Source organism: Pollicipes pollicipes, unplaced genomic scaffold (genome assembly GCF_011947565.3).
Source record: "Pollicipes pollicipes isolate AB1234 unplaced genomic scaffold, Ppol_2.1 Scaffold_7240;HRSCAF=8662_pilon_pilon_pilon, whole genome shotgun sequence".
Taxonomy (NCBI): domain Eukaryota; kingdom Metazoa; phylum Arthropoda; class Thecostraca; order Pollicipedomorpha; family Pollicipedidae; genus Pollicipes; species Pollicipes pollicipes.
Genome location: NW_023597039.1, coordinates 96,492 through 165,737, shown reverse-complemented (window position 1 = coordinate 165,737; position 69,246 = coordinate 96,492). Strand labels below are relative to the sequence as shown.

Genomic DNA, 69,246 nt, shown 5'->3' with positions numbered 1-69,246 from the left:
CGGCCTCTATACCCACCCTAAGACCGAACACGCCGTGGACTAAAGTAAAGTGGCGTCCAGCTGATGCCAGCACACCGGCTCTAGTACCCCCCTCCGAGACGGACCACACGCCGTGGACTAAAGTAAAGTGGCGTCCAGCTGATGCCAGCACACCGGGTCTGGTACCCACTACTCCGACTACTCCGAGACGGACCACGCCGTGGACTAAAGTAAAGTGGCGTCCAGCTGATACCAGTACACCGGCTCTAGTACCCACCCTGAGACAGACCACGCCGTGGACTAAAGTAAAGTGGCGTCCAGCTGATACCAGTACACCGGCTCTGGTACCCACCCTGAGACAGACCACGCCGTGGACTAAAGTAAAGTGGCGTCCAGCTGATGCCAGCACACCGGCTCTAGTACCCACTCCGAGACGGACCACGCCGTGGACTAAAGTAAAGTGGCGTCCAGCTGATGCCAGCACACCGGCTCTGGTACCCACTCCGAGACGGACCACGCCGTGGACTAAAGTAAAGTGGCGTCCAGCTGATACCAGTACACCGGCTCTAGTACCCACCCTGAGACAGACCACGCCGTGGACTAAAGTAAAGTGGCGTCCAGCTGATACCAGTACACCGGCTCTGGTACCCACTCCGAGACAGGCCACGCCGTGGACTAAAGGGAGCCGAACCTACCGATCGCGTCACATCCATCTCAGCTACACCAGCCCTGGCCGACGGCCAATATCGCCTCTAATCACTTGAGAAGCAAGGCATGCTTAGGATGAACTTTGAGGAATCTTTTCTGCATTGAGGAACCTTTCTGCATTACCAGTGCAACCGTTTGGCTCGAGGGGGTCTCTTTACACTGCAGATTGGGAAACCGGGTCCGGTCGAAGTGTTTTCTGTATTCATAAGGACCTAGTTTATTCATGTGATCAATGCTTCAATCAGTACGAATATGATGACCATGATAGCGGCTGTGTAGCGCGTCGACTGCAGTGATCAAACACGTCACAAACAGGAGCTCGGCGTTCTAGGCAGGCTTTTGCTCGTCCTCTAGCCGAATCTCACGCGTGTCCGAGTCATAACGCGCTGAGCTGATTCCGAATGACTCCGATCAACGACGTACAATTTGTAAGCGACATCAATTTCGACAGCGCATAACATAACTCTTCTTGAAACCGATGAGCCAACTTCAGTGATCTCCTCGTGTTGGAAAAGTGTGTGTCTCGCTCAGAACGTACGCATACTTGAGCACAAATCTTACAATTGAGCGTCACTTTGACTTCGGGAGGACTGGCGCCTCCAGTCGGTACACTGGTCGCGATCTCGACAGACTTGCCTCGTTCCTGCATGCTCCGGCTCACTTGTCACGTCGTTACCATTGGAGCCGGCCCCAACTCGACCACGGATCAACCACGTGTCTGGTGCTGAGCACTATCAACGCTTGGATGGTGTCACTCCTCCAATCGTTTCGCGGTGTCACATACTGATCGCGGTACACGGTGCGCCGCACCGAAACCTGACCGGACAGCGCCTGACACGGCCTGACGGCCACCAATCGGCCGGACAGCGCCTGGCACGGCCCGACGGCCACCAATCGGCCGGACAGCGCCTGACACGGCTCGACGACCACCAATCTGCCGGACAGCGCCTGACACGGCCTGACGGCCACCAATCTGCCGGACAGCGCCTGGCACGGCCCGACGGCCACCAATCTGCCGGACAGCGCCTGGCACGGCCCGACGGCCACCAATCGGCCGGACAGCGCCTGACACGGCTCGACGACCACCAATCTGCCGGACAGCGCCTGACATGGCCCGACGGCCACCGATCGGCTGGACAGCGCCTGACACGGCCCGACGGCCACCGATCGGCCGGACAGCGCCTGACATGGCCCGACGGCCACCAATCGGCCGGACAGCGCCTGACACGGCCCGACGGCCACCAATCGGCCGGACAGCGCCTGACACGGCCCGACGGCCACCAGTCGGCTGTCTCGTGTCCGCTTACGTTGAGAGGGGCCTTCCGGCTGGGCTGCGCAGTTTGCCTGGGGCGTCCACGCATCGCAGTGGGTATTTCATGCACGCGCAGCCCAGATGCGGAGCCAGTCAACAACTCATCGAGACACCGCCATCCGACAACCGACCTGATCAGACCTTAATCAGGGTTGACCTGCCGAAGAACGCGTAGACATACACACCACGGAAAGGATGTTTCCAAAAAAGTTAACAGGCTGGCCAAATTGTCCTACCAGCAGGATGCTGACAAAGAAGCGAATGTGCAGACGGGTGCGGCGTATTCAGATGCATGGTCCAAAACTGTAGGCAAAATGACAGCTCTAATCGAGGTAATCGGAACACATGAGCCTCGCTACCCGACCGAACTTTCAGCGTAACTGCTCAGTTCTCAAAAGGTCATCCCCCATCCGCAAGGCGAAGATCACCTCCCCTAGACCAGTGTTGAACACGTCGATAGCGCCGGATGAAAAATGCCCGCAAGGCGTGCAATTACGCAAATGTAATTTTGACGCCACCTCAAACTACTTGGAAGCACCCTGTCGAACGAACAAGTAGCGGCAGTGAAAAAACTGGATTGATTTTTGTAATACGGTGGTCAGGCCCGCATCGTGAGGTAATACACAACGTGCTCCTTTGGTAAAGTGCTGTAAAAAAATCGTCAAAAAGGCTGCATGCCAAGTTGAAGGAATAGGACCAGTGCATCTTATTTTCCAGTCACACAATTCCAGTGCATCACGGATCAGGTCGGTCACAGACAATCACATATACAATTATAGATGGGAAGAGGAGCACCCAATGGTGTCGAGTAGCAGCGCCATCGTGAGTAGTGTTTACAAAAGCGTCTTTGCACCGTAACAGTCATAGGTACACCGATGGGTGCAGTACACAGCTTCGCATGCCAGCACACTTCTACGTCATGCGTGGACAAAAGCATGCTTTACTCACTACAACCAGCGTGGATGCAACGCTCTTGTGCACACCTAACAGTGCAAGCGCAAGCCAAACCGAAACAGATAACCTCAGTTCTCAAGCGGCTACGCCGAGGCTTCGATGGCCTCTGCGCGAGACCTTCCGTCAGGCTAGCTCAGCGCCGCGGGTGGTTTGTCTCCACATTTGGAAGATCGCAGCCCGAGGGCGAGTGACAATTTGGTACACATTCGACCCTAACGTCCCGCTTCCAACATTATAATTACTTTGCCACAAAAAAACTCAAGCGCGGTAAACTAACATATCGTTAAGTTGTCCTACAAGTGAGATTAAAAAAGCTCATGCTAAGCCGCATCGTAAATGCTGAACAATGCCGTCGCCGGATAATGACGAACCCAAAACTGAATACTAATTCAAAATCCACACCAGCTTGACCTGATTGGAACCGGTTACTGGTTAACAATGTTGCCTGACAGCCAAAACGCCAAAGCTGGCGGCAAATCTATCAGAACAGGTAAATCCCATCGTAAAAATAGTCAGTCGCCAAAGAAAAAACACAGTGATATGTGCAAACGGTGCTTCAGCGGAAACCGCCCTGGTAGGTGGAACGAAACATGAGCGTTGCACACTATGGCCACAGCAACTATACCTGGGGCCGGGCACCGGATCCGATGCATTTTCCCACTGAATCTGTTCCGTGCACTGGCGTGGGAAAGGCAGGCAGCGCAAAAAACGACCCGAATTATAATAGGCGCCGGCAGCGGACCACTGCACGGTCTGGCCTCATTAAGCGTTTCCGTTTGGCGACTGCGACGGGAGGCGGCGGCGGCGGCGGCGGCGGCGGCGGCAGCGGCGGTGGCGGCTGATGCCACCCCGCCGGCCGGGGTCAGCTGACCCGACACTGACCTTGTGCGCTTGCAGGGCGTGGCCCTCGCAGGCGAGCGTGACGTCGGTGAAGATCTCGTTGCGCAGCAGGCGGGCGAACACCCGCTGCAGGTTCGTCTGGTGGTTGTTCCATTTCAGACAGTACTGCTGCTGACTGTTCATGGCGACTCGGTGGCCTGCGGACCGTGGCGGGCGGCGCGTCAGTGGCGGCGCCGCCTTACCGCGCCCGCGGCCACTCTTTTTGCATCGATGCCTGTCTTATCGGGACGCCATCGCCCAGAATGGAGCAAGGCCGGCAGCGCGGCCGTAACTCACAGTCGCCGGCGGCGGCGGCGGCTCGTGCACCGCTCCGCACCACCGTCCGCCATCGCCAAAACGGGCCCACCTTTCAGCACGAGCACTGGCCGTGCGGTGCTGCCAACCAGCCGGCCGCCGCACCGTCGGCCCCAGGACCGTACGCCCACTGCAGACAGGACCACGGGCCCCTTGCCTCTTTAAAGATCGGAGCACACCAACAAGCGCCCACCCTAACGCGGCGGCACAGAACCACTGATGGTCTAACAGCGTAATCATGCGGCCACCAAACTTTCAAAGTCCGCCTCGGCCGCCGTCTGGGAAAGGCATTCGCCCTGCGCGCCGCGGCTCGGCGCGCCGGCGTTCGGCCCCGCCGAGCGTCGGTCGGCCGCCCGGCCGCCCGAATATCGGCGCTCTCCGCGCGAATTCCTGGCGCGCTGCCAGCATCGAAATTTTATATCAAACTTTCGAATTGAGTGGGGAGCGCCACCATTACCCGGGAGAGCCAATAACCGTTCGGCTTGCCGGCGATATCGATTGGCCTAGGTGACGTCAGAATAATGTGAAACTTTTGGCGGATCGGGGCGCGGCAGCGGCGACCGCGCGGCGGCCCCGAGAGAGGCCGGCCGCCGCTACAAAGCACTACTTCGGCGGATAGCAGAGGAGGCCGCTTACCACGCCAGAACCGCTGGCACGCCGTACAAGTGCATAGGCCAAGTCGTTGTGTTGCAGGCCGTGGCGACCAAACGGACCAAAATATAAATATCAACCGACGCTCTGTAGAAACCGAGCAAACATCGCACGATATCAAATCTACTTTACAAACATGGAGATAGTGCGGTGCACTCGCAAGCAACGGGTACATGTCGCCAACGAGACGAACGTGTTTCACAGACAAAGGGAAAGGTTGGCCAAGGAAACCCATGCCATGGTAAAGAAGCACTAACCAGCTAACAGGCTGGCACACAATTATTGCGTTCATTTGGGCGATGTAGTTTGCAAGTGTGCACGAAGCTTTGTTTGATGAATTCTCGAGACTAAAACATCACTTAAGTTAATTCCTCACTTGAGCTATGTGCTGACTATGACTATGGCTATGACAAAAATACGAGTATCCAGAAGCCGACCACACCGGTACTACATAAGGGGACAGGAAACCATGCATGGATAGGCAGACAGGTTTTTGGCTTCCAAGCCAAGTGCAAAACCAACAAAATGACATGAAGTCGAAGCTACACAAACGCCCGTGGTTTCGAAGTTTTGACTACCAAGCTGAAGGGCAATGGCTTCGGCTTTTGCAAACGCAAAAGCGAATTGAGGCCAGTGGTTTCAAACTCTGTACATGCGAGGCCTGAGCCGAAATCAGAGTCCTCAAATTTTGCGGACAAAACTTCCAAAGTTGCAACTGCATTGAAAAATCACCATTTCAAAGTCAAAATCACCACTTCAAAACTGCTTGAAGCTGAAGCCAAAGCTGACTTGTTACAATCATTTGAAGCCAAAGCAGAAGCCAACAATTAAAAGGGGAATGCAGCCAACTCTAAAGTCTGCCATGGAAAGTGGTTTCAAGTAAAGGCCATACCCCATCTCATGCCGATGCTGGAAAACTGCAGCTTCGCGAAGACCTCGCTAATGCCGACTCACTTTCAATACCCAACAAGCGACCACAACAAAATGCCTTGAGGTCGATGGAAGCATGCTAAGTTGCTAGCATGCTAAGCAAGGAAGCATGCTAAGCATGCTCAGAATTGCGCACAAGTTGAGTTACATTGGGAGGCAAGCACCAAATGCAATGTGCAATGCTGCGCAGCACATCTCCATGCCCACAAAGCAACTGGGCAAAGAGAGGAGCTTTGAGTGCTCATGCTGGCAGCTGGGAACCCTGTCACACCAACATAATGCCCCCATCCCTCTCCCTGGCAGCATATTTCCCCTGGCTCATTGATGTTTAAATTCATATTGTTTGCACCAGTTCAAAATCATGAAGATTATGCACTTAACCATGCTTCATTATGACAAAATCAAAGGAGATTTCATTACAGACTATTGAGCCCTATGATCCATATTGCCAAGACAAATTGAGGGCTGGAAAGCAGCCTTATTTACATCAGTAGTGGAAGGACTTGACTGATATCCTTTGAAAATTATATTTCCCATCCTTATTCTTCATTTCTTTGCATATCATTCATACATTACAGCACCTTTGCCTGTCTATATTCTTCCAGCTGTTCCAGTTGTTCCCACTCTTACCTAAAAGTAAAAGGATTGTTGAAACAAGAAAATGCCAGAATATTATGTCAAAATGCATTATACACACACAAGACAGAAAAAAATCAGTGAGAGTAATCAGTGATGGCTGCTTAAGAAATAGAAGGTTGTCAAGGTGGTAGATTTCATTCAATACAATTTTTTGAACCCCAACACAACCCCTGTTTCCCATGTAAACACTAGCCTTGAGATACAAGTAAAATGTGCATGCCTGTGGGTCAGCCATGCAACAGCTGCTGGAGTGTCATCTATTTTAAGTTGATCTGTGGATACATCATGACTATCACACAACACAAATTTTCAAAAACAAGCCAGAGGCACCAAAAATTGTGCACTTCTGCAATAAAGGTTATGTGTAAAGGCCTGAATCCATTTCAAAGCATCATGACAAATGAATAAAAATTAAACCAGCCTAGATGCTATTAAAACAAGTTGTTGTTGTGAACCACTAATCCTGCTGTCCCTCATCAGTTTGCTAAGCACAAGAAGTCTGTCTCATTTGGGTAGCAAACAGGCAGATATACCAAATTTGAGCCACCTAAAAATATCGGCACAGGTCATAAGCACAGGAAACTTAATGCTGTGTTGTGGGAGCAGGCGGATTGATTTGGGAGAAAAGTGGTCATTCTAATTGCTCTCACTTTTTGGCACCATCGCTTTGAGAATACCAAAAGTATAAGCTGTGTTCCAATAAGTACAAGCTGCAATTTGCATGTCAGTATTACAGATTTATCTACTGGCACACCCAACAGGAAAGCTATATGATACATGCTTTTTAAGTTGCATGCACTGAAGCACAAACGTCACCAAGACATGTTTCTGGAAAATGAACACTCAAAATGTGGGCTGTAACCAAGTGATCCATCAATACACATGCACTAACTCCATGTCATGCAATATCCATATTTTTGATGAGTGATGGTAAGGTTGGAATAAACACCTAACAATGCAGCAGAATTTGGTACTACATTTAACTAGGCTTGGTCTAACAACCATGCTTGGTATTAGACTATGATATGTTGCAATCTATGGGTCCAGTGGTGCCCAAGCCCACACATGAAGAGGTTGCAGGATGCTAACACTCAAAGAAATTTTATCTTTATATGGAGAATGTGCTTTTGCTTCCTGGTTGCAGAGCACAATTTTTCCTTGGTCTTTGAATGCAAAACTAGGTGAGCAGAGGGACAGCATTATTTCTGCTCCACACTTTGTCCCTGTTCCCCAAAAAGTCTGAACTTTCTTTAATCAGCATGCAACCACACCTACAAGTGAGAAAGCATGCTCACACTCCAGCAGCATTTTTAAAATGGAGCCTTTTTCAGAGTTGTTTCCACCTATACAAGCTATTTTTCCATAACAAATATGGCCAATGCAGAGAGGTTCAACAGTGACAACAATTATTTTTGCCTAATTTGCCTGCTATGCTCATAACTAATCTTGCTCCAGATATCATTGGGTATTTAGAACTGGGAGAAAACATAAAACTTCGCCATGACTTATGCCTACTTCTATACTGTTTGGTTAGTTGTACATGAAGCACCTATATGGAAACTAAGGCCTTCTAGCAAAACAAAAAGTAATGCATCATGGCTCTGCCTTAGTCATGAACAATTGGAGCAGCCTCTTTTGCCTCCAATAGTAATCACATGTCAGCTTCAACTTGATCTTGATCTGTAAAGCAGTGTGGGCTAAGCTAAAATATTAGCATCTTTTGAGCTATAGCTTTCTGGCCATGATATGCTGATAAAGAATTATCTCAAAAGTATAACCAAACAAAAACAGTGCATAGCTCATTTTAACAACAATGATCATCAAAACTCCAAGTGCTCTGAGGTTATTAGGGGAATTTACCATTCACACAGGTTGCAACACAGGAGGCAGAATAAGCATGTCTCCCAAATCTTATAAAATGTATCCACACTAAGTTCAGATTTTTTAAGCTATATTATCCACCCTTGATGCATGAGAAGGCATTGGTACACTGGTACATTGAACAGGAGGAGGCATTGCAGACCAAGCATTGGCCATATTGCTAGGACTTGGGTAAGTAAAGATTTAATGCTTCAAGCTAGGCCATGATCATGGGCATCAAAAGCCCAGCTTAAAATGTTGAGCATGCTGGTATAACCAATGCTTTCTCTATAACATTAGTTAACAAGTACCTCATGGTCATTCTGCAAGTCAATCAAACTGTGCCTGATGAATATGCAACAATTGTACTTTAGAACTCATACTCCCATTAGAAGATTCAGGCCAGACTGAATGATGATGGATATTCACTTTTCATGTAAAGGTTTTCACAGAATTGTTTTCTGGAACTTACAAATCAGATGCCACAGTTCTTAAAGGTATTAGCTGCCTATCCAATGAGACTTGGCTGACCATGAGCTGAACTGAGTGTTGAGCTGTACTTTGTGCATGCACTAATGTTGTTAAAGTAATGCCACTACTGTGCCATTTATGTTAGACATAACATGCTCTGTTCGCAGTCTGGCCTCCTCGCATGTTGAGAAAACAACTGGGCATAAAAACTCCAAACTCAGTGCTGCACAACCAGGAGCTGAAGATCTTTCTTACTTATATCACAAATTTCAACCATGTGACCAAAAATCTACCATGGAAGGAAAACCATACAAATTTAAGGCTTATTCAGCTCTTCACCAGCAGCAAAGAACCAATGTGCACACTCAAGTATGTTTCACACCTATATGATGTTTTTGTGAAGTCTCAAACCCTTGAGCTTAGCAGATAACATTTAAATGAGAAACTATACAGCTTTCCGTGCCGCAAAACTTTCCATGCATTGTAACCCGTATGCGCTGGAATGGTCACAAAATCGAAATTCACCAGCATGGACCAAATTTTGACTTACTCTTTCGGCGCCGGCATCCCTCGAGCACAGACCACAGGCAATTCGAACAATTCCAGTAATCTCTTACCTGCTTAAAGAAACCACAAGAAGCCAGGTACCAGCGACAGCGCGCCGCACCACTCCTCTCAGCTCCCTACCAAAAATGGCGTTTCGAAAATTTTCTGCGTGATGGCGCTAGTGAGGGTTTTTTGCAAAATCTTTCGAATAGGCGTATTTGGGGGTTCAATCTCCGTTCATTGTAACTGCCTTTCTCCTGATGACGTCTTAGTAGGCCCCCGGTCTATGTCCCTACACTTATTCAGCTGGGCTCAAAACCGCATATAAGAGCCGTAACTTAGTGAAATTGATATTATCCTTGGACCAAAATTGCCATCCTTGCCCCCTTGTATTTCCGCCTCTGCGGAAGCATTGACCCGAAGTATTTTACAAAACACGAAATAGTGCTTTGATCGATACGCAACACAAAATGTCCCACGAATCAGTCATAGATCTCCTAATTGAACACCAATTTAGGTTTTCTACTTTAAGTGATGATGCATCATACTTGCATGGAAAGAAAATATTATTAATAAAAATGGGCATCCAGTTCGTCTGACGTACTTGGCATTAGTAATGGACAAACTGAGTACGTCATAAACTTGGCCAACTTGGGCTGTTCACTTGCGTAAGCTTTAAAACAATTTTCCATACCCTGCACAATAATAAATATCATAAATTTCCTTAGAAAACGTATTCATTTTGCTGGTTAAGCTAAGTTGAGTGAGGACAGAAAGGCCATCTTCTAAGGTGTCGCTTGTGTCTGGTATATACGAAGTATTTAGTTTATAGTTCATACCGCAATTATACTAGCAGCTTTTGCAGCCCCCGAAGGACGCGTGTGAATCGACTCATAAATGCATCTACTCAGAATAGCTCCCATGCTGGAATCCGCTGCGTCGTGAATATGCACATGATAACACTGTTGTGTGAATCGACTCAGATCAGAGTGTATTTACACATGGGCGCAATGTCCCATAAATCTGCTCGTCGGACGTGTGGTGTGGTCCACACAGGCGCGACCCCATGATTAAACAGACGCAGATCTGAATGAAGCTGCACTGAAGCCCCCACTCCTTGTATATCTCCTCCAGGGTGAGTTTAAGCAGATGAACCGTTTTACACTCGTGACGTGGCATAAACAGAAGCGTCATTTCGCGTTGTTCCGCGTGTGACCCTTTGAGTAAACCGATGCAGATATAAATGTATTTGCACTGAAGCGCCGTCACGTACATATCTACTCCGGAGTGTATTTAAGCAAACGAGCAGTCATGTGTAAAAACATTTATGACATGACGTGTGATAAACATATATGTTAACTGCTCCGTGATGTTATCTAAACAACAGACAGGGCGTACGTGACAGCCGCTAAAAAAGTCATGTAGAGTCGAGGCCCGGCGCCAGCCCGAGCTACAGGCTGATGAATTCAGGTATCGCTTTAACACGACGTCGTTGCCTGGACTGGTCAGAGCCAGACAGCATATGGACGCAGAAAAATAAAGGGCTGCTGGCTGCCTAATCTAGCCTAATCTAACCTAATCTAGCTCAAAATAGTTTTCATATGCGCGTCAACGCTGTAAAGCGGTTAAAAACGGAGGCCAATGCGCATGCGCATGCTAAAGTGACGTCATAAATCTAACTAGGTATACACGGAAGTGCGGCTTTGTGTAAATAAACTCAGATCTCACTTGATCTGTACAGAGAAGTCGTTTTCAGTAACTTGATATACACGCTCCCAATGCTCGTAAATATTTTGACTAAATAGGAAGAAGACAATCGTGGGTAATATTCGGATACCGACAGCGTGATGGTTAACCCGCCATCGACTACGCTCAACTCCCCGACTACGCTCAACGGTGTACCAGTGGTTGATTCCAGCTTCAACATAGAACACAGCATAGTATGAATTTGAGTCAACCTCAATTTCAACCCATCGAGGCGTGCCAAATTCTGAAAGCGACTTCGAGGGGGAAGATTCCAGTGACGATAGTTCGGGAGATAGCCCATTCGACACACATCAGCAATACTGGCAGCGACCATCTTTAGATAAATTACCTGATAATCAAACAGTAGACTTCGTCGCTTGACGAACTCTTGCCTCAATACTTGGTGTGACGAATCGTTGCAGCTGGTTGCGTGGGAGGGAGAATTATTGCACACAAACGCAAGATGAAATCGAAAAATGGAGCAGCTTGCATATATTTGTGGTTTTAGGGTGCGTCAGCCACCTTGGTTATTTGCGGCAACGGCACAGCTTAGATAAGCTAACTACATGGGATATGTGCCAACGTTTTATTTCCATCACAAACTATGTACACAAGCAGTGATCATTATCACTTATTTCTTCATCGCGATATAAGTGACTCATCGCCGTGCAGATGACTTCAATTCAAAGGCGATAGAATCTGTCAAGATCGAGCGCAGTTTTTTCTACCACCATCGAAAAAATCCGTAATCTAATAGTCAAGGAAATGTGCTTGGTTTTACGGCTCATTAAGATTTGTGTCACTACCATCACATGTTTATATTGGTGTCACTATCACCACGCTTTCAAGGTGGTTGGCCACGCGCTTGGCCGACGGGCCGTTAAAGAACATTGACATTAACATTTTACGTTAATTTCATTGAAGGTGTATCCACGTGGTGGTTGTGCTGCGCCTTGTCGTACAAGAAAAACACACACACGTACAGTACACAGAGATGCACATATACGCACAGGTGAGAGCAGCTTCAGTCAATGAGTCAGCAATTTAGAACGGTCAGGGATGTCCGGCGGGAGGGACCAAACGCCAGCTGCAGGCAGCCGGTTCCGTGCGGCGGCGGGCGCGGTAGCTGAAAATTCCGCTGGGTGGCGGTCATTCGAACATGAACCCCATTGATGTCGTGAGCGCCTGTTTGAGCTCATGTGTGATCATTGTCGGCCCGTCGGAGCCAGGAGCGCGTGCGCTGTAGACATCGCGTTAGAAATGAAAGATGTTAATGAGCACACTCTGTTCTGCGCCTTGCTTGACATATCATTTATTGCACCACAGGAACTAGGCCAAAAGAAACTTCCGGCGCGCATGACTTCACAACGCGTTACATTGTACAGACAGCAAGTCTGCTCACACCATCGATGCCAAAGAGCACCACGCTAAGACTTACCCAGAATTCCATCACATAGTTTATTTACCCCTCCCCCCCCCACCCCCCCCACACCCACGAAGGGGTGCCGATCAATATAGTACATGGTGCCTGGGACCACACACCAAATCACCGGCGGATAGCAAGCGCAACTTAGTTGCAAACAAATGGTGTTCAACTGCGAAATGAAGACTAACGTAAAGCCCTCGCTAGATGTCACTATTAGTAAAGCCGATTGACTTTCCGCTCTTCGCCTGACGCTTATCATGCACCTGTTTCTGGTCATAAGGTATTCGCATTGCAACTACAGATGGAGTTTTCAAGCTCTCGGGACAAAGTCTCACCCAAATGCTGGTCCCCCTCTCTTCATAAAACGCGGCAATGTTTGAGGGCATCGGGCCTTCCTACCAAACCGTTTGGCGTCACCATCACGACGTCGCAGAAGTTATGCTTGCAGCGTCGCATTTTGGTGCCGAAAAGGTCTGTGGATGGTACAGTTGCGACGCCATGATGTAGAGTAGTGGCGAAATCGGAAAACGGTCGCATCTGGCGTCACAGTGCCGTTGTGGCGACGCCGCCTCCAAATTTTCGGACATCCAGGGATGAGGTGGCGGCGCCGCTCGTGCGTCGTGGAGATGACTTGACAACATTACGCGCATGCCACAGGGACGTTGAGATGATGCCACGCAGAGGCCGTGGCGATATCAAAACGACGCTGCTACAATACCGGGGCGGTGCACCACTTACGTTGCTACGTACTCGTGAAAGCGTCAATGTGATATTATATGTCCACTGATATGACCGCGCAATCGAAACATCCGAAAGCCCTTGTGACCACCAATGTCACATTTTAAATGCCATGATGGTATATAAATGTTCCCTCTGCTCTCGGTGTTAATCGCCCCATGGTCACGTTGTCAGTCGTTGGTCACACGTTCACTCACGTAAAAAAGCGTACCGCGTGCCCTCTTACATACACTAACTCCCGGCAACAGCTGTTCTGCAAATGAAGCGGGAGCGGTCGCAATTTGGTCACTGAGGTGTCAAGCCGGGCCAAAACCAACTTCTACCAGGATCCTTACAATGTATCGTGCGCAGGTCACCAGGACTGAGTATACATGCTCAGAAAAAAAAATCGGCGAAGCTTTAAATTCGGTCCGTTTTTTATAGCGCACAAATTGGTGATTCACTTTGAACAAGCATTTGCCGAGCAGTTAGCCGCTTGGCCCCCAGGTCATAAAAGGTAAGCATTACTACTTCGATCAGAACACGCTATTTCATACCACGTCTGACTAAGACGTACTCTAAGCATACATTTGCCATTTTAGAACCTACGACGCCTGTGAGGAAGATGTTGGAAACTCGAATCAAATCAGAATCCGTATGACATATCATGCAGTTGTATATAGCTACAGCACACGGTTGTAATGTTGCTGTTTAAATGACTGGCTGTACTAAAGATGTTTGCATACAACTTCTTTTTTCATTCTTCTCCGTCCAATTAGCAGTAAAATACCAATATTCTGCCCCGGGAGGTTTCAGTTTTATTCCAGCCTGCCTCGGTCTGGACTCAGTTAGTCTTCAGTATATTGTTTCTATAGTTTTGAACCGGACAGTCTTCTCTTTCGACGCCCTATCGTTAGCTACTGTTCGACGCATGTACACTGGCTGCGGCATAAACCCCTTCTAGGCCACTTCGTTAACACATTTTGTACACTAAATTTGGCGGTTGCGATGAGTCCCCGAGCATTTGATGCTGACGTTGACAAGCATACCCTTTACCCCACTGTCTAATCTGGGACAAATTCTCAAAAATGAGCAACACGTTTTGAACTACTTCAAACCCTTTGCGAAAGCATTAACAAGCCATATTTTGATATCTTACCGAAGTGGTCAAGCCTTAAGCGCCAGTAAGTACACGCAAAAGCAAGAAGGGCTATGAACGGTGAGGCGAGACGCAGACAGGAGTGCGGAAAAGCACCGCGTCACCTGTCCACAGATTTGTCAGGGACATGACGTGGAAAAGAGATATAACACGTCGCGTGCGCGTGGCCGAATGATTGCATGTAAACAAGCAACGTTATATATGGTGCTCATTGCAATGTGTGTAAATGTGTGTGCCACATCGCGGGACGGGAATTTTCTTTTACTTGTTCAGGAAACAATTTATAAACTGTCGGCACAGAAAGAGCGTTGGCGGATTACCCGTATTCATCAACCTTAACTCACTGGAGCACTTGATTAATGATGTAAAATTTGTTGGCCTGGAGAGGGCGCGAATCAAAACTGTGATATAAACGAGATATAGAAAGAAAACAAATTCAAATGCTGTAAACGCCACGGCTTCAAGGGGGACTCAACTTGAAAAATATCCGCTACAAAATGTGTCGAAGAAATGCCCAAAAGGGGCTATCCCACAAAAATGCATATGCGTGGCACACACACACACCACACACACACACACCACACACACACACACACACACACACACACACACACACACACACACACCACACACACACACACACACACACACATATATATATATATATATATATATATATATGTGTGTGTGTGTGTGTGTTTGTGTGTGTGTGGTGTGGTGGTGTGTGTTTGTGTGTGTGGTGTGTGTGGTGTGTGTGTGTGTGTTGTGTGTGTTGTGGTGTGTGTGTGTGTGTGTGTGGTGTGTGTTGTGTGTCTGTAATGTCTCTTGGCAAGATACATTTTAAACAGCGCATTCCAAGTTTGAAAATGTTATGGCAAGCATCAGACACGATGAAAAGCCCTCTTGTAAATGTTCGCATGCGTTGAAATGCAAATGACTGTTCTAGAACCAAAATCTCACTATTTGGTAACTACGCTCCTTTATCCGTCACCGTTTGCCTCCGTCACATTTCGTCAGTCAGACACTGAATCGCCTCGGACGCTGATGCCCCTTGGATATTGACGACGGTGGTGTCGCTGGCCCCGCTTTGGCTACCTCTTCGCCTGATGCCCCCAGTATGCCCCAGACCCATTTCGTTGTTGCTCACACTCCCGCAGTGACTGGACGGCGCCCAGCTCCGTTCACTGCCCCTGGCAAGGTCCCTCGCTCCACCTCGACAACCACGTTAGCCGACCACCCGAATACTCGACTACTACTCGACACTCGGCACTTACGCCGTGGCGCAGCCAAGGGACGAAAATGTTTTTTTTTTAAACAAAATCAGCATTTTCTGGCAATCAAAGTAAACTCAGACTATCTGCGGCCCATGTGATCTCTCTGTTCCACACCACAAAATTATGTGGAGATAAAACCAAAAGATATCCTCACTACGCAAGGAAACAAAACACCACAGCACACCATCTTCGGCCCTTCCTAGGCTCCGATTCATGTTGAAGGCCGAGGTTGTGGTGGAGCTCAGAGCCGAACATGTTCACCATGTCAGACGGCAGATCACGTTCAGAGATAGCCAGAATCGGGACACCAGCCTTACCTTCATGACTACCGGACTTCAAGGGACCCTCACAGCTGGATAACTCCGCTAGAAAGTCAGACCATAAACCCAATCTGCTCAGGTGCTTCAAATGTCAACGATTTGGACAATGTGATGAATATTGCAAACAGAGTGCCGGGTGCCTCAAGTGCGGCGAGGCCCAGATATTTTTTGGGAAAAGGTCAAGATAGATGCAATCTTGCCAGCAAACACGGCGCACCGTCGAGGCAAAACTGTGTTCCACAGAATATTACGCACAAACAGCAAGAGTTCAAGCTGCCAAATGTTGTACACAGAACAAGCCAATTCTCCATCTACCTTCTGTGAATATTCTCGTTCCAATCAACACTGTTTTGGTCACATTAAGTACACAAAGCAAAGCAATTTATGTCGTCGAGACGCCCCCGGCCATGCGTTTGGATAAAAAGCCGTCTGTGTCTTCCCGTCCCCAGGGTGGCTGGCGTCCTAGCCCACCGGCTCTGCATGGCTCGTGTGCGGCTCATGGCTCGCGAACGGTGTTACATGCACCATACGGAGTCATATACCGCTTACAATGAACCGTGGGATGGACTACATTTCTCGGGCGGTCATACCTTGGGCTGGTCAGATCGTCAACATGCACGAAATTTAAGGATCCCGGGTTGAATAACTGAAAATGTTGCCTTTTGGAAAAGCCACAGATCGCAAATGAAGAAAAATGGGCATGCACTGAATCGGGCGAATATCCAGTCTACCGGAACCTCCAGCTCAACAACCCAATGCATGGAACAGCTCTACCGCATTTACCACTTTGTCTGGCATCACGTACCAGATGAGCTTGGCCTAAACTAAATTTCCTACTAGGTCTGGCATCTGTTTACGCTGGGCTCACGCTTCTCACCATCCGATGCGCCTACGATTTCGAAGCTCCGCCCGCCCGCGCGTCAGGCGATGGACGATGGGTGAGTGCCGGTCGACAGTAGTGGGAAGGTCGTCGTGGGGTGAGGGTGTGGGTTCTGCTTCCTCAGTCCTTAAAACATGCTTAGGCGGACTTACGCAAGATAGGTCTTTTTGGTGATAGTTCAGGCGCTGCAACTTGTCCTGACCTCGCAGTGCGCCGTGACTGTCTCTTGCAATATTTTGGTCAATTGCTGACAAAAATTGCTCGATATGCAAAATAATCTAACAAATTCCTCTGGTCGGGTAAGCATTTATTTGTTTTTATGCTTGACAAGGCATCCTTTGTCCAGTTTACTCCTTGAATGACATGTGCACTCCAGACATTGGTCAGTCAGTTATGTTATACCCTGGGATATGTTGACACCCAACAGGCTTCCTGTCAGCATGGCAATTTTGATTTTATTTGTTGGATTTGTTTATGATGGTGGCAGCATTTTCTGTTTGCCTATTTCTGTAAATCATGAGGAGTACATTGAAATTTGTGCTAGCTACACCTGGCTGATATTGGGTAGCAGCCAGCCCACCACATTTACTGGTTGCAGCAGAGATAACCAACAAACTAAAGTATTGATGTTATGATTGGGTTTGAACTACAGAAGATGATAATGACAGCTCAGTAGCATAAGCATGTAGTTATGAAGTCCTTTGCTTGGAATCCAAGACAAATACTTTGATTCTTGGCCAATGTAGCCAGCTATATGCAATGGTTGTCAGTAATTTCAATGTACTGCTGTGATTTGATTTTTGATTGATTAATGCTGATTTGAAATGCTCAGTAGAAAAAGTACATGAAAATTCCTGCACTCTGGTTGTAATACCAAAAGGTCATTAGTGCATGCCGCCTAGTTTTGTTGACAGCTGCCGGGATTTCCCTAAAGTCATACACACCCAATGTATCTTGTTATGCAGTGAATAGCATTTGATTGTAGCTACATTTTTATTGCTGTATTGTATTTGCATTACTGCCTTTCATTAATATTGTATTATTCTATTAAGAGTGTCCAGGCTTGCAAACAAGGTCCCAGTTCTACATACTCTTTGGATAAAACTCATTTATGGTCTGGAATGAAAGTATAGTAATGTGGTCAGCTTTCAGTCTTTAAAACTGTTTTGAAACATGCACACCTGCATAGGGAAAGCACTTATCACAGTGCTTAATAAGCTATAGTTTACCCACCCATGACTGACTACCTACATGTTATGCGTTTTGCAGATCTTGGATCAAATGTACTGCAGTATTTAAGCAAAGACATCCTATGTGCCTAATCCATTCCTTCATGTTGTTTTCTCTCTGATTAAATCAGAAGATGCCTTTAGTACTACATTGTAAGATGACAGATGCTTTCCATATGTTACCTTGGACTCAAAAAGAGATACTTAATAGTCTGAGCTTGTTTCCCTCACTTTGGACATAGCCATGAAATAAAAATTTGAATTTGGATAGCTGTGTTACCACAAACTGTTTGGGGGGACAAAACTTCCACAGAGGGTGGCATCATTTACCCTACAGCAAGGCCTGCATGTTCGTGTTTGTGCTGGCAACAGCCGCCCCCCTACCAGACCATTACTGTCTCAATCCAGGGGTCGGACGACCTCCCAGCCGGTCTCCGGGCAAACATTGGGCTATGTCCGAGGGTCGAGCCGCACGCCGTCACACCGCGAACGTGCGGCCAATCTCTGTAGCGACGGCGCTGACCCGTGACGCGGCGGCGTGGAGTATGCAGCAACACTACGGACAGGACACAGTCATGTCCGTCCGGCCGGCCGGCCGTCGCGTCCGAATCTGACGACGCGGGCCGCCGCCGTTCCAGATGGAGAACCCGTACCTGACCACGCCGGCACTGCTCGGTCTGTCGCAGCACACGGCCGGCTTCTCGGAGGCGCTCAGGATGTCACGCACCTTCGCCCACCAGGTGAGCGAACAGGCGCCGCCCTCCCCACGTCCTTCCACGGGGGTCTTCCGCGCGCCACGGCCCGCACCAGGGGTGGCGGCGTCAGTGCGTCAGCGACTGCATGTGCCGAGATGTAACGCTGCGACCCAAGAGCGGACGCTGCCGCTGGGGACTCGCGCTGCCAGCCGAGAGAATGGGGCTGCATCCTATCTGGTTCATCATGTCGGTAGCTGGGTCTTGGCTCGTACAATGGCAGATTGCTGGTGTCACCGGCGTGCCGCGCAAAGGAGGAGACGCCTGAAACTTTGCCGTGGCGTGACATAGCCGTGGAGATACGTTACACGTGGTTTGCGGGCGTCTATTTTGGAAGTTAAAGTGCAAACGAGAAACGGTAACAGAGGCTCACAGCAATACATTGTGTGTTGCTTCGCTCGACTCACAATGCGTCCGTACATAACGTGAGGCATTAGCTTCGTTTCTTAGCTTGCGCACCCTTTTCTTGCGGCGAGCCGTATACAGCCGCCGTTATATACAGTTACATACGCGTTGTGTGCGTATGAACTGCGTCGGGTGGACAGCTACCGGCCCGCTGCCCGCAGGCGGCTGAGAGCAAGGACTACGGCGGCGCGTTCGGTGGTGGACCGCTGGCGCTGCGCTCGTTCGACTTCCCCTCTCTGCCGAGCCCGCTGTTCCTGTCGTCGCCGTTCCTGCCGGCCGGCATGGACCCGCGGCTGCCGTTCGGCGGCAGCGCCTTCCACCCGGTGACGTCCGCCGCCGCCGCCGCCGCCGCATTCGACCGCAAGTTCTTCGCGCCGGCCAAGCTGGAGGCCAAGTGCGAGCCAGCCGGCGAGTATGGCGAGGTGTCGTCGACGGCCGGGGCGGCGCGCCGGCCGCCCGACGACGAGGAGCGGCACTCGTCCGGCTCCGAGCGCTCCAGCCCGGAGGACGCACGGCTCAAGAGTGAGTACCGCACAGGGCGCTACGTGTGGGCGCGCGCGGGTCGAGGGGTCGGGGCGGCGCTCCGGCGGTCGTGCTGGCCTCTGGCCCGCGGCGGAGCGACCGTCCGGTGTTTGTGAAGCGGGTGTTTTGTGGAGGACGTGAACTCGCGATCACTGGGTGCTCCTGTCGGCGCGTCGCGTCGCTGCCACTGCCCCCTGTGCCCGTCTCCTGTTGTGTGCCCCGGTCCCCGAGTCCGCCTCCCGCCCGCAGCCGTCGCGCCCGCCGTGCGACTGGTTCGGGTCCTTTGCGGCCGTTCCTGCACTGCCCCCTTTACATCGCCCTGCGCTGTCCGGTGATGCCCTGCGCTCTCCGTTGATGCCCTGCGCCCTCCGTTGATGCCCTTGTAGCTGTCTTCTGTCGATTGCTACATCCCACTCTGTGGGAAGTGGCTGTCCCTTCTCTCTGCTGCCGCATAGTGGCTGCCCCTGTTCCCTGTCGCTGCTCAGCGGCTGTCCCTTTTCCGTGCCGCTGCAAAGTAGCTGCCGCTTCTCTCTGCTACTTCACAGTGACTGTCCCTTTTCTCTGCCGCTGCACAGTGGCTCTCTCTCCTCTCTACCGCTGTACAGTGGCTGTCCCTTCTCCCTGTCGCTGCACCGTTCTCTGCGGCCTCCATGTTGTGGTAGCTGCACTGTCCAGCGAGGCATGCCGCCCGCGGTAACGGCAGTTTCTCGTCCTCGTCGGACGTACTGCCGCCCAGGGGACTGCAGTGTAGCAAGACTTCAGACTGCAGACTGCAGACTTCTCTGGCTGTCGTGATCACGCTACTGGTGTCCGCGGACACTGGCGTTGTGTGTTGGCTGATGATTTAATCACAAGATCACGAGACATCCGATTTCACGGTTGGTGCCGTCTTTAACACGCCTCGGTACCATGCTCATATCCTGATACTTTGTGACCACGTAATTAGCATCATATGGGTACGGCATCTCCATTTGGAGATACAGGACGTATGATTCGTTGCAGAGCGAGTGCTGTTGGATTTCAAGCCTGAGTAACACCAGCACGTAGAAGTTTACTGGGTTGTTTTATGCTAGTTAGAGTTTCAAACAGTATTTTGTTACGATATTTCGTCAAGCTTGCGATTTCTATGGCTATTAAATTAGCTTATCTGTACTCGCAGAAAAGGCAGTTTGCTAATCAGTCTCATTAAGCCCATGTGCCATATACTGGATGATGACGCAGTAATTTGATCACAAGGCAAACGTGAAAGCTTTCCCGTTTCTGATTCAAATTACCATTTCTATGAGAACGATAATGCTGCTAGTGGCGTGATTTGCAAATTGATTATTGATAAAGCTTTCCCGTTAGTCATCGATTGTACGTGGGCTACCTTTTGTTCAACGCAGCGTGAATACCGTGGCTAGAAGGCACTTTTTTAAGTTGGTATGTAAGTTGAAGCCCTTTTTGCACTCCTACTGTGCTGAATCGAAGCCCGCGTCGTTAGGACATATTGGGTGCACGTTCGCACGGAGCTCTTGGCTCATATAAACACCGCTCAGGCCATTCCGGTGTTCCCTGTACACATCAAAGTATTCCGCTGCTCCCGGTGCCCTCCAGACCGTTGTCGTGCGCTCGCGAGCCTCCACACCGCCTTGGTTTTCCGTGGTCGCGGCGCGTTACGGCCACCGCCCGTCGTCGCCGCGCCGGTAATAGGTCGCCCCGGGAGGTGACAAGCGGCTCCCGCTAATTGGCCCGCCTGTGCTCGCGCCGGCCGCCGCGGCCCGGCCCGGCCGGCGGCGCCCGCTGAACACGGCCGCCGTCGGACGCGGCGTCACGGCGTCAGCGATGACAGCCGCGCTGGCGGCGCGAGACGCGGCCCGCCCCCGCCGCGCGCCGCGCGACACGGCTAATTATCGCCGCCGGTGGGGGGCGCCGCCCGCCGGGGCCGCGCCGCCTCGCCGGCCGCACCGCCTCGCCAGCCGCACCGATGGCGGTCCGATTACGGCGGCGATCTCGGACGGGCTGTGTGCCGACGGTCGCGCCGCTAAGCCCCGGCGGCGGCGTTAACCACTGGCGCCCTCCGGCCGGCTTTTTCATGCGTGAATCACTGGCGACGGATGGCTTAGCGGCGAGTGGCACCGCGGCACCGCCGCGATCCCCGGCTAACACGGCTGGGGGCGTTTTTATCCGGGCTGGATCCACACGTCGCCAGCGGCGCGGCCGTATCTCGCGGCGCCGTGCCCGCCTGATCCCCCTTTGTGGAGATAGCCGGAGCGCGGCCGGCTATCGGCCATTACCATACTAATGCGGGCTCGCGGGCCGCGCGCCGGCCGGCTGGCCCGGGGCCGCGCCGGACGGCCGCCGCTGACCGCCGCCGCCGTAAAGCGTCGGCTCCGACGGCGCCGACAGGCCGGACCGCCGCCCGCCGGCCGGGCCTCGCGCTGCGGCCGGCCTGGGTCGGCACCCAGCCCAGACTCGGCGTCTGGCTCGGGCCCGGACCAGACGACAGGCCGTCGGCCGTTCGACGATGCTCGAAGGGATTGTTCTGGGTCCGCGATTGGAAGGCTGAAAACACCCGATTGACTGAACACGTATTTGGTGGCTTCCGTTTACCGCCGTAGCTTAAGATTTACTCGCTTGTTGGCGTTGCAGCAATGCGGGTGAGGAGATAGGACAGAAGCGGGCGCGTTCGCAGACAAATACGACGCTCCGGTCTGCTTTAGACGTTGGCCGGGCAGGGCATATTTTAGATCTGCTGGATGCTTTTCAGTTGTTTTTTTTTTGTGCGTGGCTGTGTTATGCCGGAGTACATCACGATCGGAACATCTCCATCGTTCCCAGGTGTTCAGTGCCGTATCACGTGATTACCGTGTTCTTTGGTGTCGCTGTCGCAGCGGCTGTCGCCGACGCCGCGCGAACCGTCCCCGCCCGGCGGCCCACCTCACGACCTGCGGTCGGGTCGAGTCGGCGCGTGCTGCGCGTGCTGCCGACCCGCACTGGCGGCGGGTCAGGCGGGCCCCGCCCGCTCCCGGGAGCCGCCGCCCCTGAATCGATGCCCGGTCCGACTCGGCCCGGCAGCTGGCCGGGCCCCGGCCGACCACCGCCGCAATGGCCGCTCCCGGAATCCGATTAAAACGTCACCCTGATAGATGCTGATGTGTTATTGCCGTCTCTTGTCGGCACCGCGGCCGGGCTAAGCCGGCGTGCCGCGGCCCGCCACCGACCGATGCATAATGTTGTGAATATGCCGACAGGCAGGCGCCGTATTTCGGCCAGAACGGCCGTGTCGAACGGCGGCGAGCAAATTGCCAACGGCTGCGGGATTGTGCTTGAGGAAAAGTTGTGGCAGGGTCTGTCAGATGGCGTGTCATCGTTCAGAGTTATTGCGATTGGTCGTGTTCGCTGGGAGACGATATTCGGGCGGGACAAAGTGCGTGACGGACGCGCGGCCCTCAGCCCTCACGCGGACAAAGTGGCCCGGTTTGATTGCCGCCGCGCCCGGCACGCCGTGTATGCCACCAGGGCCCAGCCACCCGGATCTATGGCGCAGCGCAACGTCGGCAAACGTCGCTATGTCCGGGTCGTGGTGTGGCAAAGCCTGGCTCGTTGTAATGTTTCGTTTTATTGCCTCGTGCTGCAGTGCCGCTGGCGTGCGCGCTGAACGGCGTGCAGTTCGAGTCAACGCGCGTGATTCAAGGTGCATATGCCGTGACGCCCTAACGAAGCGGCCCTGTCTCCCTCGGCTGACGCTGAGCTTGTATCGTCTTTCAGCCCCTGCCACCGAGGCAAGAAATCCGCTAAAAGAATCGCGCGCACTGATGCCGGAAAATTCAATTAGCTAACAACTGAGTCTGGCTATTTTTTAATAGCGGCGGGGAGAGGACGGCCAAGTTGCGACCCGTTTTGTGCGGGGGGGAGGCAGACTGGCGGCAGGCGCCGACTGCTACCGACGCTGTAGGAGGGGGGGGGGGGGGGGAATCCGGAACTGGCCCGATCGAGGGATGGGTCCGTGCCCACTCCGCCGCTCGGAGGATTACCGGGCGATCTGGGCTCGTCACGAGCAGTCGTTACCAAGCGCGTCGAGTGGCGGACGACGGCCTCGGCCGGCGGCGACCCCCGCTGGGCGGTAATTATCCGCTGGTACTGGGTCAGGCGGCCCAAGTCACACCGGTCAGTGGGCCCGGACGACCGCCGTGCCGCGTGAGAGGACGACACAGAGTCCGGTCAGACTCCCAGACTGCTGTGTGGGAGGACGACACAGGGTCCGGTCAGACTCTTAGGCTGCCGTGTGGGTGGACGACATAGGGTCCGGTCAGACTCCCAGACTGCTGCGTGTGGGGGGATGACATAGGGTCCGGTCAGACTCTTAGGCTGCCGTGTGGGTGGACGACATAAGGTCTGGTGAGGCTCCCAGACTGCTGCGCGAGAGGACGACACAGGGTCCGGTCAGACTCCCAGACTGCCGCGTGAGAGGACGACATGGGGTCTGGTCAGACTCCCAGACTGCTGTGTGGGAGGGCAACATACGGTCCGGTCAGACTCTTAGGTTGCCGTGTGGGGGGACGACATACGGTCCGGTCAGACTCCCAGACTGCTGCGCGTGGGGGGACAACATAGGGTCTGATCAGACTCCCAGACTGCTGAGACGAGTGGTGTCTTGCTGTGCTGGCCACAGGGTATACCAAAGTGTGCCAAGAGTCGGAAACATTTCTGGGCGTTTGTGCGCTACTTTATCACCTCACGTATCCATCCTGGTGTTGCCTCCAGAGGGATGATGTCGAAAAATGAATGAAAATGCGCCGCCGAAGCATGGCTTCGGTGACGTTCACGAACACATGTCATACTGCCAGCGGATTTAAAGCTAATTGTGGATATTCCGAACGACTCAACCAGCTAGTCGTTGGTGTTTCGAACCGATTTAGGGTCTTGTTCTGCGCTCTCCACATGGTTTGGCTTAAGATAAGTCATATACATGTTCGTGAACATTTGCACATGTACTCATCAACTCACGTATTGGACTGCACATATTTGGGATTGTGGCCAGCGGCGGGAGCGTGGGTGTGGCGTCGAGTTTTCGACGTCTTTACAAACTTGTTAGCAATTAATCTTGATAGCTAATGAATATTAATATCAACAAATTTATCGCAACGCAGCATAACACTGCTTAAGTGTGGCACTAATTTCCAAAGGCGTAGTAACGACGTGAAAATAACTGGGTTACTGAGCTACGCCCTGGTGGTGTTTACCAACCCGGCTCGCACCACCGCCGGACTTCGCAGGCGGAGGGTCATGTTTCGAGCCATTCACGTGAGTTGTAATCTCCCGTGATCTTATCACACGCGGGATACCGTTCTGCCGTCATCCTTTCATTGGGCTGGTGTGAATGGACGCGGCAGCCTGCCGACTGCCGCCCAGACGCGCGCCGTCTGCTGCGGCTGCGGCTGCTGGCGCCGCCAGGCGCGGAGAGGGCAGGGCGCCATCAGGACCGGAGAGGGCAGGAGGCCACCAGGATCGGAGAGGGCAGGACGCCATCAGGACCGGAGAGGGCAGGACGCCACGAGAACCGGAGAGGGCAGGACGCCACGAGAACCGGAGAGGGCAGGAGGCCATCAGGACCGGAGAGGGCAGGACGCCATCAGGACCGGAGAGGGCAGGACGCCACCAGGCCCGCAGAGGGCAGGACGCCATCAGGACCGGAGAGGGCAGGAGGCCACCATGCGCGGAGAGGGCAGGACGCCACTAGGCCCGGAGAGGGCAGGACGTCATCAGGACCGGAGAGTGCAGGACGCCATCAGGGCCGGAAAGGGCAGAATGCCGTCAGGACCGGAGAGGGCAACACGCTATCAGGACCGGAGAGGGCAGGACACCACCAGGACCGGAGAGGGCAGGACGCCACCAGGACCGGAGGGGGCAGCACGCAACCAGGTCCGAAAAGAGCAGAACATGATTAGGACCGGAGAGGGCAGGACGGGTCGCCGTCTGCCGCCGGGACCATCGCGGCCTGCCCTGGACGCCAGACGCTGAAACGAGCTGAACCGCTGTGCACAGAAGCGTCGATCTTGGGGAAAGTGATTCATCTAGGGCTCCTGGGACTACGGAGCCATACAATCCCACAATGCCGAGGTATCATGTGATGTCGAAGTGGCGAGGTCATAGACATTTCGACGCGTTTATGGACGTACCCAAGTCAAGCCATTTGATAGAAGTGACAATTTGTAATGGTCCTTGCAGCAGTAGGACTTTCGTACCAAACATCGCATTGAAACTGTGAACGTGTGGCTGCACAGGTATGGAATATCTGCGTCTGATCAGAATTCTGAAGTCCGTTTTCACTATTTCGCGTCACAGCCTCGCAATGTCGTTCCATTGGTGCATTGGCGCTCACTTCTCCGGACCATATTAATGGCCGCCTTAAACAAGTTTTCACCGCAAGCAGCTGTAAAGGCATTTGATTAATAGTTCGACATGCTATTTATTCCATTTTTTGCTGACTCATTTCGGCCAGATAAGCCTTGTTTAGCGTTACTGGGTTCCTCCAACAGCTGCCTTAAAATGAACACGGAAGAAATCCGGTGAGTGCACCCAGCATGGCCACTGAGACTGCGGTCATGACGGTTCCCTCCCATCTTCCCATTTTTGCGGTCCCAATGCTAAAATGACCGCCACGAATCAACGGCATGTTGCACAAAGTTCGACCAGTAATCATCCGTTTGCGTTGCTTCTCGCAAACTTGATTGACTGATTACCAGACGCTCCGTTCGGTTATACCAATTATACTACTGTCGTCTTTTCCATTCCGAAGGGAATTATTTCTGCGTATGGAAGATTCCATTTCATCAGTAATACATTGGAACGTTTACACGCGACCTACCATGGGTGGGCCGTGTGTAAGGGTCCACTCAAGTTTAGCTCCAGTTCATGTCCACCCCAGTTAAGGTGGACCTGAATCACCCGGTCGCTCCTAAACGACGGATGGCGAATTTTCAGACTAACACTAAAAGACTGCATTCAAAACCGTACCGCTGCGACGGCCATCTCGCCAGTGATCATGGGCACAGTTTCGCAAAATGAGGTCGGAGGCTGAACAGTAAAAAAGGATGAAACCTGACCCCCAAATGTACCAACAAACAAGTTTGTCGCCGGATGGCCCACTTTCTTCTCAAAGTCGGGGAGGGGAGGGTTAGCTGAAACCCAAGGGGGGGGGGAGGGGGGCTGAACCTCCCCCTCCAACTGAGTAGGAATATACACCCCTGCGGGTGAGCTTGATCTGAGTGCCGTCGTGCCCGCAGTTTTTTGTCAGTACGGCGCGGCTCAACGTTTGGAAACAGCTGCTCGAACCGTGCCCACGCGTGGTGGTCATCTCGGCCTCAGCGTGCAGTTCCATGGTGGACGCCACTTTCTGTTGATAGGGACAGTTGTGACCTCGTCACGTATGAGGTGTCTGCAGAACCTCCTTATAGGCTTGGTGCTGCTGTTAATCAGGACTAGGATCAGTACTGCTGTCGATCAGGGCAGCACCAACTCAGTGTTAACGATGAGGCCCAAACTCGTGCTCATTGTCGTCAGCGTTTGTGTTGGAATCCTTGCGACACGTTGCCGCCAAAAGACTTGTTTTGTGGTATTTGTTGCAAGCAGTTTTCGTATCACAACAGACATCTGTGTGATGACCAGAATTCCTGTCACAAAGGCGACATCCCCCTGGACCGCTGTCTCTGGCCAGATTAACTTCACAAACTTTGGAACTGCTGGCGCTAAGAAGTACTGAATCCAGACACCGACACAGGCTCGACTTTACGGACATGTTGGACAGTGTCTCCAGTGTGAACGGTGGTATACAGGGCAGCTTGTGTTGGCTGCGAGAATTACCCGCGTTATATACCATTCGATCCCGTAAAACCTCGTCTAAGTAATCACCAAAAGTCTCATCTCGGGGCCCGGTGATATTCTTTAAATCGGCAGATATTTTGTGATAGATGCTCCATTGCGCCATACGCCTTGGAGAAGGTAGATTTGCTCTGCCATCTCTACTAACTGAAGCTGCTTGTGATCATGCTCTTCTGTTTTTGATCAGTTCTGAATATGCATGCTCTAGCGCGCGGCATTGATCCAATCCTCGGATATTTTACAGAGGCTTCCCGCCATTTGCCCTTAGATTAGCAGCATTTTGCTTCGTTTCAGCGCGAATATCATCGGTCATTCACAGATCCAAAACGGTTCCAAGTAAATTTCAAAACTGAAATAAGCTGGATCAGACGTTGCCTATGAGCCATGCGCCATGTTTATATCGTAAAGATTGCTTTCTTGTATATGGAGTCACTGAAACGCGTGACGTTTCCCTTTTCCTGCATCGTGTGCGAGGGTCCGCAAACTGCGTCGCAGACTTTATTGTTCTCACCTAATAAATGCAACGCCGGACTAGATACTCCGTCCAGCTAGGTCCGCCACAGTAGGGAAATCTACCTGCTTGTTGGTTGGAAGTCAGATTTTGCCAATAGTGTCGGCTTAGCAGAAAACGGCAAAAAAGATGGACGCAAAATGTCCGCTGCAGTCGAAGCACCCATAAACTCGAACACCATCATCTTATTGCAAAAAACGGCTTGGTTTAATGTGCCCTACGAAGCACACACCATTGGGTGTCTTGCGCAGACGTTGGAGTACAACTTCGCCGGGGGGAAAGGTGCCTCCTCCGGCCGGGGTGCGCCGACCGCCGGGGTGCGCCGACCTCAGGTCGGTCACGTGACATTGGCCGGCGGTCACGGGTCGGGCTACGCGGGTTGCGTTCAGGGAGGGGCGCACATAGTTTGGCAGAGGCGAACGAAGGCGACACACCAAAAAATACGACGTGCTATTTATTGCTTCGTCTTTCCGAAAAAACTTTGGTGGTGCAGCATACCAAAGCGAGAGCCTCCATTTACTGTTTTTGTGCCTGTAGCCAAGCGATGAGGCTTCACGAGTGCCACGAAGTGTACAGCATTGGTGAGGGGTTTTACGCCGTGTTGTTTGGGATACACATAACGCCTCCTGTCTGTTATGTCCGCGTGGATAGCAAGCTGCGCCGGACGCGCGGCTTCAGCGGTGCCCCGACGCCTTTCCATCCTGACCACCAAATGCTGGTGCAAAGTAATCTTCGTGTCAGTTTTCAAAATTTGTGAACTTCCGGTGAAAACGTGAATATTCTGCCTTCCATCAGTCATGTTTGATTGTCTCTTTTTGCAGGTGATATCGGTTTCATTTGGCGCTTCCATGTCTTTGCTGTGATGGTTTGTTGCATGTCATCGTATTACATGGAAGGACAATTTAAATAAGACGTGTTAAGTAAGGCCATCCAAGGTCAGGAGGCTGGGGCGAATATTCTTAATGGGGAAGTCTCGTTGTGAGTATTTCGCCTGCAATATCCAAATGCACGCATAATAGATAGTGTCAACCGTGACATCATCCAGTTTGAAAACCGCTGTCCAGCATCGTTCGTTTCGTTGTTGTACGATGCGTAGTTCTTAAATAATTAGATGGTCCCTGCGCACACTGGGCGTGACCCATACAGCGGGGTTTGAGATGTCACGGGCCCCACCCGGTGGCGGATTACCTACTGTCGATGCATGATTCAGTCTGCCAGCCTAGTTTCGCTAATGCTATCCTGTGGACCTTACTTCACCCATCAAAGACCACTTGCACTGGTGCTTAGTGACATTAATCCGATGAAGCTTGCACAGACCACCCGGTGCCCTTTCCCGTATGACTTTAGCATGTTCAGTGTTCGAGTATTCGGTAAAACACGGGAGCCGACGAGGCCTCACTCGTCTGGTGAAGGGAGACAGACGCTCATCTAGAGAGCGCTTAGATCTGCCGCATATGCCGGCCGTCGCTCCGTACCTGCCGTTGGCTTGGCGGTTCCCCCACCCGGCAGCATCCGCTGCTCACTCCGCGGTATCCGCTGCCCGCCCGATGGTGTCCGCTGCCCGCCCGACGGTACCCGCTGCCCGCCCGGTGGTGTCCGCTACCCACCCCGCGGTATCCGCTTCCCGCCCGATGGTGTCCGCTGCCCGCCCGGCGGTATCCGCTGCCCGCCCAGTGGTGTCCACTGCCCGTCCGGCGGTATCCGCTGCCCGCCCAGTGGTGTCCGCTGCCCACTCCGCGGTATCCGCTTCCCGCCCGGTGATGTCCGCTGCCCACTCCGCGGTATCCGCTTCCCGCCCGGTGATGTCCACTGCCCACTCCGCGGTATCCGCTTCCCGCCCGGTGATGTCCGCTGCCCACTCCGCGGTATCCGCTGGCCGCCCGATGATGTCCACTGCCCACTCCGCGGTATCCGCTTCCCGCCCGGTGATGTCCGCTGCCCACTCCGCGGTATCCGCTGGCCGCCCGATGGTGTCCGCTGCCCGCCCGGCGGTATCCACCGTGCTTCAGGTGGTTTCTGCCGTTGAGCGCCGACATCCGCTGTCCTTGTGGCGACTGCTGGCGTTACGACAGCGGGGAGCGAGCGGAGCGGAGGGGCGCCAGCTCGGCCTGTGCCGGGCGGCCGCATCCGGCGCCGGCCCTGTTTCCGGCCGGGGTGGCGGCAGCGAGCGCACGCCTCTCCGGTTACCGCCGGGCCCGGCCGCCTCCCGCACGCAACGCCGTCGGCCCCACCGCCGTCCGGCCGCCAGCCGCCGCTGGGGTGTGGCCTCGGCCGGTCGGGCCAGGCGTGGTCGCCGCCGACGAATGGGCGGGGCCGGCGGACGACGGGCGGCGGGCGGCGCCGGCCCCGCCCCGCTCCGACGGCCGCCGAGTGGCACGGTCAGCCACTGACCGGTGCACCGCCGCCGGCAGCCGTCCCTGCCGCTGCGGGCTGCGAGCGCCGCCGCGGCGCGTGTCCGACCGGAGGCCGATGTACTGCCCCGGGCCCCGTTCGGCTCCCGAGAAGTGTATCATCCTGACGCGGTTTCGATTGCTGGTCGATGCTGAAGTCGCCATGCCGCATTCGGGCAAGGTGGCCAGACCACTGCATCGGCCCATACTGGACCGCAAACAGCTGCGATATGTCGGCTGGCTACGTTCCGATGGACCACCGCCCGGCCACGTTTAGCACTCGATGTCCCGAATCGATGCTTTGAAAGTACAATGCAGCCTGACTACTGCTAACCGCTCAGCGAAGTCATTGGTGCATGCAATGACACACAGCCCGCAAGAATAGCGTGGGAAAGCCTCGCTGTTTGTAAGCTGTGGGGGATGATGCCACACTGTTCTCCAGGCGCGTATGGCTCGTGCGATTTGCAAAGGCCAGGCCGTGCGAAATGGCCGGCTGCTTTCAGTCGCTTTCCGTTTAATGCGGGTGCTTGGAACATGTAACGTCAGTTTTCGACGGTCGTGTACCAACGTCTGAGATGTGCGCCATAGAGAGGCGCCTTGCTGGCGCTCACGGGTGTGCTCAACGGTGCTGGGGCATGGCCGGGAATCTCAATGAGCATGTAGCGTTCGAATGCTAGGGAAATGTATGACGCCATGTTTAGGGTTGTCGTAAAACGCCGGGTTGTGTGGATGTTGCCATTGCTTCATTCTGTCATAGCACGATAGTATTTTGTGTACATGTTGACCACGGTGGCAGCTCAGAAGAAGCGATTCTGGGCGCGACAACTGTGTAGGACGTATTGCTACCATATCTCGGGTGTTCAAAGGGAATGAACCAACCGAAAATTCCGACTTCTGGATTTCCAGATCAGCGTCTGCCAGTGGGCACCACTGGACCTCTGGTGGTGTTCGCTTGAAACGTGCCAGAGTCCGCACAGCACCCGTCAGTGGGTGCCGCTTGACCCGTGCCAGCGACCATTTGAACTCTGCCTGTGTGCGCCGCTCAGTGTCCGCCGGCGACGACTTGATGTCCGGTAGCCTTTGTTCAGTCTCAGCCAGCGGGCGCCGCTCGGGCTCTGCCGGCACTCGCCGCTTGACCCCTGCCCGGTCACCGCTTGACCCCTGCTCGGTCGCCGCTTGACCCCCGCTCGGTCTCCGCTTGACCCCTGCCCGGTGGCCGCTTGGCCCCTGCCCGGTTGCCGCTTGACCCCTGCCCGGTGGCCGCTTGACCCCTGCTCGGTCGTCGCTTGACCCCTGGCATCGGCCACGGTCGGCCGCCCAGGCTCCACCAGTGACCGCTTGACCTCTGCCAGTGGTCGGCACCTGACCTCTGCGGGCCGCCGCTCGGTCGCCGCCGGTGGGCGGTGCTGAGTCGGCGGGTGGTCGCCCCCCACCTGCTCTTTATCAGCTGTTTCTTGTTAATTCTCGGCCGACGCTGGCATCAGATCTGATTCGGCTCGTCATGTATTTTGGCCTGAGAGCGATGACTGGTCGCTGGGGGTGGTCCGGTCGGCGCACAATGGCTCCCCGGCCGGGCCGGCCCACCCTGACGTCTCGTGCTGCTGCGGCCCGGGTCTGCTGTCCCTTGCTGTGGCGGCCCAGGTCTGCCATCCCGGTCTGCTGAGGCCCGGGTCTGCCATCCCGGTCTGCTGAGGCCCAGGTCTGCCATCCCGGTCTGCTGAGGCCCGGCTCTGCCATCCCGGTCTGCTGAGGCCCGGCTCTGCCGTCTCTGCTGCTGAGGCCTTGGTCTGCCGCCCCTGCTACTGTGGCCCGGCTCTGCCGTCCGTTTGTACAGTGGCCTGGGTCCTCCGTCCGTTGCTTTTGTGGCCCGGGTCTGCCGTCCGTTGCTACTGTGGCCCGGGTCTGCCAACCCGCTCTGCTGTGGCCTAGGTCTGCCACCTCCGTTGCGGCGGCCGGCGGAGGTGCTCGTGACGAAGCCGGCGCGGCCGAGAGCCGGCCGGCCGGTCGGCTCTCCAGGTGGCCTGTTTGTTGTATTTACTCGCGGCGTTATTGGCCGGCCACCGGGTGGTGGGCCGCGCCGCGGGACGTCGCCCGCCGCAATGACGGCACCCCGCCACCACCACGCAGAGATATTATTGGTCCATAAACTTATCTTGTTAGAGCTGCTGCCGCCCCGCTGCGCCGCCGGCGCGTGTTTTATTGGACTGATCCGTCAGCGCGGTGAAGTGCCGGCGAGAGACTGGGCCGGGCCGCGCCGTCGGGGGCACGGCCACCCCTGCCCGGCCCGGCCCGGCATGGCCCGGTCCGGCATGGCCCGGTCCGGTATTGCCCGGTCCGGCTCCGGTCCGGCCCCGGCCTCGGCCCCGGCCCCGGCCCCGACCCCGGCCCGGCCCCGCTATCGGGCACGTGTCGGGCTGGTGCCGCCGCCGGTTTGGTTCGCAATTAGTGCGCTGTAATTAGTTGATTGACGGGCACGTGCCGGCAGCGCCACCGCAGAACGGCGGTCGTTATTTGAAGCTTTCGGCGAGTCAACAGATTCCTCGTGCGTCAGTGCCGATGGCTTTTTCAGGGGCGGTGATTAGATTGTCCACTTCTCCAATCACGGCGGCGATGAAAGCTGCCGCCTATATTTAGCTCGGATGCCGATAGATCCCAAATTTGTTCTGCTCACATTTTGGCTCTGTTTGTAGAGATATAACATACGCTATCTCTTGCCCGGGCCATGGAAATTGATTTGTTGGCTGAGCAATGTTCTAGCTCTGAGGCAAATCCTTTGCAACAAAAGCGGCCGCCAATAATTTTGCTTGTAGTATCCTTTGCCTTACAATAATGGCTCATTGGACTACCTGCACCTCTGCGCGAGATGCAGTAACGCCGGTAGAACTTCACGAGCGTGTGAATTGTTTTTTACACTTAAGGCCTACCTTCGAGCGGACCCCTGAGAGCAGGCCACGTTGGCTCATCCAGCTACATATAACTTCAAATTGGCATAATCTTTGCTGGTCATAGATATTTTACGCTGAGTGACTGATCGTCTGATAAACACCATCTTGGGATTTTGCAATGAAATGGCCGGCTGGTCGGGGCGGCGGGGCAGTCCAGTGTGATGCAACGTTTTCGGTGACTTGCCCTTGTGACCAGATGAAGCTCTTATGGACGCAATGGCTTTCTGAGACGGAACGCTTTGGAAAGTGGGAGTCTGATATCGATTACCATGAGTGCGGCTGTTATTGGTTCCCGAACAATGCATTGAACGCGGAATATAATCAAACGTTAACTTGCAGAGCAATCATTAAGTCGCGTCGCGGTGTTGGCGCTGTGTTGCGCTCTGTAGTATGCCACACGCGCGCTACTGGGTTGAGGTCCGAAAATGTGCGTGTTGGTTGGACTAGCCGTCGTGCAAAGACCAGCGAGCAGCCGGTCAGCGAGGCTGTAATTGACCCGCGCCACCGTAGCGCCATAATGACTAACAAAGCTGAGCTAACGTCCAGTGCTCATGGTATTTGGAATAGCGCCTGAGCTGGATATTGAGCGCATCGAGTTGAGCACGATTTCCGTATATCTGTGGCACGTGTGACCATGTATGGGCATAGTTCTTATATACTGACAGATGTATCCCAAAATGTCCCAAATCGGAAGCATTAAAAGGATAAGCGGGCTCCGCATTTGTTTTGGGTTTTGAACTAAAATGGCCACCTTGAAGGTCATTCGGTGCAGTTCACAGCCTGTCCTAAAGACCTTGACCCCTCCAGTCTCCGGGCCACACGCCCGCCAAGGTGTGCGGACTTTTTGGGGGAGACTGTTCCGAAGCTACCCAGGCATCCGTGACGCCGTAATAACATCATTACAATCCTGCCACGTCGTTAGCCATGTGGCGACAGGGCCAAAAGATATAATTGTTGAGTCGTTCATGCCCAACGTTCGTTAGCGTTCCTCCCAGATATAAGGGCCATGCACTGGCTCTCAATAAATAATATTCAAGGTGCGATGGCGTATACAATGGCGTATTGAGGAGCATATTTACTAACAGAGAAGTCGTGTTGCCTAGACCAGTGTTTTCCACTGAAAAGTGCACCAATAGGTGTAAGTGAGCTATTTCATCAAATCTAATGTTTGCTTCATTATCTTCAAATGCGGAACACTACCTTTGTGGAAAAGGTTCTGAAAAATATCTTGATCTGTTCTTATTTGCATTATTTGTCGTGTCCTTCCTCGGCATGTCCCCTCGTATATGTGCGTGCTCCTGTATTTTTGGCATAATTTTCCGTCCAGATTTTGTAGCCGTTTCACTGATAGTTTCGTGTGCCGTCCTAGCCCCTTTCTGTTTGCTCGTTGGCCGTCGACGCCATGTCTCCCTTCTGTTTGCTTCTTGGCCGTCGATGACATGTCTCCCTTCTGTTTGCTCGCTGGTCGTCGATGCCATGTCTCCCTTCTGTTTGCTCGTTGGCCGTCGATGCCCTGTCCCGCTTAGCGCGCTTCGGTGGAAACGCTGTCGCATTCCTTCGCCGTTGCGTCCGTGTTGTGCCGCTCTGTGTCGCAGCGGCTCTGCCCGTGCGCAGGTATGCGTTGTTTCTGTCAGGGCTCAATGGTGGAATGTCTCTACACGGCTCCTCACGGCCGGTCGCATCCCCGCCCCTCCGCATCCGAACGCCTCGGCGGGCGCACCTCGGCACACGTTTTTAACTTGGCTCATAAAAGTGTTCAGCTCGGCCGAAAAATTCCAATCATCGCGTGAAACCATGCTTAAAAATTGAAATATGCCGCTAGTGTCGTTTTAACGCGCGGGAGCCGTGGCCCGGTTTTGAATCAATTAGCGAAGGCGGGAGGGTCGCGCCGCCGCCGGCGGATCAGACGCTGGCGACGGCGGCCCGGGAAAAACACGGCGCTCGCCAGCCGACCTCTCCCGATTGCGGCGCAGATGGAAATTGCTCGAGTTGTGAGGAAAATAAAATTTAGATAGGATGTAATTTGATGAGAAGTGGCTGGAACAAAGAAGTTAAGGCGGGTTGAGACGCCAGGACGGGAGCGCTGACAGGCGAATATGGCCCGTCGAAAAGGCAGGACGCCGTCGACGGCGACGCCAGAGCCGCCTGTCAGCGATTGCATTTATCTTGGTTGCAGGCGTGTTTTTACACCCGCCCGAAAGCTTTCTGTTTTTATAGGTGCGGATGGTGGAAATGCTTCAACGCTGCCGGATGGTCGTGGGAGGGCTGAGACAGCGTAACCAGAGTTGTATTGGTGACGAGTGTTTTCAGTGACAAACGCCGCCGATGCGTGCAGCTCCGGTCGTGACTTTATAGACCGTTACGTAGTCTTGCTGGACGGTCTTTTTGCCAGCACTTCGCTCTTGCCAGCTACCGAATTCAACCATGATGGCCGCTCCCAAAACGTTTTACACCCGACGTTTATGACCCATAACTGACTACTCAAATGTTAAGAGCTTCAATTTTAGCTTGATAATTCGCCGCCGAATATTTATTCGGGTCGTAAATCGTTCGACACCACAATGGCGAAAGCCGGGCTGCAACGCGACTCGACCGGACCCCGCTGCCTCTCGCCACTGTGTTAAAACGTCCCCGCTTTACGATCGGCCGCCCTCTGCAAGCAGCGGGGTCACTCAATGGCCGGCCGGCGAAGGTGGACGCCGCCGCCGCTCAGCGGGAGGCGCGCGCCGGTCCACTCCCGCGCGGTGGACCTACGGTGGACGCCCCCGTCTCTCTCCGGGGGGCGACCGCGGCGTGCCGGGCCACTCCCGGGCGGAGAGTACTGTGGACGTCCCCACCTGTCGTCACGGGTTCGGTGGACGCCCTTCTCCGTCTGCAGGTCCCTCTCGACGCTGCACTAGGCCACTCCTTGTCGTCGTGCGGTTTCGGACCCTGCCCCTCTCTCTGCCAGCAGGGGGGCTTGAGGGTGGCATCGGGCAACTACCGGCCTCTGGCACACGACGTTCCCGACGCCACCTCGTTCTCCCGTCGGCGGCGACGCCGCTCGAGCGGCCGCCCGGTAATCGACAGCTTTGCCGGCGGCGTGTCCGATGATCCGGCAATTTGCATCGGATCAGCGGGACGGGCGCGCGCCGCGCGCACCATCTGATCCAATTAGGGCGGGCCGTCGCCGCCGCCGTTTTATCACGGCGGCTTAGGCGGCTCTGAGCGGCGCGGCCGGGCACAGGTGGTGCGCCGCTCGGCGGCCATTTGTCGGCCGTCTCGAGCTGTCGGCCCGCCCGCCGGCCGCTGACGGCCGCCCGACACATCCGCCCGCCCGCCGCCCGCCCGCAGATGGGGCGGCGATGATAGGCGCCCGCTCGTCCCGTGCTGAGGAGCTGTGTTTATGCTGCAGAGAAGTGTTGTCGGATGTGCGTGGCGGCTGCCGCCGAACAATGCATTAGGAGGGTGGGAGCCGGTTGGAAGTGGAATGTATGGTGTTTTTACCCTCCGTCTTTCGGCACAACTCTGCAGGGTCACAGTGGGACGTGGGGCTTAGAGACGGGCCAACAGCTTAAATAATTGATGCCCGGTAAACATCGTGCGGTTTTAGTTGGACAACTAATTTGTCAATGCGCTTTAAGCGGATGGGGCGGCGATGATAGGCGCCCGCTCGTCCCGTGCTGAGGAGCTGTGTTTATGCTGCAGAGAAGTGTTGTCGGATGTGCGTGGCGGCTGCCGCCGAACAATGCATTAGGAGGGTGGGAGCCGGTTGGAAGTGGAATGTATGGTGTTTTTACCCTCCGTCTTTCGGCACAACTCTGCAGGGTCACAGTGGGACGTGGGGCTTAGAGACGGGCCAACAGCTTAAATAATTGATGCCCGGTAAACATCGTGCGGTTTTAGTTGGACAACTAATTTGTCAATGCGCTTTAAGCGGGTGCTCGTGGCTGCGTGTGGGCGCGTGTGGTACCCGAGAGAGCGTCATGAAAGAACGGCTGGGAAAGCGTCGGCTATGTCGTGGGTTCTGGAAGGCTAGGGGCGGAAAAAGGATTCAGTATTCTTGAAGGAGGCTCTCAGGACCAGTTCCGTGTCAATCGAGCCCTCGGGCCCAACAAAGATGATTTCGGCGGGCGTACGTCCTCCACGCGTGGGCTAGTGCTCATATTCTGTCAAACAGAAATAATAGGAAACGGGTGCCATGCTGGCGACGTATATGCACGTCGACCGTGAATAATGGCCTGCGGTTTTCCGAAAGCTGCCTTTCTTCACAAAACAAAATTGGCAACTGAAGTGGCAAACTTCCACACACAACATAAAATTAGCACTGTGCAAGGAATTTTGTGGATATTAAGAAAGTTTTTGGCCCATTTATTCTTGTAACGTCAAGTTCTCATGCCAGTGTGCGGAGATGTTCGAAATGCAGTCGCGTCCCCAACTTATACTGAAGCTCTAATCATGCATCTGATCACGATCAACCAAGCCTTTTCAAGTTACCAAGATTTGAAGTTGATCATGTGATGTGCAGCGCTTCGTCTGGCAGTTGCAGCCTTGTCGATTGTCGAATTGTTGGCACCGTGAATAAACATGTATGGAGTCTAAGCTGAAATGATGTTCAGCTTTTGCAACCTTGTTTAGAACGCCAGATTTCACTCTTTCCTCCCTATGAATATCAAGAGTTACCGAATCACTCGATTTCGCTGCAGTTGACCAAGTACCTGCGGAGATCGCATCCCACCCTGCTGCATCCTGAAGTTAAATGAATTATGCCATCCTTTCGTACTTTTCACTTATTGTTAGACCAGACCCGTCCGATTTGATCGGTAATACCAGTTTACTTGAAATCATTCTGAATAGCTCAGAATTTCTTTTTGAAGTAGCTGCTTCTGCGGCAGAAATCTTATTGGATGCCCTGCTCATTATCATGAAAGTACAATATTTCATTTGCGTGACTGTTTCCGACGTATGTGTCCTGTAATGTTTTCCAGTGCACTAATTTGTCAAGCTGTTTGTGTGATAAATTATACGAAGCCTGGATACACCCTTTTCTAAAGAAAAAATACATAAAAATGTGAGACTAGTATCCATAAACTTGGACGAAGCTTTATTCTATGGCTTTGATCTTTTCTCTATGTCGCTTAACACAGTGGCTCCTTTGAAGCACACTTTGGCTTTAGGAAGTGGAATATCACGTGGTCTATAATGACGCACTGGCTCAAACTTCAACCGTTTCGCTTCTCGGAAACTGGCTCTTGCCACCCGCTGTGCCAATCACAGCCGTTAAGTTGCAGTACATCATTCCTTTTTTGTTCCTTTTTTATTCCTTTTTTTATTTCGTTTAGTCGCAATGACATCAGTCCCCGAGGCCCGCGATTTGCGGGTTAAAACGGCTCAAACGCGGTGCCTCTAACCCGCCATTGCTAACAACGGCCTCCAGCAGATTCTGCCGCCCTGATGACGACGGATGGCTGTTGTCATGACAATGGCGGTCACCAAGTCCGCGCCAACCGCAGTTGTCGCGGACTTGGGGGTATGCTTTGGGGTTACCAGCAGATGAAGAAGTTTAGTACTGTAGGAAAGTGTCGACAGCGTAATTTGGAGTCGGAAGTAATATAAGATGAGCTTCTTATCATGTCTTGATGGTGCTGCAGTGACACTACCAAGTGCGATTAGACGAAAATGTTCCTGCGATTTCATCGAGGGATACTTTTTTAAATACGCCCCAATGGTGCGACAGTCACAACATTGATTGAGAGCCAATTGACGGCCGTTATATGTGGAAGCCGCACTCACGAACACCAGATATGAATGCCTCATCAATGATGTTTTTCTGGGCCTTGATCGCCGCCTGCGTATGGAATGGCAAGGTTTGAATAACGTTATTATGACGTCATGAATGTCAAGGTGACTTTGAAATACTCACCCCGATATACCTTCCCCAATTTTGCAGGCGTGCAGCACAGAAGCTAGAGGTGCCTTATTAAATCTTACGCAGGGCAGGATTGTGAACAGCACCGAAAGGTTTTCAAAATGGCTATTTCAATTCGAAATCCCATTTAAACGTGGAATACTCCCTTTAACCTACAGAGACAGCATTTTACATGCAAGCCTTATAATAATAGCATGAAAACGCTGTACATAAGATAAGTGTGCTAATTATGTAGCGCATTTATTGCAAAACATACCGATGGCCCAGCTGATAGCGTATTCAGTATTGGTAAGCCCTGGCAGCAGTCAGCTGTTGGTGGCTTAGCGCATCAGCAAACAGCATGAATAAACTGTTCGGCCCACCGATGTATTTAAGCCTCTTCAAAGCGAGCGGCGCAACGGGAGGTGCGGTGGCCAGCCCCTCACGACCAGGTTGCAACTGGCAAATAACCCACTTTTAAAATAAGGCGTGTGATTTGGTGCATCTTACTACGGTGTTGGTCTGAACTGTGAGCTGGCGGACATGGCCAGCGTCAGCTTGGGTTCGCGGCTGATGACGACTTGAGAATCTTCCCGACTTCGGACATTGAAGGCAGGTGTCAAGTTGTGTGCCCAGAAATACAAATTAAAGGATGACGGCAGTTCTTAAGCAAAAGCCCATGTTCAACACAGTTATCTCGCTGCCTGCGCTTAAAATGTGGTTTCTTTCATTACGGGGTTTTCTTTGATGCCATGTTTTTTTCCTTTTACCAGTTCTTTTTATCATCGGCAAACTACTTGCATTACCCACTACTCCTGCCAGTTTACCGACCCAGTTGATGTAGACGATTTAAGTAAACATGATCTTTTAATTGACAAGACTAATAAAAGCCTTATTCCTCGTAGGGAAAACCGGGAGAATGTAGAGATGGATGCCTTGATGTTTCGGCAACATGACTATCAAAGCGATTGAAGCCATGTTGCCGGAATATAAACGCATCTATCCCTCTATTCTCCTGTTTTTTTTTTTGCGAATAATAAGGCTATCATTACTGCCTCATCTATATGCACAATGCTCCTCTCAAATGCACCTAGCAGCTTACGCGACCTTTTAACTTAAGATGTGGCGATTTTTACGAAGGCCGGTTAATTATGGTACTTGACTGACTGCTTGACAAAGTATCTTTTGGTAACCGTTCTGCCGCACCATTGAGTACGAACCTAGAATATGAATTAAGAGCAGCGCGCTTTGGTCTTTTTTGTATCATACCCGTGGTAGGTAAAGTATTCTTGATTTTAGAAATGACACCAACTGAAGTTGTCATCGATGCTGTGCCATGTGCTATCAGCCGTGTGTTGACGCGTGCAACGGCACAAGTCATGGGTGTGACCACGCCATGACCTTGTCATAGACATCATCTAGATACAGGTCGTGATGAAGACCGATGGAACGTTCTTTGATGGTTGATGGCACGGCATTTAACAGGGCCAGGCGCTGCATCGTCGAAATAATTTCCCCATCATAGTTACGTTATGCTATTTCATGCTACAAACAAGTCATTATTTTTACTGTATTTTAATCTCCTGATTTTATGTAGGATTTCTTAACAATTAAAGTGCGCCCGCAATTTATACTAGGTAAGGTGTGCTGTTTTCGCCGAGCAGGCATCAGTTATCGGTCCAAACGAAGCAATTTAGACTTCTATCACCCAACCTCATTTCTACCCTATATGTCTTAGCTACGCCATTGCAGCCAGACCACACACTACACTTGTGGCATCAATTGGAAACGGGCGTAGGAGTCTTCATATTACATTGTAAGTGCACGTGGGCTGCTGACGCACAGCCGGAAGCGTCCGGCCGGCCTGCCGTGGCCCCAGTGCGGACGCGCCGCCGCCTGGCCGACTCCTCGGGGGAAATCTTGGCCGTGTCTCCAGCGGTGTTGTCAGCGCGTGACCGAGCGGCGGGCGTCATGTGCTCGACCGGTCCCCATTCCGAGCTCCTCCGAATGAGGAGGCGCTGTGTGCCACAGCGTGCGGCCGGCTGGCGGCCGGGGGTCACTGCTGCCCGTCCCGGCGCCGGCGGCGGGCGTCAGGGCCGGCGGTAGGCGTCACTGCTGCCCGTCCCGGCGCCGGCGGCGGGTGGCTGACCGTAGGCTTCCCCAACTTGTCAGCGGGTGCTCTCAAATGTGTAGAGAGTGCCTTTTGAAATATTCAAGTGGGCCGTGTGTATTCGTGTGCTTGTGTTGAGGTTCTTACTTGTGTGTTTGGTGAGTGCTGTCTTTAATATTTATTTCCCTTGAACCTTGACTCGATACACAGGACAACGTTGCAACATTTGAATGTTCTAGATGTCAATGCACACCCATTGTCAGGTTGTCATAGGAGCACAGGGAGTGCTCGATTGAGAAATGGAGGCCGTCTCGCCACGACCGTGCTGGTTAGCTCTGCACCCCTGCTGACTCGGAGCACCGGACGGCTCCGAGCCCGGGCCGCCGCGGCCGCGCTGGTTAGCTCGGCACCCCTGCTGACTCGGGGCACCGGACGGCTCCGAGCCCGGGCTGCCGCGGCCGCGCTGGTTAGCTCGGCACCCGTGCTGACTCGGGGCACCGGACGGCTCCGAGCCCGGGCCGCCGCGGCCGTGCTGGTTAGCTCGGCACCCGTGCTGACTCGGGGCACCGGACGGCTCCGAGCCCGGGCCGCCGCGGCCGCTGGCGCCGGCGGAGACGGAGCGGCGCCGGCCGGAGCCAGACGAGCGTTTGGTGGAGACCGATGGCCGCTGGCCGGATGAGGTGGGCCCACTGACCGCCCCCTGACCGCAGTCGCCATAATTAACTGTCTGCCGGCCCGGCATCTGGTGACGAGTGCCGCTAACGACTGTTGGCGGCGGCTGGTGTCCGCTGCTGTCCGCCGATCGCTACCGGCGGCGGCGGGTGTCAGCTGCTGTCCTCCGATCACTGGCGACAGCGGGTGGTGTCAGCTGCTGTCCTCCGATCACTGGCGACAGCGGGTGGTGTCAGCTGCTGTCCTCCGATCACTGGCGACAGCGGGTGGTGTCAGCTGCTGTCCTCCGATCACTGGCGACAGCGGGTGGTGTCAGCTGCTGTCCTCCGATCACTGCCGGCGGCGGCGGGTGTCCGCTGCTGTCCGCCGATGACTGCCGGCGGCGTCTGGTGTCAGCTGCTGTCCTCCGATCACTGGCGACAGCGGGTGGTGTCCGCTGCTGTCCTCCGATCACTGGCGACAGCGGGTGGTGTCAGCTGCTGTCCTCCGATCACTGGCGACAGCGGGTGGTGTCCGCTGCTGTCCGCCGATGACTGCCGGCGGCGTCTGGTGTCCGCTGCTGTCTGATGTTCCCTGGTGTCCGTTGCTGGTGTCCGCTGGTGTCCGCCATTGTCCTTGGGCATTCTCCGATACCTGCTGATGTTCACTGGCAGCGGGCGTCGATTGACACTGGTGACCAGTGAACCTCCGGATCGCGTCAAAACGTTAAAGCTGTGGTGCCTTCTGCCCCCCCCCCTCCCCCCCCCACACACACCTAAAACACATTACCAACAGGCTCGCTGGTAACTGCTGACTGGCCTCGATTGGTGCGACATTGTCCACTAAGCCCGCTAAGAGAGAGACACACCGCTTTAGCTGGCCCTGTACATCGTAATCTGCGGCGTTTTCGTGTGCCGGGACGAACATTGGCCATCTTGATGTCTTATTTGGTGAAAAATAGGTATCTTCTCATGGAAGCTGACCTACGGCTCCAGGACCGGGTGGTAACCCGAGTCCGCAGACGGTGACTGGGCGTAGACGGGTAATAGTCTGTGGCTGGGTTGGACATAAGCACGCAGTACATGACTGGTAGTGAACCTGAATTGACCTGGGCAGGTGTCGTGTTGCCAGAGTAGTTGACCTGAGCAGGTAGCTGAGGACTGAAAGGCAACCATAGCTCCCAGCCGATGACTGAAAGCTGGCTTGAGCTGGTAGCCGGCGGCGGGGGGTTGACCTGAGTTCCCAGGCCGTGGCCGGAGTAGTTGACCTTAGCCGCCAGCCAGTGTCCTTCAGCGGGCGTAAGCTGGGAGCGCCGCTGGCAGTGGGACGGAGCGGCGGCGGCGGCGACGGCGGGTTCGGCAGGTGGACCCACCTGTGCCTGCCTATCGGCGCCGGGCGGCCGGCCGCCTGCCGCCGGTGGTGCCGCATGTGTGTGTGATCATGCTGTCGGCTGGACACACAGCCGCTGTTGACACGGCCCGGTCATATGGGGCAGCTCATCTGGCCGGGCGCCGCCTAAAGCAATACACCTATCGGCCGAGGCTGTGGCACAACTGTAGCGCCAGATTAGGTGCCGCCCTTTATAACCCGCCGCCTGATCCACCGCAACAGCTGATCGCGTTTGGACAGGCCGATAGCGCTCTGTTATTAGTATGCGGCCGATGATGTTATACGCGCCGGGCGGCCGGGCGCGGATAACGCGCGGCCGTTTTTACAGCGAAGTGGTGGGAGGAGTGGGGTGGCCCACCCGGCTGGCGAGCTCGCTGGCCAGGCCCGCGAACGAACCGCCCGGATTATAGCGGCTTTTGCGATTCATCGTGGGGTTCGGGTCCGAAATAAGTGCCTACTGGAAGCCATTCGCCGGCTTTAATATCGGACAGTTAACCGAGTTAAGAGCTTTTCGACGCGGCGTGTTGAACATTCCACAGAGAGGCAAGGGTGCCGTGGAGCGCCGCTGTGTATCGTAAAGCTGTGCCGGTCCTGCGGACCCGCTGGGGTGCGTGCGCCTCCGAGGGGCACGCCTTGGGAACAAGACTATTGGAGCCATGACCGGGCTTCCGGCCGGGCAGTGGACTGCGCCGTGCCTCGGCTCGGCTGGCGGGGCTGCCCGACCGCGTGCTTGACTGGCGGTGGAGCCGCGGCCGGGACCCGCACAGGTGACCGGGACGCCGGCGCCGTAGTCGGCCCGCTCCGATAGTGTCGCCGCGCCGGGGGGTTCCGGTCGGGCCGGGCCGCGCCGCGCTGTCTGCCGGCGCGCGCGCTCCCCCTCCGCCGCTCTACCGGGCGGCCCATTGTGGCCGGACGCCGACAAATAGTGGTCCCCTCCGCGCGGCGAGTCGTCACCCTTCGGCCGACGGCGGCATTGTCCGGCACCGGCGGCTGACGGCTGGCCGACCAGGCCGGGCCGCGCCGCGGCCCCCGCTCGGCTGCACGCTGGACACGCCGGTCACGCTGGACGCCGGCCTGCCACACCGCATTCAGCGGCCGGTCGTTCATCAGCGTGCCAACTCGCCGGAACTAACCGGACTGCCGCCGCCCGCGCCGGCCGGTCAGCGGCGGCAGCGGCGGCAGCTGCCCGCGGCGGAGGCCGAGACGCGGTCAGCTGTATCGTCAGCAGCGAGACGCCTCGCTCCGTCGTCGCTTTACCAGATGGCTGCGCCTGCCTTCTGGTGGAGTGCCTGCCATGTTGGTGGTGAGCTTGATAAAGCGAAAGATACTGACACCGCTGTGCAGCGATCACGCTCAACCCCCCCCCCCCCCCCAAACATCACTATCACCGTCCAGTGATATCGCCGCACACTCACTCTGTTATCAAACACCAGTGCTGCTGTCCTCATGCTTACTCGGTCACGTGCCAGCGTTCAGCGGTTATGCTCACTCCCATCAAGCGTCGCTGCCAGCCTTCAGTGATCACGCCGCCCTGCCGTCAAACACCACCGCCTCCACCGCCGTCATCCAGTGGTGCCGTTCATTCAGTCAAATGCCACCATCGTCACTGTCCAGTGATGATGTTCACTCTTCAACAGACACCACCGACACCTGCCAGTTGTCTCAGTCATTCACGTCTCTAGTCATCAGAAGTAACATGGCGTCAGCAGTGTGCACAGTTAAGCGCAATTTGAATCCCGCCAGAATGCGCCTTCCGCTCACCGCTTCAACTGCAAGGAACGCGTGGAGGTTGCCTAGTATCGGTGCGTGCTTCCGACTGGCTGCCCGCGTGTCGGACTGACTACCCTCCGCGGTGTGGCCACCGGGCGCGATGTGTGCCGATCGGACGGCACCGCCGGACCAGGGCCTGTGCCGGGACGGCAGGCCAGAGCCCCGGACGGGGCCGCCGGACCAGGGCCGGTGCCCGGGCGACAGGCCAGAGCTCGGGGCCATCGTGCGCGATGTGTGCCGATTGGACGAGACCGCCGGACCAGGGTCGGTGCCGGGGCGGCAGGCCAGAGCTCCGGAGGGGACCGCCGGACCAGGGCCGGTGCCGGGGTGGCAGGCCAGAGTTCGGGGCCACCGTGCGCGGCAGACCCGGTGACCACTGGCGGGATGTCCCCCCCCCCCCCCTGCCATCAGAGGACGCCGCATTCCGGTCTGGTCCGGTACGCTTTGTGCGCGCTGGCGACGGCCGGCCTCTCACCCCGGCGTAATCTCTGTTTCGGCGATTAGCGCGGCAGTCAGTTGACCGGACCGGCGCATAATGCGTTTATGGACAGGGCCCTACCTGGCATCCTTTGTGGCGCTGTTTGGCGGCGCGCCGGCGGGAAAGGATTAGCGCTGGCGCTGCGGCGGCGGCGCGGCGCGGCCCTTTATGCGCGCCGGTGGCCGGCGGCCCCCCTCCGGCGGCCCCCGCCGGCCGGCTGACTTGGCTGTCACCCGGGCCGGCCCCGGCCGGGCGGCATTCACCGCCGGCAGCCGGCCGAGGGACAGCCGGCATCGGCGGCGGTGGTGTCGCGCCCCCGCCCGGGCCGGGCCGTAGGGTTGAGGCGGAGCCGTGTCCGTCGACGCGCGGCCAGCTCCTGCTCTGCGGCGCTTTACAACTGTGGCAGCGGCGGTTGACGGGATATCAGGACAGTGATGTCAGGCCCCGGGACACTGATGTTTGTGTGGAGTGGTTGACGCCTGTGGGAGATCGTAGCCATGCAGTGTTGCATTTTGTATTGTTGTGTTTGGATGTCAAGTCCTACTAGTGGGCGCTGGAGCACGGAAAAGAGCCATGGAATATGGAGAGGGGTCTTTGAATACCAAGAGAACCCCAAGTTCGCAGAGCGTCAGGCCCCTGCAACTGAAAAAATGTCAGCAGTTATCAGGACGCGGAGGAAGTGTGCGGAGAAACAGATGTCAAGCTCTCCAGGCGTATCCTGAACCATGACATGATCACGATCATGGTCGTGAGCTTGCGAGTCCGTAGCGAAGCAGCAGCAGCGAAGCGAGACAGCTTTAAGCTGCGAAGGGGAGTCCTAAGCTCGCAGAAACTTAGCTCTATGCCCCTTGCATCCGGTAACTTCCCCGGTGGTGTCAAGCAACGGCCCCGTAGTCACACAGATAACTTCTTCTCAGCAAGTATGGCGTCATAAGATAGGAGGCCAGAGGTAATGCATTGCCCGACACTCCTGGAATATGGCATGACCTTCCTGGCACTGCATGGAAAATGTGTTCCAAAATGCCCAAATGCCCTACGTCCCAGACTATCCGCCGTTCCTGACTACCCTCTTTCCCCGACTACCTTCTGTCCCCGCCCACCCTCTGTCCCCAACTACATTCTGTCCGCAACTACCTTTTGTCCCCGACTACCCTCTGTCCCTGACTACCCTCTGTGCCCGACTACACTTTGTCCCCAACTGCCCCCTATCCCCGACTCCCAACCGTCAGCCGGTGGTGCGGCCATTGCTGCTGATGAAACTGAGCCTATTCTACGGGTCTGATAGTGCATCCAAGCGGGCCTCCTGCGGGTCTAAAACGTCCACAAATATTCAAATAGGATCGACTGGGCCTGGAACGTGGGCTCAGAATCTTAGATGGCTCTTAGAAAATCACTAGGGCTTTTGGAGCACAGCTGGAGGAGGAGTAATATGGAAGCGTCATTGAACTGCACGCGAAGAGAAAATTTGTTGTGTTCTTTGATTCCAAAGAAACGGGCCGTTAATGTGAGGCGGAGGGTGTTCGCACTTGGAGGAAGACCCTGAATTTCTGGAGAGACTGAAAAGGAAACGCTTGTCTGTACCACCCATCTGTGAATTGGTGCTATGGAACCACTAGCACCAGCACCAGTTGCGTGCGCAAGAGGGCATTGGGACACGTGCGCTAGCTTATCGATGATATGCATGTGTTAACACGCGCCTGGGTGGCCGGTTGTATACTGTTCGCCCGCGTGGGGGTCAGTTTCAGTCAGTTCAGTCAGGGGTCAGTAGCCCCCTGATATTCCGAAGGTTGGGTTTGCGGGCATGCAAACCCACTTTTTAAAGCTTGATGTTCTTTAGTTCATGGCCAGGGGGTCAAATAAGGTCAAATAATGTCAAACTCCTGGTTGGCGTCTCAAGTGCCCCCAGATGTCCTCATGCAACCGCTGTGAAGCTAGATACTTGTTCAAAGGAAAATTTAAACGGTCTTCGATCGAGGTCAGTGACCTTATTGAACCTTTATAGGGTCAAGGAGATTAAATGCGTGCGAGATTGTTCCTATTTTGCCATTCAAATAAGCGTCAGGGCCGCGGTAAGTGGTATCTTCCTCAGAACAAAGTGTTGATCTGGGTCATTTTAGGCCAGCGCGTACTCTGACTTTAAAAAAGTGCAGCATGTCTTCGAAATGAGCATCAGAACCTTCCATTGAACCAAACTCTCGAGTAAAAAAGTAAGTTAGTTTTGACCTCGGTCTGACGTTTATGCCGGACCCTAGGTCAATGAAATCGGTTTTAATTCTAAGTTGAATTGATTTATTGCCCAATAAAATATTTCAGATACGTGATGGCCTCGTCTGACACTCCGCGTTGTTACATCATATCGGACGATTTCCAAGCAATGCCCTTCGCTATGACTTTAAATGCTTCGCTATGACCTTACTTTGATCTGTCACAAGGTAGCTACTTCACAAGGTACACCTAATTTTGCATTTTAAGATCCACTGTTCAATTTTGTACAGGTGTGCAAAGTTTGCGCGGCTACGCCACGCCGTTCGGAAATCATTCGGGAAAAACTTTCGGTGGAGGTCGAATTGACCTTCCACCCAAGCACGCGTTAGTACGCATGCGGATAGATGTAGACACCAAGCAATCGAGGTAGACACGTAACACAAGCAGTGTGAACACATGCGATGGTGTTATACAAGTTGTAAGAAATGTCGCGCCCGTGCGGCGCGCTAAACTGGAGTGATTTTTCAGCGAGCGTTTTAAATTGTGCCCCATCGCGAAACCTCCATACGCCTCTGGCCAGTGCCTTATCTAATTCATTCTTGTGGCTGTAAAGGTATGCGAACTTATTCTAGGTATCTATCAACTTTTGCTTGAGTTGCGAAGTTGTTCTTCAGGCTAATGTGCCATGTGACATCTACCCAAAAGGTTGCGGACTCCGTTCGTCGATTGTCCTGAAGGGAACACCTCATATAGGGTAATACCCAACGCACATTGATTTCTAGGCTCTCCACGGTCGTGTTTGCTCTTCACCCGTGGCGAAAAGGTATACTAACGAATATTTTCCTAATTGGAAGGGACTCGCTGGGTTCGGCCACGCTCCTAGCTGGGTATCGTGGAGTGTGACCGAGTGTGAAGAAGGGTGCGCGCCAATGGTGCCCTGATATGTATACTTATCCTATGTATTGTATCAGTTCCGTTGGAATTGTGGTCGTAAACTTCCCACGTGATCTGGACGGAGATATGTTGCTGGGAGTATTCGCCTTACATTGTTTTGTTTTTTTGGCGTTTGCGCGAACTTTGCCCACGTGGTGTGGTGGCCACAATTTTCAGCGTACTTTTTCGAGAATGATATTCGTGTTCAACGGCTTATGTGGGTTGAACAGCTGAGTGGACAATGTCCTGGCCTGCCTTAAAGCAGGCCTTTTCCATGGAGTGACCCGCCTCCCGTACGTGCCCGTGGGGTGCTGAGCAGCGAGCTGGTGACGCCGCGGTTGTCCCAGACGATACGGGCGTGGTGCAGCCGCCGGCGAGGTGTGCCTCCGGCTGCGGGGTGCGGATGTCAGGCCGTGGCTGGCCGGTTGGCCGGGTGGTGCGGGTCAGCGCGTGCGGCCGCCGGCTGGCCGCCATTCGTCGCCGGCACCGGCGCGCCGGGCCAGACCCCGCCCACCCCGCGTGGGCCGGCCAATGGGCGGCCGGCTCGCCAACACCGCCGGAATTAGATAATGACGAGTCGACGGCCGCGCTACGCGGTCTGATCGGGTCGACAGGGGCTCTGCTTCACTTGCTCCCTGGCCGGATTATGTTCAATTGCCGCGCCGTCTTCTAATGGCGAGCCATTGGTGCCATTATAGAAAGTCGAATCCATCATCGCCGGCTAAGTGCTTGTAATGGTTTCACCAGCCGCGGTTCGCAGCGTTTTAACGCCGCTTTGGTGGAGATAAATGATCGCAGAGCCGGCAGACAAGTGACAGATGCCGCCGACAAATTAATGGGAAAATCGGCGAAAATAGCGATGCGAGGGCGCTGTAATTCAATCCCAGGATGTGGGCCGAAGACAGGGCGATATTGGATGGCGGTCGGAATGGCATCTGCAGGCCGGCCGGGGCGGAACCGCGTGTCGGCCGAGGCCGGGCGCCGTCTCGGCGCCCGGGGACCGCCGCGGACGGAGAACTGCAGCCACACCGACCGCCGCGGACGGGGCGCCGCGGCCACACCGGCCGCCGCGCCAGCCCCGATCGGCGCCGATGACGGACGAGCCGTCTGATGCCGGTCAGACGCCGTGTTTTATCGCCGGCGCGCGGCGCGGCGCGGCGCCGTTTGTGGGGGCCGCGCGCGGCGGCGGTGACGGCGCACCGCTTTGTGCGCCGCGCGGCCATTCAGGCGCGCCGCTGCCTTTCCGGCCGCGTCTCCTCAGCGGGCCGCGGCGGGGCCGTGAAATTTGTCCGGGCCGCGCTCAATGCCTCGCGCCAAGTGGCGATGAGTGGGCGGCGGGGGCCCGACTACCGAGACGGCGCGGCGTGCAGTGGGGCCTCGGCCGGCGGGGGACTGCCGTCTGTCCGGCAGAGGGGAGCGGACCGCGCGCCCGCAGAGCGATTAACAGAACCGTTGGCGTGACGGACGGGAGCGCGCCGGCTCGCGAGAGCTGCCACTTATGCCATCTTGCCGGCGATAAATGCGGCACACGCTCCCGAGTAGTGGACAAATCTTGGACGCTGCGAGAGGGGAGGAAGGCTAACCGCAGCTACGTCAGGAAATGTTCCATTGTTAAAATGAATCAGAGATCCCAGCGTTGAACCCATGCACACAGGTGCCTTGATGACAGGGTTGTGTGCATAACAGAGGCTCGTTATTTATTTGCATATGGGAGTCCATTCCCTACCTCGGGGTAGGCCCATTCCTTACCCATAACGTCACGGCCCAAGCCCACTCCCCACTCGGCTGAGACGCGAAGTAAGTGCATTTGTTTACAAGCAAGCCGTCTGTTGGCATAGCAACGCCTGGTAACGTTCGATGTGCTGTTGACGGTCTTGTCTGTCCAGCAAGAAGACGGGTCTCGATCGTATAGGGATAGTGTGACCGGCAATGATGTCCTTAGCCACAGAACCTGCTAATAACCGTTCAAACAGCAATCATACTGAATAATGATAATTGCTAATATTCAATTCAATTTGAATACAATTCAGTAGCGCGATTCCTATGCGCTATATGTCTCCATGGGTTGGATCAGCTGATTCCGCTTGTGCCCATATTTGTGATCAAAGGCGTTCTTCATTGCCGCGTATCTGTGACGCCATAGGGCCTCTGTCGTAAGTCAATGAGCAACTGGGCCCAGATGTCACAGGAATCTTGGATGACAGAGTCCAAAGCCTCACAGGTATTCGTGTTTGCATCACGGCAGACGCCAGCAGCGCAGCGTAGATCAGAAGACATGCGACTCGCTGATGGCTGCGCGGTAGCGCCTCGCCTTCCGTGGACGGCTGACGTCAGCTAGACGGTGGTGCTGGGGAAGAATCGACTCTAGACATACATCCACCCCCCCCTCCCCCCCCCTCCCCCCTCCCCCTGTGAAAGTATCCACAGAGTGGCGAACATAGTGCAAGATGTCGTGCCGAAATAGTAAGAAAATTTCCAGTGGTCACATCAATAGACCCTGTTATCTCCAACCAGCAGTTTATAGAGTATGTGGTGCGAGGTCCCGGGGGGGGGGGGGGGAGAGGAAGGGTGACCTTAAAAGGGTGAAAGCCCCTTTTATGTTGTTTTCATGGACCACCGAAAGGCGAATGCTGAGCGTTTGTGAAAGATATGTCACTCCAGCATATACGACTGCGTGGAAAGGTTGATATTGGGCGCTCAAAGTCTACGGAAACAAGTTAACATTTTCCCAAAACTCAGCATCATCACTTGACTACCAAGTGATAATGCAAAAACTTGTTATGGTGGCATTAGTGCTACACGGTAAAACTTGCACATTTAAAGGCTATGCTCGTCATTATTTCTGCAAAACAAAAACAAAAGTTATTACTTATGCACGACTTTACTTCTACTGCAGACTTACACGCGACATAAGAGCTACACGACAAAACTGGTGCTTTGAAGACTTGCACCCACTATTATCTTTACTGGAAACGCTTATACAGCCATCGCTTATACATGGCTTTACTTCTACCGGCTGCTAACAATCATACACAACGGTAATGCCACTGCAGATAGTTGTAGTCAAGTCTGCCGCAGAGGTAATAACTGACACATGTTTTTGCAGTATAGGTGTTGTCGTCTAGCACTCACGTCGTGTATGGGTTTTTACAGCAGAAGTAATGTCGCGCATAAGTAGAGACTGCGTAGGTTTTTCGCAGTAGATGTAATGAAGTGTATAAGCTTTTTAAGTATAATTTTTTTTGGAGTAGCACTCACGTGCAGAAGTCTGCAGTAGAAGTAATGTCGGATATTAGTAAAGTTTGTATAAGTTTTTTGCAGTAGAAGTAATGTCGCATATATACATATATATATATATATATATATATATATATATATATATATATATATCGCTGATATTACAGCACCCCTATCGGGAGGGATTTTTGCCGTGGCGCTAAGGTCGTGACACCATCCAGGTGACCCCCTGGAAAATACTGCCCCGCAATTCCAAATCGGAGTCGCGTCCCCGGCCACACGCATGGAAGGTTTCTCCTGGGACGGGTGACGATGCGGCCGCCCCGAGCCTGTGGTCGGTGTCAGCCCGAGCCTGTGGCCGGCGTCAGCCCGAGCCTGTGGTCGGTGTCAGCCCGAGCCTGTGGCCGGTGTCAGTCCGAGCTTGTGGTCTGCATCGGCCCGAGCCTGTGGCCGGTGTCAGCCCGAGCCGGTGGCTGGCGTCAGTCCGAGTCTGTGGCCGGCGTCAGCCCGAGCCTGTGGCCGGTGTCAGCCCGAGCCGGTGGCTGGCGTCAGCCCGAGTCTGTGGCTGGCGCCCGAGTCTGTGACCGGTGTCAGCCCAAGCCTGTGGTCGGTGTCAGCCCGAGCCTGTGGTCGGTGTCAGCCCGAGCCTGTGGTCGGTGTCAGCCCGAGCCTATGGCCGGCGTCAGCCCGAGCCCGCGGCGTCGGCAGCCACCTGGCCGCCGAGCCGCCGAGCCGCCGCCGGCCGGCAGTGTCGACTGGAGAGGCCGTTTTGTCGCGGCATTCAGCCGCTCGGCTAATGGCGTCGGCGGCCATTCAGCGCCGGGTCCATTTAATGCCGTTTATCGAGTAGAATGGTAATTTATTGTGGCATTGAGCCGGTGCGGGTCGAGCTCTCACCTGGCGTCGCGGCGTGCCTGACTGCCGGGAGCGGCCTGCCGGGGCCGGCCGCCAGCTGCAGAGGCGGCCGCGCATTCAGCCGTTCCGACACAATGGTCCGGCCCCGGCCCGGGCCGACCTGTCAACTGCCGCGTCAGCTCGCCAGCAGCGCCGACGCGGCGGCGCCGCCCAGGGCGACGCCGGCCAACTAGACCCAAATGCGGCTCATCCCGTCGAAGGCGATCTTTCTGGGAGTGACCGAAGGGTTCATGTGAAATTTCACGAGGACGGGGGACGGTCTCCCGCCCGCTTGCTCGCTCGCTCACTCACTCACTCACTCACTCACTCATTCACTCACTCACTCACTCACTCACTCACTCACTCACTCACTCACTCACTCACTCACTCACTCACTCATTCACGCACTCATGCACTCACTCACTCACTCGCTCTTGTCTGCAATTAGCTGTCGCCGTCTCCGTGTCCCCTGCCTCTTTCTCACCTTTGCTGCATCATTTCCTCGATTTTTCAACTTCCTCAAGCTCTGTTCACCGGTCACGCCGATCTCTCCTTTCCACTCCAGCGGCGTTTCTTTGAATCAGCGCGTCCTTGCCGTTCTTTCTCCGGCCACCCTCGCCCGCGTGGCGTGCTCCCCTTCCTCGCTCTCGAGCCATCGGTGACTTGTATTGGAGCCCTGTGTATTGCCGGTCGTTTGGCCGCTCGCCGCCTTTCCCGCTCGCCGGCGCACAATGTTCCCGGTGACAGATTCAGGGCCACTTAGCGGCCGTTCGACCGAGCTTCAAAGCGGCAGGGGCCGTCCTACCCTGTCTATTCATGTGGGGGTGAAATTATTGCGAGCTCCATAATATGCACATTTGAAACGTTGACAAGTGCATGCCGCGAAGTGCAACTTTCAGTTCTTTCAATTATTTGTATAATGTGGGGTATTTTACACGGCGCTTTTCAACGCCGACTTCCACTGGCTGATGTTTGTTTCTGAGCGGCGTGCGGCGCGTGCCCCACCGCCGACGATCGCCCCGCCGGCAGCTGACGCCCTGCCCTGATCGGTGCCCGCTCCGTGCCGCCGCTCGGTCTTCGGCGCACGAGCTGCGGCTGATGCGGCGCCCCCCCCCCCCCTCCCCCCCGATCGTGTCAGAGGGGAGGGGCAGTGATTGCGGCGCGCGTGATTGCTGGCGGCCTTTTTACCGCGCCGCCTGCCGACTTAATTCGCGCTCAGCGCCACTTGTTACCGCCACATCATCAATTGGCACCTATGACAAATTGTGCGGAAGCCGATATGAGGTGGCGCCATCTGCTCGAGGCGGCGGCGGCGGCGGCGGCGACGTGGCGTCTGCCTGCTGGCCTCTCTAGCCTGCGGTGGCGACGGCGTCCCCTCGCCACTCGCGCGCTCGTCTGATTGGAACTGGGGCTGATCCCAGCGCGCACGTGATTTACCTTAACGGTTTTTGCCAGTGCTGATGTTTCCTGCGACCCATTTGGATCACCGCCGTACGTTTCTGGGAACGAACTTGTTTAACTCCGCACGTTTTGTTCGTTGTTGTTTAAGACGTCATGTAAAGTTCGCCACTTTTGGTACATCCGTTGTTAGAGTTCGATGCGCTCCAAGCCTCCGCGCTGACAACCCGGCCCCCACCTGGGCCGTGCCCAGCCTGTCGGCACCTCTGCCGCGCCCGACTGAGCTCTCGTCCTATTCGAGAGTGCAGCAGGTCTGCGGCGGCATGTCTCCGCTCTCCTGCCGGGACGGGCCGTCCCCTCGGCCTGGGTTTTGTCATGTCCTCTCCGCTCTCCCGCCGGGACGGCCGTCCTCCTCGGCCTAAGTTTTGTCATGTCCTCTCCGCTCTCCTGTCGGGACGGCCGTCCTCCTCGGCCGGGGTATTATATGTCATGTCCTGCTGACGAGCCGGCCGGCGCAATAAGCCGCCGCCGCCAATTGCTGCCGCTGACGTCAACTTATGACGGCTGTTGGCTGGCCGGCGGCCGCTGACGGACGGCCTCCGGGACGGCACGGCCCACCACCCGACCTCTTATTAAACGGGGCGCGGGCGCGCCGCTTTTGAGAAGGTGCCGAGCCGGTCGGCGATGGTCGGGTGATGTATGGGCCGGCCGAGCGGCGGCGCTCCGCTCAATGGGCGCTGTGATGCGGGCGATAATTTGGTGGCGCCGCGCCCGGCCGTCGACGCGCCCGCGGGAACGCAGCCGACGGCGGGGGCGAGTGGTCATTTGTTCAGCCTCGGCGGGCTTATTGTTACAGTGGTGGACCAGCGAGGAAAACAGCCCATCCGTTGGTCCCTGTACAACCGTGCAGTTGAAGCGCGCTTACCCCGAGTCATATTGTTCATCCCAATTTGGCGTCGCGGGCCGTGGACCGGCCGGGGCGGACGCCGCCTCTGCTCCGTCCTGGACCGACCCAGCGCTGTCTGCTGCGTGGGCGGCAGGACCGGTGCCGGCTCCGGTCCGCTCTGTGCTCGGATGTGACACCGCCGTGTGTACTGGAGAGCGGGCGGTGTCTCGGGTACCGACCTGACGCCGCGTGCGCGGCAGGACCGGTGCCGGCTCCGGTCCGCTCTGTGCTCGGATGTGACACCGCCATGTGTACTGGACAGCGGGCGGTGTCTCGTGCACCGACCCGTCGCCGCGTGACGCGCAGAGTGGAGCCGGGTGGAGCGGTCTCCGATGGTGCCCTGACGTGCCGTGTGTGTGTGTGCCGAACAGAGCGGGCGGCCGTCACCGGTTCGACCCGTCCAGCTGCCCCGTGTGCGGCGCGCCGCTGCGGCCGGGCGAGGTTGGCCGACCACTGCCGCGCCGAGGTGGAGCGCCTGCTGCAGCTGACCGGGCTCGGACGCGAGCGGCGGGACCGCGACGGCCTCGGATGGGAGGTGGGTCACCGCCGCCACCCCACAGCGACGCGGCCACGGGCCGCGCCGCCGGCCGCCGCGATCAGATCAGATCAGGTCAGGTCGGCCTCCCCGGACAGGTCATCCCACTGGGACAGGCGCCCGCGCTAGGTCAGATCAGCGCCGGAGCAGGTCAGGGACAGACGAGCACGGGTGTCAGGCTGCCCCACCCGGACAGGTCAGGGACAGACGAGCACGGGTGTCAGGCTGCCCCCACCCGGAGCAGGTCAGGGACAGACGAGCACGGGTGTCAGGCTGCCCCACCCGGAGCAGGGTCAGGGACAGACGAGCACGGGTGTCAGGCTGCCCCACTCGGACACGTGACCACTGTCCGCGACAGGTGGCCGAACTGTCCACCACGCGGGAGTGGGTCACCGCACCGAGACAGGTCACCACCGGACACAGGTCACCACTGTCCGCGACACGTGGCCGAACTGGCCACCACACGGGAGTGGGTCACCGCACCGAGACAGGTCACCACCGGACACAGGTCATCAACGCCCTGCGGAGTTGTCACTTCGGAGACAGATAGTCTCTGGACGTGGTCACTAATAACCCCGGCCACTTTAGGAACAGGCCGCTGACGAGATCTAGCTACGCGCGACATTGACATATACACGTAGCAGCACGTGGTGGCGAACAGCGAGATCAAAGACAGCTCTTGCACGGGCAGCTGATAGCTACAGAGTGGCCTCTATATAGCTGTTTGAAACGGGAAGATCTCAGTGGCCAAGGTGTGATCGATCGCCGGTGGCCGTATCGGCAGTGGAGCAGCGCAGCAGCGCTAAATGGCTCCGCAGACGTGGAGACGTTTCAAAAAGTGTGCGGAGGGGGGAGGGGAGGGGTCATTGGTGCAGGCTCGTCGTTGCTTTGTAACTAATGATACCAAACCAGCTATTCCTGCAGGAGGTGTCCCACATGTAATACACATATATGAAGCAAGGGTGATACACATATATGAAGCATATATGATCACTTTCCGATGCTGTTTTCCCTTTTTGGCAGCCTTTGTATACTCTGTATACTCGCAAGGCCATAAACCGCACGGGATCACTTGATGGCTTGATGACCCTTGAAGATCGGAACAACTACTCATTGGTGTGTGCAGCAGGTGGGACACTTGCTACAGCACCTATTTCAGACTTGTCTTCGTGGACACCCCAACACATATTAAAGTGAAGCAAGCTAACGGACCGGCTGAGGCACAAGTTATTTCACCGAACGTTTACTTACCCCTCCCCCCCCCCACACAGTAACTGGCCTAAAGTCTGTTAACCGATCTTGAACTTTATGAACCTGTCCTGTGGGCTCTGAGCGGGCAGGCAAATCTAAGGCTAAACAGATTGAACGAAGCTTTGTGTACCAGCGTGCGCTGGTGTTTCCTTTAACAAGGCTCCCCTCGCCCGCTGTAGGAATAGTATCAGATGCCACAATAGCTTTACACGCAATTAATGAAAATATTATTTTATAATTCAAGCAATTGTGTGCAATCCATATTGAGCTAGATGGCTGGCGCACTCGATGAATGCATCATTATGCATGTTTGGAATACCTCAAAGGTAAACTTAAAAGAGATCATTTCTTAAAAGGTGGTGGTAGGGACAGTTGACAATGTTGGCCCCCCCAACTTGGAAAGTGGGACGGCCATGACCCTTCTTGTCCCCCCCCCCCCTCCTCTGTTTCTATGTATGTGATAAGTTCTGAAACGCAGTTCAGTTGCGCTTTTTCTATGCCCCTATGTCCCCCTCTGTTCCTATGTCTATGATAAGCTCTGAAACGCAGTTCAGTTGCGCGAGCTAGCGCTCGCCCGCTACGTTGTGCAATTGCGTTCAAATTTCTGTTAGGCCCTTGGACATTCGTTGCGCGCGCCTTGACACCAAAAAGGTGTCTAGCTTTTCTGGTTTTCTGAGTAGTAGGAACACTGAACGGCGACGCACGGCCGGCGCGGGCGGCGGGCGGCAACAGGCGACTCCGCTGATCGGGCGCGACGGTCCGTCACTGCCACTGCCACACTGTCACTGCCACACGTCACTGCCACACTGTCACTGCCACACGTCACTGCCACACGTCACTGCCACACTGTCACACTGTCCTATAACATAAACAAGTGCTCACTAATGCAAAAATACGCATTTTTATCAGGTTTCAACCAGCAACACGTCTGTTCATAGTTGATGCCACTACGTGGCATGGTTTCGTAAATGCTGGCATGCGAAGCTGAAATTGTTCAATTTTCAGGACATTTGACGTGGTCAAGTGGGGTTAGTTATTGATCAAGCGTCAAAAAACTCATTGCACATCGCGAGATCTCGTGGAGACCGATCCTCTGGTTTTTTCTCGAGGCTCTATCTTTCTTAGTTTGGAAATTGTGTGTTTTTGTGATGGTTATTATTCCACTTCCTGCTGTACCTTCAGACCCTCATACAAAATGCTCGTAGCGATATTAACTTTTATTTGAGCTGATCTTCCCGACTACTGAATTGACATTCCGAGGCCACAAGAGCTATGATTGCTACTAAGCTGCTGCTATGTGTTGTCTTGGGCTAGCGTCTGCACCGCCGTTATGAGCATCCTGTCCTCATCTGCCTTGTTGACCCGGCTCTCTGACATGTTTGCTGGCGTGTTGTCTTGCCCTCCCAGCATCGCCGAGGCAATCTTCCTGCCTCGATTTAAGTGAAACTGTTTAAAAGAAATCGTCTCGGCAACTTGGCGACTCATTCTTTTAATCGCATCATCCAATCTAAGCAAAAACCCGGACAGAGTTGGCGTTCTCCGCCGTCGGGAATCCCTTTGACATCGCGGAATAAGGCAAGCATAAAACCGGGCACAGTGGCTAGCTCGGCCCTTTAATTAAAAAGACGCCAGGATCGTGGGGTCTGCCCTAACGAACAATTTCCTCCGTTTAATTGGTGCATAATTGAAAGAACTTTGGAAAATTAGGGGATGATTATGAGTTTGTTTTCCGGAGGTTGCCAAAATGGTGTCAACTCGTGTGCGAGAAAAAATCTCAAAGAAAGGGACAGTGTCTCGTTCCCGTCCGTTCCAAATGTTGGGTCAGGTCTTGGGTCAGGCTGTGAATGTTGTTAGGACATTGCGACGCGCAGAGGCACTGATGGCGTCCTAAATGGGTCGAGTCAAGCGCGTTTGAGAACTGTACGGTCAGCGGCGTATTCTCTCCCCCTGCCAACCCTTCACGGCTCCAGCCGCGTGTTTTGGGTGTCTGAAGATATAGCAGCTGCCCAGGCCGCTCCCTTGCTTCTCGTAAACTCTGGTTTGGGGTCATTGCTGGGTTTATTTCATGGCCTGTGTGTAGTGGTGCGGTTATTAGCTTTGCCGTCTCTGGCACCGGTCGAAGGGGAAAGTCGAAACACCGATGGTGGCGAGCCTGGCACCGCAGGCTCGTGGTCGAGAGTCAAACACGCAAACCACGGGCGATGATGCCCTCGGTCCGACCTCTGAGGTCATGATGGACACCGGAGGCGCGATTTGCACCGCACGTCACAGGTCCCTGCGGCTTCACCCGCCGCTGTGGCCGTGGTACCCGCGACTGCTTTGTCCCCGAGGATAAATTTTTCGCATCGTTGCGGGCAGGGCAGCAGCTCTGCCGTTGTGTGATTAGTCAATGACGAGATTTTTTCTTTAGATGGAGTTGTCGGCATTGTAATTTTATGTGTCTGGATATGTTGCCTCGCGCCCAGTGTTGGTATCGCCCGCCAATATAACTCCCAAACCTCTAGATAGCTCGTGCAGATTCCTGAACTGCAAGTGGCGTCATATTTTAGGACGAGCTGGGCTGTTTACCTAAAAGAAAGCAAGAGACAGACTTACACTCAAAGGGTACCTCCGTAGGCGCTAGTCCGGGTCTTGAAGGGGCTGGTCCACCTGCACGCGCCTGGGCCCCGGACGACGGGATGGTAGCTTGAGACGGACCCTGAGGCCGATGCGGACTGAGTTACTTCTCTGTCTGCATTTGCTCGCTTCAGTTGCTTTGCTCTGTTTTTCTCGCTGATTTGACTGGCCTTTGTGGCTAGTAATCAGTTGAAGTGTGCTGTGTATTGTAGGCGAGCCTCGCAACGTTACTGTTTGGTCCCATAGCGCTGTGTTCATGTCATACATTGCATTGAACGTTGTGTCGAATTGCACGCATTGCATCACACGGGGGCGAACCATAATTTGGCCAACGTCGTATAAGGCAAGTATCTGACCAATGGACAGGTCAAGTATCCGTGCGGCCTATATTCCGTCCATTAATCAACTGGCAATGGCGTGACGACTTCATCCTTGGCGACTCGAAGTGGTGCTTTATCCGCATATAGACTGTGATCGTGAAATATGGTTCCGGTTCTCGCGCTCCTGGTTTTTCAACGACCCTGCAGCGAACGCCGGCGTTAGTAGGATCTAGCGGACTGCTGTCGTTTGTTGGCGTATGTGTGTGTGTCCTTTGTCTGTGCTCATTCAATTTCAGCCGGCCGTATTGGCTGGTCTGGCTGATGGATCTTCCTGACTGTGCTCAGGGAATGTTAACTGACCGTATTGGCCGGTCTGCCCGATGGGTCTTCCTGTCTGTGGATAGGATGTGTCCTGTCTGTGGTCAGCTCTGGTGACCGGTGAATATTTGTCTGTGGTCAGCTCTGGTGACCGGTGAATCTCCCTGTCTGTGGTCAGCTCTGGTGACTGGCGAATCTCCCTGTCTGTGGTCAGCTCTGGTGACTGGCGAATCTCCCTGTCTGTGGTCAGCTCTGGTGACCGGTGAATATTTGTCTGTGGTCAGCTCCGGTGTCCAGCGAATCTCCCTGTCTGTGGTCAGCTCTGGTGACCGGTGAATATTTGTCTGTGGTCAGCTCTGGCGACCGGCGAATCTCCCTGTCTGTGGTCAGCTCTGGTGACCAGTGAATATTTGTCTGTGGTCAGCTCTGGTGACCGGCGAATCTCCCTGTCTGTGGTCAGCTCTGTTGAACCGTGGCCAGCTCTGGTGACCGGTGAATCTCCCTGTCTGTGGTCAGTTCTGGTGACCGGTGAATCTCCCTGTCTGTGGTCAGCGGACGGGCCTGGTGCCGCTCGATTACACGCAAACACGTGCTGGGTAATGGTAATGGTTTTATTGAATTAAAGCCCGATTGTCACCCGTGTTAATCTCGGCGGTTGAATGTGCGATTTTACGAGGGCCCGGTGCATTTGGCTGGAGCCTTTCAATCGATTTTATTGTTTTATGGTTTTAGGGCCGGCGGCCGGGCCGGCGCGGCGTAAATGGGTCCCTGCTTGCTCGCCAGCCGGCCGCCGCCGGCCTCTTTTAAAGACTAACAAGGGGATAAAGAGTTCCAAACACAATAACACTAAACCAATCAAATGCCCCCCGCCTATAATTGTCGGCACTTCGTTATATCTTAACCATCTCTGAAAGCATGTCTGGACGGGGAAGGTCGCTCGACTCCAGTCCCGTGCGCACCTGGCCCGCCGGCTGGTCTGGACGGGGAAGGTCGCTCGACTCCAGTCCCGTGCGCACCTGGCCCGCCGGCTGGTCTGGACGGGGAAGGTCGCACGACTCCAGTCCCGTGCGCACCTGGCCCGCCGGCTGGTCTGGACGGGGAAGGTCGCTCGACTCCAGTCCCGTGCGCACCTGGCCCGCCGGCTGGTCTGGACGGGGAAGGTCGCTCGACTCCAGTCCCGTGCGCACCTGGCCCGCCGGGTCTGGACTGGCCCGTTCTGGGAACGCTGGCCAGGTCAGCGATACGAACACGACTGCTGTCACCGGCCGCTGGGACGGCGCGCTCCTCGCACCTGGAGCGGACGCCGTAGTGGCCTACTGAGCCGTGCGCCGGGCCAAAGGTCGGGGTACAAAGAAGTTCAAGCCCCCGGTCTGGTGACGTCACCCGGAGCCGAGCACTGGTCAAGTGACGCCACCCGGAGCCGAGCACTGGTCGGGTGACGTCACCCGGAGCCGAGCACTGGTCAGGTGACGCCACCCGGAGCCGAGCGCTGGTCAGGTGACGTCACCCGGAGCCGAGCACTGGTCAAGCGACGTCACCCGGAGCCGAGCACTGGTCAAGTGACGTCAGCTGGTCAGACCTGACTGACGTCATTTGGCCAGGGTCAAACGATGTCAGCCAGGTCAGATGACATGCGGGTCACGTGGCGTGGGTTGGGTCAGATGATCTCATCCGGAGGTCATGTCAGAGATGACGTGACGTCAGCCGGGTCAGATGTCATCGGTGGAGCCTGGTCACGTCCGCTGGTGCCGGGCCAGCGTCGGAGGACGGCCGGCGCCGCCCGTCCCTCCATTATTTACAGCCGTCGGGGCCAGGTGATGTGAGCCGTTTTTGTCCGGGTCCGTGATCGTAATTTGGATCGGCGCCGACCGAGTTAATCGGCCTCGGGCGTGCTGTGCCGACCGGCCGGCGCGCTCGGGAACGACCGGCCCTGCCGGGGTGCCGGCGCGCTCGGGAACGACCAGCCCTGCCGGGGTGCCGGCGTGCTCGGGAACGACCAGCCCTGCCGGGGTGCCGGCGTGCTCGGGAACGACCGGTCCTACCGGGGTGCCGGCGCGCTCGGGAACGACCGGCCCTGCCGGGGTGCCGGCGCGCTCGGGAACGACCGGCTCTGCTGGGGCGCCGGTGTGGCCCAGCTGGAATCGGTGTCGCAGAGCACCCGGGCCGTGTCTTCCTGTGGGCGCAATAACGCTCAGCTGCAGCGTTTGTCACGTGTGGCTCGGTCGATCAAGCCGTGTAAAATTGAAAAGCAGGATGCCGTGTATGGATTTGCGCCGTCCGTTGATGCGTAATTGCCTTAGACAAGTATTGAAGGAAATACTCGGAATTTTTCCTCGGTGGGGGGGGGGGGGGCAGATACAAATTTTATCAATATTCGTACGGCTTTAACCCGAATTTCTGCGAAATTGTCCAGTATCTAGAGTAAACCAGATGGCCCAGAGGGGGGAGTGGGGGGGGGGGGGGGGTATGGCTCCCGCGTACCCTTGTCTGCGTCCCCGTAACACATTAAGTTCTGTTATTACAAGTGTGGATATAATTTTGCTATGCCTCACGTCTTGGGCGGCAAGGTGGGAGCCCGTTCCAATCTGGATGGAGGTGGCGAACCGCACGACAAGCGTCGGTGCGTACCAGACAGAGACGAGGTTAAAAGAGAAGACTGCGGAACAGAGCTTCCGGTACCTGCATTCCCTGCGGCTTGAACTTTGGCCTGGGTTAGTATTTTACCCCTTGCCATCGTCCTTGCGGTGTCTCATTCACCCATTTATTACACATAACACCTTATCAGGCTTAGATTAGTGGGCACTCCGTTTTTGCGGTTTGAATCTGCGTTTCGATAAGTTTCAATGTAGTTTATTACAAGTAAATTAGTGCTTGGACGACTCATGCACGCTTTTGAGAGATGGGCGGGAACGTGGCAATCATGGGTTGTGATTCCCCGCCTAACGGTACTCGTTTTATTTTGAAATAAATTTTTGCACATTGATAAGATACTTTTACTTTAGATTTTGACGTTTCACTTCGTAAGCATTTTGTGCGTTATTTTGGCTCATTTTAGTGCATGGAAGGCATTTTGTGCCATCTTCACCACGAGATCAGTTGGGCCGCGAGACTCCTTTCGTTCGTCTTCACTACTCCTCAGAACCGGTCGGAGCGCATACCACATCCCTTTGTCAGCAGCATGAGCCAGCCGCCTGCTGTCCTCATCTTATGCTGTTGAAGTCCTTGTTCCTGAGCTGCATTGTTGAGAAGCAAGCGCAGCCTCAAGATGGTACAAACGTCCAAGCAACGTCTGTGGTCTGTGGCCGGAGCTTCCTCTGTAGCTGGTGTCTCTTATATCGCGCCTGGAACTGTGCCAAATCCAGGAAGTTTTGGGCGCTGATTCAGTTTGATTAATGCTAACTATGGTTGCAGTTTGACGCCCGCTGCAGACAGATGGTGCCTTAGATTTGTCTTGGCGGAAAAACCCTGGAAAATGTGTAATATTTTCAGTTCTTTTAGAGTGGCACATCAGGTGCAATTAATCAGAGGGAGACACAAAATGTCGGGTAATTTTGGCGTGGGATTTGAGCTCTGTTCACTTAACCTCTCAAAGCTGTTAGCCTCTAAATCGTTATTTCATGTTTTGTCGTTGTTCGCCGTGCTTTGTGCCCCTGTGCTATCTTCATCGACTAGTGCGCAGGCAGATGGTGCGCTGTTAGCAGGCTGGCTATCGCCCGGGACAAACGCTGCAATGTTAACGAACTGTCTGCCTCGTTATCCGCCACATCATCTCCTGCGAGTTATCCATCTGATACTGACCTGCCAGTTGCCACCATTGTCAAATAACTGGCCAGTAAAGCTCATTAATTTGAAATTAAATGAAGCAATAAAAACAAACAATACGATCGAGGCAAAGCTTCCAAAGTCGAATAATGTTGATGTGATGTCGCAACAGGGCAGTGGGGCGGGTCTGAGTGGCCCACGCCCCTGAACAAAGACACAGCCGGAAGGTGACACCCAGTGCCATCTGTAGAGAGAAAGGCAATACTCTAGCTTTTACGGGCTTTCATGGGACGCTGAATAACGTTTCCGTCGTCGCTCGACGCGCTTTAGTACAAAAGGTGTGTAAAAATATAATTAATTGGTACTTGAACACCACCGGGTGTAGATGACTGTGTTTTTGCTTCGCGTTGCCCAACTGTGTCAGTGGAAGTTGGAGCAAACGTTGCCAGCATGGATCGAGTTCTGGCGAGGGACACAACCTGTATAGATGGTGCTGGCACCCACCGCGGTGTGTACGGCGTCGCCTGCGCGGTCGTCTAACGCGGCCGCGGCGCTCTCGCCAGACGTACCACCGCGTGCGCGGCAACCGGCAGCTGCGGCTGCGCTGCAAGATGCGTAAGCGGCGCGGTGAGGAGGCGGCCGAGTGCGGCGGCTGCGTCCCGGAGCCGGACGGCGACCGGCTGGCGCCGCCCGCCAAGGTAACGGCCGCACCGGCCGCTGGCGCCGCGAGCTCGGCTGGGGAGCGGCAGAGCGCGGGGAACACGCACCGCAACCGGCGGTCGTGTGCTCCGTGGTCGTTCAAACAGGGGCGTGGAGTGGGGTTTGTTCCACGGATTGGATGATTTGTCGTTGTGCCGTATTTGTCAGTCTTGTCTTGAATGACGATCGAAGTGATACAATAAGCCGCTAGTGTCTCACCTCCCGTCAGCAAAGTACTGGTCAAAATGCTCCATGATCCTGTGCACTGATGTCCGTTCGCGATATAAGACTGATTATTCGTGCGGCCGCTACTTTGCCCAATCTCGATATGAGCCCGCCTACATACAGTACGTCGTGCACGACGCGTAACGTACAGTGCCGCGCGCGCCGTCTGTTCGGTCCCGCCTCCCCCCCCCCCCCCCGTCGCCGTCATCCGGCCACGGCGGTCGTTCTGTCCACCGCGTACGGGTAGTCTGACCTGGCCCCCGCCGGCAGCGTTCGGCCACGGTGACCAGTGTGACGGCGTCCAGCCCCCGTAAGCCGGCGGCCGCCGAGGACGAGGAGGTGGACGTGTTGGGCGACGCCGACTGTAACGGCGCTGACTGGCGCCGGCAGAGCGACGGCTCGGGCGCCACCGACCTGCGCACAGGTCAGGCTCGACGCCCAGCTGAGCCGCGGCTACGGACGGGCGGACGCCGCACCGAACGCCCGGTCCGGCCCGGCAGTGACACGCTGGGGCGTCGGCAGGGGCAGGGGTTTTGGGTGTTCATGCTGCTTTTGATCACCATGCACTGACGCCACGGTCCGCTGGCCATTATGAATACTCCGAGTCGACGATGTGGATGTCAGCAGACCACGTCACGTGAAATCGGTCTCGTTAAAGCTACCTGATATACCCATTGCAAACTGCACACGTACATTCCCTTTTATTTTCGTAGTTCACAGGTTGCACGAAAGCGGTACACAGTAGTTCAACACAACTGAAGAATTCACGCCGACAGTGTCTCGTGATCCCAGGCTGTTCATGTCCAGGCCGCGTAGCTGTCAAAGCAACACTCGCGCCTCAGATCTGCCGCAGATTGTCTTTCCTGGAAGGACTGTATTGATCTGATTACCGCTCTGCCCAGCGATCCAAACACCGCTTAGGGGAACCCAGCCTGTGCTAAAGCTTCTGGAAAGCGGTGCCACGTTTTTAACGAGCATGGGCAGGTGTGTAGGGGCGTGTGCGTGTGCCGCAGGTGCTGACGCGGCCCGGGGCAGCCCGGGGTACGAGGACGGTGTACCGGACACCACCGCCGAGAAGAGTTCGGCCTCCAGGTGGGCCCGAACACGGTGGCTATTGTCTTTTGCTGGTTCGCTGTTCGAATCCGCCATTGCGGGTCATGTCCGGCATTGTTGCCATGGCCGAAGCCTTGCTCTGAACTACCTGATTGGAGGGTCGGTCGACCTGACTCAGTGTGGTCGTATCGGAGTGTCTGTGGACCGGGCGGCCTGTCTGTTGTCTGCGTCGAAGCTTTTAGTTTTAGTTTTGTAGCGCTGCGTGGGAGTCATCAGGTTTCGGTCTCAATAAATGACGGTACCAGTTATTATTCTTTGCGTACTACTTCGTTGATGGTTGACTTTATTTTTGTTAAGTAGCCCCGGTGCGCAGTTACTATGCGCTGGCGGCTCTGCCCAGTGTCCAGTCTGGACAGACAGTGGGCCGGCGGCTCTGCCCAGTGCCCGGTCCGGACAGACGGCGGACGACGGCGGTGCTGACCGCGGCGGGACCAGTTTCAGCGAGACGGTGGCGCCACTGACGGCCGAGCTGGAGCGGCTGCGCGCGCAGCTGTCGGCGCTGGAGCGCGAGAGCAGCCAGTGTCGCTGCGGCGCGTGCGGTCTCGCCTACCGCCAGCCGCTCGTCTCCACACACTGCTGGCACGTGCACTGCACACAGTGCTGGAACGCCGCCCTGGTGAGTCGGCCGGCCAGCGGATCCCGGCCGCCACCAGCCGCGGATGCCTGTAGAGCACCCGTGCGGTGCACGCACGCAGCCGCCAAAGGGTTTTGCATGGCGTTCTTGACTTACTACAATACGTTAGCAGGGTGTCGAAGGCTAAATGTTGGAGGGAGACGCCAGCCTCTGACGTACAGCAGCCGTCGCACGGGGTTTTGGCCTTTGTCCCACTGCCAGGACCGCTCTGGCCGGCCGGACGCCTGTCTGTTGAGGTGACCGCGCGCGCCTGTGCGTCGCCACCCCTGCCGTCGACCTGGCGCCACTGACGCTTCGGCCCGTCCGCCTCAGAGCGCCGACCGGCGGTGTCCGCAGTGCAGCGCCCAGCTGGCCGCCGACGACCCTCAACGCCATTCACGTGTAGACGGCCGGTGGGCGGCGGTGCCGGCGGTCGTGCCCGGCCCGGCGCCCGAGTCACCGGGACGCGCCACACGCACGAAGTCTGCGCCGGCTCTGAAGGGACCCGACGGCGGCGTGCGACACGGGCTGCTGAGCTTGTGGTGTGTGTGTACCTACAGGTGTGGGGGGGGGGAGGGGGGGGGGCGTGGCCTCAGGAGGCGGCCATTGGTCGCCCTTGGCGGGCTGCAGCGCGCGCTGAGCGTCCCGCGTCCGCCTTGGACTCAGACCTGGCGGTTGCACGCGGCGTGCTCGTGCGCGAGCGGGCACGTGGGTTAGCTGAGGTCAGGTCAGGTCAGGTCACACAGACACGCAATTGTAAGTGACTGGTATGCATCCTGTGGTTACTTGGGCAGGCCTAAGAGATCCTGGGGAGGGGAGAAGTGCAGGTGTCGTGGCCGGATTTTCGACGGCCTGCGCCGGGAGCCCACCTTCGACGCGATAGAACCACGACCTGACCTGCCTGAGTCACGGGCGATCCGCGCGCAGGCATGGGAGGGATGCGCTGGACTGGTCTGGGGCCGGTGCGGAGCCGTGCCGCCGGATGAGTCGTTTTTATTTAGGCACGGTCCCGCGAGGTGGGTGTATAGCCCGGTGGCCCCCGGGCCCAGCGCCGCGGTCGGTGCGTCGGCTGCCACTGCTACGTTGATGTTACCCCCGAGCGGGATGATCCTATTCGTGCCAAAGACAAGTTGTTCTGTACCGACCCGTGGGACTCCATAAGGAGCGCTACCATTCCAATGTTACGTGGCGTCGTACGTGTGTATGTGTGCTTAATGTACAAAGTAATCCGGAATATAACGGTACAACCCTCTGACTGCAAACTTGTATATATGCTGGGCCCGAGAGGGCACTGAGCCCGTCCGCGCCAGTGATCACTGACGACCCCCTTCTCCAAGGATGACAGCCGGCCCCCATCGAGGAAACCCGATAAACCCCACACAAAGACGACGGGACCGTGCATGTGCTATGCGACTGAACCATGCGATATCTATGAACCTCACACCACGAAGATTTGAGAGCACGAACTCCCTTCCCCTTTCCCCTTGGGCCGGCCATGTGGGTGCGGAGAGAGGCGGTTTGTGTCAGTCACCCGCGGCCGCTGCTGCGTTACTTATTCTGTAACATGCCCGCCGCAGATACATCTTTATTACGAGCATAACAAGCCAGCGACTGCGCGCTTTCATGACGTGGAATCCCCCTAAAACGGGTGCACCAGCAGCCCGGCCGGCTCGGTCCGCCGGGGCTCGAGGCAGCGCCGGGGTCCGTCCACCGCCGCGGGGGGCAGACCCAGGCGGATGCGATGCCCGCCCGGCGCCGGCCGGCTCACAGCGTCTTGGTGCCCTGGTCCGCCGGCATACTGCTGCCCTTGCCCAGGTTGATGCCCGCCCGGCGCCGGCCGGCTCACAGCGTCTTGGTGCCCTGGTCCGCCGGCATACTGCTGCCCTTGCCCAGGTTGATCTCGTTGAGGCAAACCCACTTGCCCTCCAGCGTCTCCTTCCACAGGGTGGCCTGCGGGGGAGGGGGCGGGGGTGGTCGGTCAGACTGTCAGGGCAAGGAGACAGGGCGGCGGACGGCAGCGGTCACTGGGCGTCTATGTCGACCCGCTCTCCCCGGCGTTTTACGCTCAGCTCTCGCAGACACCCTGAAGCACCAGCTGAATAATGGGACACACTAGGCAGCCACGTGTTTACATAAATGGAAACAACTGGCCTTTGAGCACCGCGCAGGAGCAGCAAAACAGCTGAACTGCCAATCTCAGTCCGCTGCTTTGACGGGCTATGCCAAATCGTTTACTTCGTATGCTTGCACCGATTTCACACCGTGAGAATACATTCCATGCAACGCGATGTCTCGCTGCATTCCGGATTCACTCGTACCGCCTGCAATTTCGCGGACTGTGCGCACCGATCGGACGACAGTACAAGGGGACAGCCGGCCCACCTTGTTGTCGCCGCCGCTGACGGCCAGGATGTTGCCGGCGACCGACCAGCTGACGTGCCAGATGACGTCGGGGAAGGTGGGCAGCTCGTGCGGCGTCCAGCTGGTGCCGACGCCGTCGTTCTCCCAGATGA

General features: G+C 55.3%; 3 protein-coding genes across 6 annotated transcripts in view; 2 read left to right on the top strand and 1 right to left on the bottom strand.

Moving 5' to 3' along the window:
* Positions 1-16,779: 16,779 nt before the first annotated feature.
* Positions 16,780-53,983, top strand: LOC119110835 (uncharacterized). Its single transcript, XM_037234707.1, has 4 exons — positions 16,780-16,824; positions 18,634-18,735; positions 19,314-19,674; positions 53,967-53,983. Exons 2-4 carry the CDS (start codon positions 18,634-18,636, stop codon positions 53,981-53,983), a joined length of 480 nt encoding a protein of 159 aa, XP_037090602.1. The 5' UTR covers positions 16,780-16,824.
* Positions 53,984-64,961: 10,978 nt separating this feature from the next.
* On the top strand, positions 64,962-67,373 carry LOC119110834 (E3 ubiquitin-protein ligase Rnf220-like). The gene is made up of 6 exons (XM_037234706.1): positions 64,962-64,973; positions 65,278-65,431; positions 66,021-66,099; positions 66,556-66,736; positions 67,067-67,146; positions 67,364-67,373. The coding sequence occupies exons 1-6, from the start codon at positions 64,962-64,964 to the stop codon at positions 67,371-67,373; spliced, it is 516 nt and encodes a 171-aa protein (XP_037090601.1).
* A 932-nt stretch (positions 67,374-68,305) lies between these two features.
* Positions 68,306-69,246, bottom strand: part of LOC119110837 (protein SEC13 homolog) — a 10,230-nt gene continuing 9,289 nt past the window's right edge. For 3 of the 4 annotated variants that reach the window (XM_037234709.1, XM_037234712.1, XM_037234710.1), the window contains exons 7-8: positions 69,116-69,246; positions 68,306-68,683 (exon numbers count right to left, since the gene is read on the bottom strand). The exon at positions 69,116-69,246 is cut by the window's right edge and continues 134 nt beyond it. In XM_037234709.1, coding sequence (XP_037090604.1) covers positions 68,576-68,683; positions 69,116-69,246 — 239 coding nt within the window. In that variant the 3' untranslated portion in view covers positions 68,306-68,575. The remainder of the gene's footprint in view (positions 68,684-69,115) is intronic. The other variant, XM_037234713.1, reaches the window with a different exon arrangement.

What these genes read in the sequence shown, in the direction of transcription:
- LOC119110835 (XM_037234707.1), top strand. Translation starts at nt 18,634, where the DNA reads ATGGAGAACCCGTACCTGACCACGCCGGCACTGCTCGGTCTGTCGCAG. An exon ending in CACGCACCTTCGCCCACCAG is followed by an intron (nt 18,736 to 19,313) that starts GTGAGCGAACAG and finishes CGCTGCCCGCAG; the next exon opens with GCGGCTGAGAGCAAGGACTA.
- LOC119110834 (XM_037234706.1), top strand. An exon ending in CGCCACCGACCTGCGCACAG is followed by an intron (nt 65,432 to 66,020) that starts GTCAGGCTCGAC and finishes CGTGTGCCGCAG; the next exon opens with GTGCTGACGCGGCCCGGGGC. An exon ending in AGTGCTGGAACGCCGCCCTG is followed by an intron (nt 66,737 to 67,066) that starts GTGAGTCGGCCG and finishes CGTCCGCCTCAG; the next exon opens with AGCGCCGACCGGCGGTGTCC.